General features: G+C 38.6%; 3 protein-coding genes across 3 annotated transcripts; 2 read left to right on the forward strand and 1 right to left on the reverse strand.

The window, feature by feature from the left end:
* Positions 1–279: 279 nt before the first annotated feature.
* On the reverse strand, positions 280–5,844 carry LOC139708323 (SOSS complex subunit C-like). Its single transcript, XM_071620290.1, has 5 exons — positions 5,706–5,844; positions 3,835–3,922; positions 2,715–2,751; positions 2,086–2,139; positions 280–381 (listed from the first exon to the last, which is right to left on the reverse strand). The coding sequence occupies exons 1-5, from the start codon at positions 5,734–5,736 to the stop codon at positions 280–282; spliced, it is 312 nt and encodes a 103-aa protein (XP_071476391.1). The 5' UTR covers positions 5,737–5,844.
* Positions 5,845–6,050: 206 nt separating this feature from the next.
* Positions 6,051–43,193, forward strand: LOC139745382 (sorting nexin-7-like). The gene is made up of 11 exons (XM_071655779.1): positions 6,051–6,178; positions 24,997–25,167; positions 26,211–26,321; positions 28,141–28,299; positions 29,876–30,071; positions 31,753–31,883; positions 32,429–32,497; positions 32,987–33,073; positions 37,410–37,514; positions 41,367–41,519; positions 41,993–43,193. Exons 1-11 carry the CDS (start codon positions 6,059–6,061, stop codon positions 42,284–42,286), a joined length of 1,596 nt encoding a protein of 531 aa, XP_071511880.1. The 5' UTR covers positions 6,051–6,058; the 3' UTR covers positions 42,287–43,193.
* Positions 43,194–54,144: 10,951 nt separating this feature from the next.
* LOC139745402 (sulfotransferase 1B1-like) lies at positions 54,145–57,951 on the forward strand. The gene is made up of 6 exons (XM_071655797.1): positions 54,145–54,325; positions 54,759–55,003; positions 56,084–56,204; positions 56,632–56,729; positions 56,836–57,025; positions 57,842–57,951. The coding sequence occupies exons 1-6, from the start codon at positions 54,145–54,147 to the stop codon at positions 57,949–57,951; spliced, it is 945 nt and encodes a 314-aa protein (XP_071511898.1).
* Positions 57,952–68,763: the final 10,812 nt, after the last annotated feature.

The following is a 68,763-nucleotide window of genomic DNA, read 5'->3' on the forward strand; positions in this document are numbered from 1 at the left end:
TTTACAAATAGATATGAAATGAGGAAGGCAACATAGAGGGGGCCATCACTTCACCCATGCCCTGATCTTCTGTAGAGGGGGCTATCACTTCACTGATCTTGTGTAGAGGATGCTGCGATGGAGATGATTGGGATTTCCCTCAGCCTCCTGAGCACTATAGTTACTTTTCAACTCTTTTCCTCTCTCGGCCAGTTGCCACAGAAAGTTTGATAAGTGGACAAAGATGAAAGATGGCAGTCTTCAACGCATCAGTTGACATTGCGATGCTCCGTGATGGCGCTATTCTGGAGGGGCCGGCAGTCGGGGGATCACGGGGAGAATCAGGTTGCCAAACGAAGAGTCTTGGGTGATGAAGTATGCAGAGGAGTTTTCGTGTGCATGCTGTAGGAGAAGAGAAAGAGAAAAAACCAAGAAATATCACGAACTTTCTTCTTAACAAGGACATCACATTTATGTAAGCCTGATAGTGTTCTTTATGTGATCAGCACTGATTAATCTGGCTTACAGCATCACCATTATTACAAATTCATCACACAGTCCATTAACAGACACTGATGCTTAGCACAAATCTATTGATCCTTTGGATAAATAGCTGAGAGTTATGAATAATTAATGTTTGTTTGAAGCTGAAGATGCATTATATACAAAATTCTCACCCTCTCTCTACAAAAAGACAAAATATGAATACTTACAATTTACTTTCTTGTACTTTTTAAAGTACAGTTGAACCTCTCTTATCCGGCCTCCCTTTATCCGGATCTCTCTATTATACGGACGCAATCTCGCCATGATTTTTTTTTTAATAATTACCTGAGGAAAGGGGGATTCCCAACTCCTTGAGAACTCCTACACAAACACACATGAATTCCATATTACTTCCAACATGATTAACATACATTACATCAAATTTCCTTCCAAATTGCTTACCTTCAGACATTTTAACATCCCCAAACATCCCTAAATGTAACAATGAAAAGGTTGCAGTATACACATTACTACATGTGGTACTACAATGGGCTACATCAGTACATGTGTATGTGTATGTACATGTATAAAGCATTGAGTCTCCCGTATCCGGCCAAATCCCTTATCCGGATGAGCCGCGGTCCCGACTTGTCTGGATACGAGAGGTTCAACTGTATGTGCTGCCTTGAAACATATAAGGCCATTAATGACTGTATGGATTTCTGTCACACCCTTTCATGATATGAAAAGCTTCCAAGCATGGTTTGATATTCAAACATGACACTTTAAAGTATCTTGCAGATTTGCATTTTTGAATTGCGAGGTGTCTCTTCAAAATTTTCCAGCTCAAAAGAGGAATAAAAAAGAACGAATAGACATTTCGTTTCACACTTGATGTTAGATTTTGCATATCCCCCATGTATGATTAGACACATGTAATATTAAGACAATGGCAATTGGGTGATGTTGTCAGAATATAATTCACACCTATCCGCCAGTTCACAGTTGCAACCTGAGCATGTGCAGATACAGGTCATTGCAGACCTTCTCTCGGAATCGACACGTAACTGAGGTATTTGAAAAAACTGGATAAGTCCTGAAATGGCTGAGATATTCAAAGCCAAAGAGGTCCTAATAAAAGGAGGGACCTGCCTACCCTTTATCAGTACCACTTTGTTCTCCTTTGTTTTTGGATATCTCAGCCATTTCAAAACCAAATTTCACCAAATAAACTTTGAATTCCCTTTTAGAATTTTGTGTGCTCTTTAATATTTCATGAGTGGTTTCTAAGTATCTTGCAAAAAGTTAATATCTGAATCCCTAAACTCAACCAAAACTATACCATCCCCATTAACTTTTTATTACGATTCTATATGTCATTGCTCATTTCATGTCGTAGGTTTAGATATCTCTTTTATTTTGGTCCTATTTTGTTCATTTGCATTGATAGGAGATTTTTTGTTTGCTGAGTCATATTATGCACAATATATGAGGGACATCTCCATAACAAGCATAAACTTAAACCCATGACAGACTGACAAAATGCAAGACATCCCAAATGTGCCAGTACTATCAGAATGGTCTAGAAAGTCATTATACTACCCATATTTTGGTTTTTACCTGCAGAGCCTGTTGTTGCTTCAACGCAGAAGAGTGGGCCTCCTCTCTAGTCATCTATGCGTATGAGAAATGGGGTGTATAAAGTAGAAAAGGATTGACACAATATGAAATTTAAAGATGAATGACAAATGAAGAGTTCTTACTTTGAGTAGAAGCTGGATACAAATATTTCAGATCAAACATACATGTACACCTGTCAATGATTGATGAGAGAGGGAAGACGTAAAGTCAAGATAGACAAATTTTATATACAAAGTATATAGGGCTCGACATTAGTGGTGGCCCGGTTGCCCGGGCCCACTAAAGATTTGCATTGGGCCATCAAATTTATCTTTTGATGGCCCGATTGGGCAACCAAGGTTGAAAGTAGGTTGTTACTTTTGCTTTTATTTCTGGCCACTACATATCTTTTTCAGACCATCAAAATTTCAGATTGAAAGCTTTTAGTGGCTCAAACGGGCCACATGACAAAAAAGTTAGCGTCAAGTCCTGATGTGTATATAAATACATAAACAAATAAATATATAAATATATGAATATATAAATATACAATTTTGTATGTAAGTAAACAGTGCATATTAAACCTCTCTTTTACATGCAGTTGTCTTGAATACAAGATTAATACTCACCCTCATGGTGCTATCCTTCATAGGAAGAGATGATGAGCTATTCAGAAAGGTAAAAGAAAAAAAAGGCTTTGAGTGAAAGTGAGTTGATAATCAGTCATGTGCAGCAAAAATTAAATCTCAAGTACAAACAATGAGACAAACCACAAAATCAATTTCAGAAATCTGCAATGTAAGAATGAATACATCACTGCATTTCTAATGGCTGATGCTTTTTTTTAAATACATGGAGAGACAAGATAATACAGTACACATTTACTTGGGAGGACATATCAGATGTTGGCAATGAAAGCTGTACAAGTACAACACTTAAATGTAATAAAGACCTACATTACTAATATTTGATTATAACAGCCAATTCAAACAGATTTAAATCTAAATGATACCATAGGATTTGCCAAAGCATTTGCAATACATATTCATGCTGACTGGATAAAAACACCTCTGGATTCTTTTATTCATTTATTCATTTATTCATTCAGGCTGTGTATCTGTGGATGAATAGTAAATTTGGTATCAATAATATGTCCTCATGAGAGTAATATACAGATCATATTTATCTTAAACTATCTGAAAGGCATGACTAGTTTTTGCATAATTTCTCATCATTTAGCATTCATCCATTTCTGTCCAAAACTAACAGGGTGGCTGGATTTACATCTCTACTCTAACGGTACCAGCTCTCATACCTCCTTGCCATCTCACCAGCTTTAGGGCCTCATCCTTCCTCAAGCCAACTTTTCCAAGCTCCTCCTCCACCTTGTCTCTCCCACATTTTCTTTGATCATCCTCGCTTTTGCAGCTCATTCACTTTAAAATTAAATTCACTTTAACCCGTTCCATACTGAATTCTGAAATCTCCATAGACTTAATACACAAGCCACCAGGTTTTTTTAAAATCCTAACATTGTTGCATAACTTTTAAGAGTTATAAGAATAATAAAACCAGGCATTGTTTGGCACCAAAACATTTACATGAAATTTGAGTACAAATTGAAAGACAACACATAATAGAATATGAAATTAGGCCCCACCCCCACCCCCCACCCCCTCATAAAAAAAAATGCCAACTAGATAGATTTGCAACAACTACTTCACTCGCTGTCATTATTGTACTGCCCACCTTCCTGGTCCAGTCGACTGCATTCTCATTCTCTTTTTCTTCTCCTGCAGGTCTTCTAAAATGGCCATCCTGTTGTGGTTCTGCTGCACTGTATATTAGAGACAAACAAACAAACAAATGCTATTAAGTTACAACAAACTTTTTTTTTTCTACAGTGGTCATTGTTCCTTGTTTATATCACTACTTTGGCTTCACCTTAAAAGCTTTAAGTAGAAGATAACCAACAAATGAATCTTACATACATTAAAAATGAATCTATAGTACATCAAACGCACACTGAATTTGCTTTTCTTTTTTACCACTGAGAAAAACTGCAGCATCTTGTGGAGGAACCGTCATGAAGATGCGCAATATCATGCTACTCCAATAAATGTGGCAAGTTCCTAAAAGGATGAGGCTCTAGAAGTTTTCCAACTGATACAAACATGGATTCAACAACTTCAGCAAGAAAACTACACTTAAATTTAGATTTAAGTCTTTAGAACTGCCCAAATTTTTGCCAATCCCTGTCATGTTCCCTGTTCATTTCAGTTTGCATCAATTTGAAGCATGATTACTATCCCATCATATTGACCACATGTAGAACATCTAGCATGATTTGTGTTTTCAAGTTTTCTGATACTACCCGTACTTGCCTGAGGCTGCAGGTACAGGTCATAACTAGTTAATGACCTCCAAAACAGAACAAAACCATAGCACAGATTACATTTTTAGCATGATGAAGCAACAATCATTGCACAAGAAATCTAATGTCATTTGAGTCTAGACAGTCTAAAGACACTCCAGGAACCCTCCCGCCGAAAGCCAATTTTCGCAAATTCTCCCATTCTCCCGCTTGAAACTATCTTTCTCCCATCCAAACACCTTTCAAAACATGGAATTAGATTTTCATATCCCTATATCCAAGGGGATCCCAATTAGGTCGAGCAAAATAAGAACCTCTTTTTTGGACGAGCGTCAACGCTGCGATTGAAGAGCAAGCTAGGTGCTCTACCTACTGCCCCCCCCCCCACCTACGTACACATACATAGATCATAAAACGCATGCACAGAGTGTACACACGGGATCGATATGGTGCTTCCGTGCACTTTTATAATCTTTGGTGCGTACGTGGCATGTAGTGTGCGCATCGCGCACATCAAGTTGGAGTCTCCCGTTTGCTAGGTGTTTCAGACGGGAGAATCTCCTGATTTGAAGGTGCTTGGGGTCGGAGTCTCTGAGTCTACAACTTCAGGTAAAGTGAATGCATTGACAAAGCTTGCACATGTCATTGAGGCCAGCATGCATGAGGCTGGCCTTCTTTGTAAATAAAATGCAAGGTTATAAAACAAAGAAACAATACCAAAACAAGGAACATTATTTTATGTTAGATTATACATGTATCTCAAATAACTTCCAATTAAGAAAATGAAGAGCAAGTCAAAATTTCATTGTCTTACATAATCTGAGATTCTCATAAAGAATATATCAATCCTAATGAAATTCTTCATTAGCATGATCAGCTTATTAGAGCGTATGAACATAGTCATTTGCTAATAATGTAAATTTAGATGATAAATAATAGATCTAAACTACTAGAGGTCTAGTTGGTAGACTAGTTAGTGTCTGTATATTGTATATTACAATGCTTTATGTTAACTCTGATGTATGCTTGACTTTTGGATCTAAATAAATTGAACTGAATTGAAATAAGAATTGCACCAAACTTAAAATTACTATGATCATGTATCATTCTCTGAAAGGATCACTCTCTCAATTGTCTATTGACATACACACTAACACAAAACTGAGCATATGGGACTGCCCATCTACGTCATATAATGTGGAACAACTAAATACCGGTAAATTACACGCAACAAAGGAAATTCTACCTTGCGTAGAGCTTGAACCTGGAGCAGACATGATTATGTTATGAATTTGTACGGAAAATTATTAATGCAAGCTCCTTTTCAGAACGAAAAAACATAGCACAAGGTCAAAATGGAGTTCCAGTAGGTGTGAACAAAGCAGACGACAACGTTATTATTTATCTGTTATGAATTTAGAGATATAACTCATCAACGATGAAATAAAAAACATAAAATATCCTAAATTTAATTTTTGATGTCAATAAAATATTATTATCTTCCTTAAACATGTTCATGAAGGATAAGATTTAATATTTGTTTCTAAGATCTGCAATTTATGGAGTTTCATCTATGATTGGTCACGTCAACTTTCCAACATGGCAGAAAATTCAGAAACACCCACCATCAACAATGTCGACCAGAATAGCGACAAACCAGAGGATGATGTCCATCCTTTAGCGGCTGCGATGGATGACGAAGAAGAAGAAATCATATCGGTAAGATAGGTGTTAAAATACTGCATATTCCAAGAGATATGTCATGTACGCGTCACATTTTCCATGTCAAGTTTTATTATGTTTTGATCGATCTGTCGATTGTGGCAGTAACGTTACTGTATTCTGTAAAATTTACTGTTTCGTTCGTTCGCGTTCGTGAGCTGATCAGTGCAGTGACAGTGCAGTGCCAGTGGGCATCATGAAGATCAGTGTAACGTTTATAGGCCTAATTTACTATATAAATCATGACAATAAAAGAAATTACATTAATTTAGATTATGGTGTAACACTAGCCGTAGGCTGTAGTTTTAGAAGATTACAAAATAGGAGTTAATGTTACACAGTAGGATGCAATGTGATGGACATTTAATACAGACACAGTTTTGCCATAAATTATTTGTTGACACCGATGCATCAATGTAGGATGGGGGGTTGGGTGTCCGGATACTTAGACTCTCGCGTACTGACTTACTTATTTTACTTTGAATACGCATTCACGCACAGCTCCTCACTTACAAACAACTGTTTATGTAGGCGCGTCATTGTCAAACCAGACGCACTTTACATTACGCGTCTCAATGACTGGGACTCATCGGGTATCCGTATAATAGTTTACCCTTGCCTTGTCTGCTTGTTGGCTACTTACTTGTCCATCTAACTTGTTTATAATGTTACATATTGTTAGGCCTACCACTGCACTGCCGGCTACCGTACCAGTAGATGTGCAGTCCTTGAGAAATAAATTTTATTTGTGTGTGCTTGTGTCTGCCTCTTTATGTCTTTCGTGTGTGCTGTGTGTGTGTCTAACGTCATTCAATTTGCCATACATAATAATTTGTACATTAGTTTTTTACAATAGCTCCAAGTTCCTGTTAGAATAAGCCATTCAAAATCCAGTTACCTGCCAGAATCTGACTCTTTGTCTCTGTTGGCGTTGTCACAACACACACAATTAACAAATCAAATTACTTCACACACTGAACTAGCAATAGTAGTGTAGCGGTTTCCAATATTTCTGTATCTTTACTGTCTGGCTGCCGTCAATTATGCTGTCTGACAACTCATCATTCTGGCAACAGCCACGCGAACTTTCTTTGTGCGCCGGCACGAGACAGGTGCGCACTACATTCTCCGCCTTTGTCATCGTGCCGAGGTACGCGTATTTCACATTCCAACAGTAGTCGGATTTTCATTCACCTCTACTGGTGCCCTGGTGCTTTCTACAGCCCATACACTACTGTCATACGGTCGGCTACCATTCCTGCTGGTGGTACCTTACTTCAGCCCTGTCGTCCTGTTTGCCATTCGGTGAGTTGTTAGGTATTACATTATAGGCCCGTACCGGTAATACCTACATTGGTGACCCCGACGTGATCGTATAGGGCCAACTTCACGTCTCATTCTACATTCTCACCCTTCACTTCGACGAATACAATGGCTACCACCAGCCCCCCGGCGGACGTCATAGCGAACCTCACGGCGCAGGTCCTGCTGCTAACAGAGCAGCTGTTCATACTGGTAGCACGCATGGACGAACGACGGTCTCAGCGAACGTCACGCCGTTCGCAACGGAAATACCGTCCTCGTCCTCGTCAGCGGTCCAGAGGCGGCAACCGCGGCCATGGAGGTGGGCCGCGCAGCGCGCCGCGGAAGCGAACCCCTTCCCAAATCCGACACGCTGGCAGTGAGTGCTACTTCCATTGGAAGTTTGGCGACGCCGCCCGGCAGTGCTGCTCACCCTGCTCGCGGCGAAAAAGTCCAATCACTTCCAACACGCCAGGGAAACAGCCCAGCCCCAGTCAGAGATTAGCGGCGACGAGCCCCTCTGGCAGCGACACAACTGGTCGCCGATCTCCCACTTCGGATCGACATCACCGGGCTGTCGAACACGATACACACCCCTCGACCGTCACCGCAGCCGAAGTCAGCGCCCGCCCTCCTTCACCCCCCAACAAGACGAAGCCCCCGCCTACACTTCATTTACAGGCGGAGATGAAGCCCCCCGTCACCATTCTCGGAGAGCGCTCGTTCACACCCGACTTTGGCCCGCGTCGCAATCTTCGACGCAAACGCAAACGGAACACCACATCCCACGCTCCCGCTCGTCCACACAACTCCACGCGTGATCCCAAGCATCCCACTCTGGAGGTCAACGCCAGGAGGGAGACAGCCACGAGCGCTCCGCCCACCACACCGCGGCAGCAGCCTACGCCTGTCCCTGCCAGGAGCCCGGCGAGCACACCGAGCGTCCAGCTCACCACACCGCGGCAGCAGCCTATGCTTGCCCCTGCCAGGACTCCGGCGGATACACTGAGCGTCCCGCTCACCACACCACCGCAGCAGACGACACTGCGGCAGCCTACACCACTGCAGCAGCCAACATGTGCACAACCGCAGCACGAGCTGCCAACACGAACGGCACGCACTGGCGGTAAGCACGTACACTGGCCAGCCCATTACGTTCAATACAGATACTTCAACACGTGAAATTTTCAACCCCTACTTCCTTCACATTTCTTACAATCGATCGCTCATTTCTAGTCTTCGTCTTCAATGACTCCTCCACTAGCGATCTGGAAGGGGGCTAAATGTAGCGGTTTCCAATATTTCTGTATCTTTACTGTCTGGCTGCCGTCAATTATGCTGTCTGACAACTCATCATTCTGGCAACAGCCACGCGAACTTTCTTTGTGCGCCGGCACGAGACAGGTGCGCACTACATTCTCCGCCTTTGTCATCGTGCCGAGGTACGCGTATTTCACATTCCAACAGTAGTCGGATTTTCATTCACCTCTACTGGTGCCCTGGTGCTTTCTACAGCCCATACACTACTGTCATACGGTCGGCTACCATTCCTGCTGGTGGTACCTTACTTCAGCCCTGTCGTCCTGTTTGCCATTCGGTGAGTTGTTAGGTATTACATTATAGGCCCGTACCGGTAATACCTACATTGGTGACCCCGACGTGATCGTATAGGGCCAACTTCACGTCTCATTCTACATTCTCACCCTTCACTTCGACGAATACAATGGCTACCACCAGCCCCCCGGCGGACGTCATAGCGAACCTCACGGCGCAGGTCCTGCTGCTAACAGAGCAGCTGTTCATACTGGTAGCACGCATGGACGAACGACGGTCTCAGCGAACGTCACGCCGTTCGCAACGGAAATACCGTCCTCGTCCTCGTCAGCGGTCCAGAGGCGGCAACCGCGGCCATGGAGGTGGGCCGCGCAGCGCGCCGCGGAAGCGAACCCCTTCCCAAATCCGACACGCTGGCAGTGAGTGCTACTTCCATTGGAAGTTTGGCGACGTGCTGCTCACCCTGCTCGCGGCGAAAAAGTCCAATCACTTCCAACACGCCAGGGAAACAGCCCAGCCCCAGTCAGAGATTAGCGGCGACGAGCCCCTCTGGCAGCGACACAACTGGTCGCCGATCTCCCACTTCGGATCGACATCACCGGGCTGTCGAACACGATACACACCCCTCGACCGTCACCGCAGCCGAAGTCAGCGCCCGCCCTCCTTCACCCCCCAACAAGACGAAGCCCCCGCCTACACTTCATTTACAGGCGGAGATGAAGCCCCCCGTCACCATTCTCGGAGAGCGCTCGTTCACACCCGACTTTGGCCCGCGTCGCAATCTTCGACGCAAACGCAAACGGAACACCACATCCCACGCTCCCGCTCGTCCACACAACTCCACGCGTGATCCCAAGCATCCCACTCTGGAGGTCAACGCCAGGAGGGAGACAGCCACGAGCGCTCCGCCCACCACACCGCGGCAGCAGCCTACGCCTGTCCCTGCCAGGAGCCCGGCGAGCACACCGAGCGTCCAGCTCACCACACCGCGGCAGCAGCCTATGCTTGCCCCTGCCAGGACTCCGGCGGATACACTGAGCGTCCCGCTCACCACACCACCGCAGCAGACGACACTGCGGCAGCCTACACCACTGCAGCAGCCAACACGTGCACAACCGCAGCACGAGCTGCCAACACGAACGGCACGCACTGGCGGTAAGCACGTACACTGGCCAGCCCATTACGTTCAATACAGATACTTCAACACGTGAAATTTTCAACCCCTACTTCCTTCACATTTCTTACAATCGATCGCTCATTTCTAGTCTTCGTCTTCAATGACTCCTCCACTAGCGATCTGGAAGGGGGCTAAATGTAGCGGTTTCCAATATTTCTGTATCTTTACTGTCTGGCTGCCGTCAATTATGCTGTCTGACAACTCAGCATTCTGGCAACAGCCACGCGAACTTTCTTTGTGCGCCGGCACGAGACAGGTGCGCACTACATTCTCCGCCTTTGTCATCGTGCCGAGGTACGCGTATTTCACATTCCAACAGTAGTCGGATTTTCATTCACCTCTACTGGTGCCCTGGTGCTTTCTACAGCCCATACACTACTGTCATACGGTCGGCTACCATTCCTGCTGGTGGTACCTTACTTCAGCCCTGTCGTCCTGTTTGCCATTCGGTGAGTTGTTAGGTATTACATTATAGGCTCGTACCGGTAATACCTACAGTAGCATCGTCATTCGCAACAGGAAAATCCCTTAGTCACCGCCAAAAATCCATCAAAGATCCCAAATTTCACCATCAAATTTGCAAAATCAGCGCCTTGTTATCAAAACGAAGGGGGGGGGGGGGCTAGGGGGCTTTTAAATCTAATGTTAAGATTATAAGAATCAGGGTCGCCGTAAAAACACTAAAAATTATTTTTGAATATATGGTGTTTGGTTTTTTTTTGGCAAGTTTTTCGCTTTAACCCGTTTAGGACAGTTTGATTTTGCTACAACACGCATTTCCCATAGACACCTGCCTGAGTATACTCGGGACTCATCCTCAACGGGTTAATATCGCAAGCAAAAATGCAATTTAAGAAAAACAAAACCTCCATACTTGCTGATGCAATGACTAACTACAGGGGTTGTATGCAGACTTGTTGTGCCAACTTGATGTAATTTGACCACCAACTGATAGGGTGCCACAACGTCTCTAGTGAACAACCTTGCGCCAACAAGATATGATGAGGCACAACTTCAGCAGCCCTTGTATGCGTTTTCCAAACATTGAACGTGCATAGCGCCTGCTTGCGTTCAGTCTGTGGGCGGTCTCATTCTGGTCCAGTATCTTAGTGATATATTTTTGGATTTTCTGAAATTCTTTGATGTATAATAACAAAGTCAGCATTGCGGTAAAAGTTAAGTAGTGTAATATGCTTAACATGCATTGTAGAATAATCAGCCCTGTTTGTGACGGGGTGCCTATTTGTGGCAAGGGCAGTTTCATTCATCAATAGAACAGCTACTAAATGAACATCATGGTATGTGCTAGTCCCACTTTAGAATACAAGCAGGAGTTACTCGCAAGTGTTATGGGAAGTGACACCTGATTGGACCTTTTCATCAATTAATGAAACAGTCCCTGCTGCAAATAGGCACCCTGTTGCAAACAGGGTTAATTACTCTATAGATAGTATTAATTCATAGATTAAAAAAAAATTTTTTTTAATGAGTTATTTTAGTAGAATAGATATTGCAGAAAAGCGTAAGTGGTCAGATTCTGGACAGCTTACTTTACATAAAGATACATATCACAATAGTAGATTGCTAGCAAATAGACTAGTTCTAGGGGTCTAGTAGTAGTAACATCCGTTTCAGATTGTTGCAATTGTGAATTACAGTTTATAGATGATCTCAAAGAGCAAGTTGTTTTGAACAATGAAATGATAGTTGATGTTAATATCAGAACTTCTGGATTTGATATCCGATTTGGTTCAAATTTTTGTGAGTCATTGGAATGAGCCATTAAGTGTTACATGTGTTTTTGGTGGAATTTGGGTTTGCAGAATTTAAGATAATGACATGGATACAAAGTACATTAGCCCCAAAGGTAGCGTTGACCGTGGGGTGATACATTCCTCTTGTTATTTGTGGGTTTGTGCTGAGTTAGTGCTATGGACTCATGGTCATCCAACATATGGGATAAGGTCAATGATCAATGATGCCATGTTTCAGCATTGTGGAATGTTGGTAATCTGATGAGTTTGCATCATGCAGGATATGGATGGGGTTTGAGATCCTTTATCATTCTGCAAGTTGAGGACTGCCATTCATTTGTAGTGACACTAATTATGTAGTGTATTATTGCAGATAAATGTGGCTGCCCTACTTTGTGCGGCTGGGATCTTGTTGGTATTTCATTGCATGAAGGGTTCCCATTCAGAGTACAGTACCAGAGACTCCAACTCTCCCGTTTTCGACGGGAGATCTCCCGCCGAAAGCCCATATTTGCACAATCTCCCGTTCTCCCGTTTGAGATTTGATTTCTCCCGCCCTGGCTCTGTGTCTCCCGGTGGAAAGGATTTCTTACTTATTTCTATCGTATGTTGAAAAAATAAGCCTTAGATAGCACCAGAGAACATGTAGAATCCTAGGAACTTCGCGCTTCGCACACATCAACTTGGAGTCTCCCGTTTGCTAGGGGTTTCGGGCGGGAGAATCTCCAGATCAGAAGGTGCTTGGGGTTGGAGTCTCTGCAGTACTTTGGTACTCTAAAGTGAGAGCATACATGGCTCTTGTGTGCTTGGAGTTTAGGTTTCTTAGTGTGTTGCACAGCTTTTATGTTGGAAGTACAATATAGGAAACTGATTATGCTACTTACCGGTACTTTGGATGTAGATATAGCTATGTGTCTATTCCATTATACCATTTCAGGTTATCTGATAAAGTAACTCTAAAGTATTCATGATTGGATACTGACTCAAGTTGATGGCCAGGGAGAGGTTACAGGTGTGATGGATTAGGCGAGACTACCTTGTGAACCACATGAGATTACATTAATCGGGCATTCATTTCATTTGCCATTTCTCCTACCACTTGTCAAGGATGCACAGATCTTTTTAAAGTGCTGCTCAGTCCTCATAGGTCTTGATGAGACAATCGAGAGCAAAAGTGGTAGACCTTGTTGTATCAGGGAGGTTTTTAATGTTAGAAATAGCAATGGGCCAAAGACCATGCCTTGGGGCTGTCCTGATGAAACCCGAACAGGTTTAGAAAATGACCATTAAAAAAAAAGAGTGAAATTGAAAATAAGCTTAATGATACTTCCAAATATGAGTTACACATATGTCATGTACTGTAGCTGTAGACATGCAGACCAGTGATTTCCTTCAGGTTTAGCAGTATCCAGTAGTTCTTCAAAGTCTATGCGGCCATCATGAATACTGAGATTAAGCATTTCATGAAATTGGAATATCCAGATTGGAAAGGAAAAGGATGATTCCTGCAATAAAAGTGTATTGTTTGTTAGGTCATTGTATGCCCTTGATTAGTATTCAGAATTCATTTTTGTGATCATATCAATAAGCAGGTGACTATTTAGCAGCTACTTATTGAAATTATATTACTGCTCGAGATCTGTTTAGGAGGATCAACATTTTTGTGGTTACCTGATAGCATTTGTTCATTTTTATTTTATTTTATTTTTTATTTTATTTTATTTTATTATTATTATTATTTTTTTTTTTTTTGGGGGGGGGGGAGGGTTGCAGTACAATACAAGGTTACTGGTGATATTAGTATTCTTGTGGCTATCTGTAGCTTTCAAGCTAGAGAAAGATAAGGGGGAAAGAAGCAGAATTACAGCTGATGTGAAATGGTTATACATTGGTTCTAGGAAAATAAATTACAGGATATCAAATATTTGATACACTACAAATTGTATGTCATCAGGGCACAAAGGGTCAACAAATCATGGGGAGGCTAGTGCCATTACAAATGAATTTACTGTGGAGACTAAATGTGATCATAATGTGTCAGGCCCTGGTACAATCAATTCTAACTGATTAGAATTGGTTGTACAAAAGTTGTAATTATGAGCACTGTCCATAGAATGATAAATTGAATGATCAATAGAATGTCAACATTTCAGATGAACCACTAATTTCAGGGGCTGATTAGAAAATGCTTTCATCTTCCATTTTTGACTGTCATAGTCCACTGAACACTCATTACAGCTCTAAATAATCTTTTTATTTCTTATACATGAATTCTTATACAACGTGTTCCTACAATTGTACATGATTTTCATCATTTGTACAATAGAGCACAAACAACATGATATTATGAATGTGACAATGCGACACTCTGTAGTTAGAAGGGTGCTACATAATTTTTTTTTTTCCAAAGTGAAACCACTTGCCTGTTTGGGCAAGCAGATTTTAAAATTGCTGCAGAACACCTGCCCAGACATAAATTTTACTTGCCCATAAAGGAAGTCCTAAGATGAAAAAAGGATATAGAAAATCACTTGTAATTCAAGGGCTTGGTAAAACACAATAATTTGAATAAACAGGACATGTTGGTTCGCATGCTTGAATACACTGGAGGAGCAAACTTGTTTCGATCGAGTGCTGGTGCATTGCATTGGGACTTCTTCTCATACTGCCGGTGTTGAAAAGTTGCTGAAATGAAATTAAAGTTCATTTATTGCATTAACAGTGATTATCTTTGCATTTCTGTATGGTTGACTTCATGGGTTTGAAGGGGGGAAAAGTGAAAAAATAAAGATGGCATTAGAACTTTTTGTTTGCCAAATTTGGGCAAGTTTTTTTTTTTCTTATATCTACCAACTTACAAAATAAAATACTTAATAAAGTATGCATCAAATCATACTATTTCATAGTAAAAACACACATACACACACAAAGAAAATTGCTTTTAGTTTCAACATGGCAGGCTGGACATCCCCCCCCCCCCCATTTTCAAATTGGCTATGTTAAAAAATGGATAGAGTACCTTGGTAGTCTGAACTTTGTAACAGTGATTAGATAGGTACGTTGTAAATGCTTCACCAGAGTGTCTCTCTGACCATAAAAATTTAGATATTTGATGACACTGCTCTCTAGGAAGTTTAGTGTAGCTGGACTTTAAGAGTTTTGTAAGATTTATAGTCTCTGAGTGAAATTCATACATCTGTTGCGATAACTGCATAATTCAGAATACTCTTTTTTGGCTTTCTTGAGATTGCAACCATGTGGTAAATATGGAGTAAAGCTTATCACTGTTGATTTCACTTTTTTATATATTTTACAATGAAGAATGTGATCAAAATATGGCTTGATTGCGTGTAGATTGAAAGGACCTCTTATCAACAGGAAATGTATATTGTGTCCTTCAGAATATTTTTTTGTTCTTTCTTAAAACCTCCAGCACTGGCTTGTTTTCGTGTTTGCATGTCAGTTTCTCATAGACGAGGTTATTAACAATGATATTACCTTGATTGGTTTTAGGGCCATCTAATGACATGATCAAAGGTTTATTACAGTAGATTGATTTATTTTCAGATCTGGCAGACAATAAATGCGAACATAAAAGACCAGAAAAGAATAAATCTCCATTAAGACCCCTGTATTTGAAGATGGATGTATAGTAGGCCAGCCAAGACGATTTTTTTTACTTTGGACGGCAAAATTTGTTAATGCTAAGTTTTCCAGCTGAAAGTCTTGCAAAAATACTCAAGTTTAGCGTACGGCCGGATGTCAAGCGTGTTTTTGCAGAAAAATGCCTTTTTTAGCACAAAATTTGAAAGAATGTAAAAAATCACGATTTTTATTTTTTTACCGAAATAAGTAATGGTTGATAAGTACCTTTCAAACTAGAAATGTGTTATCTTCCATTTCAAGTTTAGAACCTGACTAATATGCATTTGAATGTCGAATTTTTACACGCACATATATGGCGCAATGAAACATAAAAACTTGATTTACTCAAAATTGTACTTTGTAAAATCTACCAATATTTCAAAGTTTTTTTAAACTACCTAAATCAATCTATTCAAAAGTTTTTATTTTTCCGAAATATAACATATATTCTGATATCTTATGCAGCAAAGAAATTACAAGATAAGGCGAAAGATAACTCGTTTTATGTTATCCTAAATGGGACGATGTATTTTTACCGGACGCGCATTTTGAACGAAAAATCGAATGTATAGCGTAAGCCCATTGTACATGGTATAGTGCGTGTAGGTATTTATCATACATAATTGGCGAAGTCAATGGACAGGTTGGATAGCTGACTGCAAAACCCTTTGTGGCACCCTGATATGACTGAAATGTGTTTCTTCCCCCCCCCCCCCAAAAAAAAAAAGAAAAAAAAAATCAGTAGTGTTGTTACCATGGCAACTGATCATCATTACGTCACTCCCTGAAAATTTCAAATATTCATAATTGTAAAACGTACGAAAGTGTCGAAACATTTTGTGTGTGTGTGTAAAATGTATCAATCTAACTAATCTATGTTTAACAATGAAACCTAAGAGTTATATATAAATTGTTTACTATGTTCGGAAATGGTTGTCATGGAAACCGTGATAACAAATCACGTGTTACTGGGAAAAATTACGATACCAAATCTCCCATCCTGCATACTCACCCCTTCCCCCGAGAATGCTTTGGAATTCATAATGCTATATAGTTTGCATTCTCAGGCCCTGAAACGGAGCCCTGCAAGGGAAAGGCACGAAATCACTTTTACTTTTGTAATGTTCTAAGGCGAGGTGTTTGCATTTTATTTTGATTTATTCTCCTGCAGAAGACTTATACTAAATGTTTCTTTTGTGATGGCTGATTGTTTACATGAACGTTGTTTGGAACGCACACTTAGTCGGCGACATAAAAATTTTATTATGTATCCCGGATTTGTGTGAAAAAGTAAGGCAAATATCACCCTCAAAAGAGAAAACAAGAAGCGAAAAGGAAGTAGAAGTGAAATGCGTACAATGCAATAACAGCCTCATTTTCCCTTCCCATCATTAAGTCGGTTATATCATCGAGTCTATATTGCAGATTATATTGATCCTTGGCCAAGTTCTATGTCCTTGGAGCAGACATGTAACAACTTGTTTGTTTGCAATTCGATTTTTTTTCGATATTATCACAAATTTGTGAAAAAAAAAATAATTTCAGTTATCACCAACACTCTAAATTCCCAGTCAACCAACAAAACGTACTACACAATGTGCACACGCCCGCAACCACCGTCTCAAACAGCGTTCACGAATGAAATACAGTAAACAGTAAACGAGGCAATGTCTCTTTTTTAAAGCAATGATTTGCCATTATCGTACATTTACTAGAATAGCAGCACTTGACATCTATGTTGCTGGTTACCAAAATGCTGATTAGAATACCATACACAGTAAGAACATGCTTGAATCCTGCAAAATATATATAATTATTTCTCTTCCACAGTATTTCGTTTTTTCGTTTTGAAAGGTAAAGAACCTCAGTCTCCATTTGCGGACATCTAAAAACAAACAAAAAAATCCATCTGAAAGCAATCTTCTTAAATGATTAAAAGCATTAGAAAAGAATGAGTCCTCAATGAAAATGTCTTTCATGAACAAATCTCTGTGACATACATCCAAAGAGTTTGAAAAACAATACAAATTGCGCTGACTACATTAACTGCATTGATAGCCTCAATTTTTTTTTAAAATGTGACTTATACTATAATGTGTCCAGCATCACAAACGTTACACCAGTTAGAAAAACAGAATGTTCTCTTTAAGCAATATGTCAATATCTCTATCTTTTCAACAATTTGTGGTTACATATCCTAGCTAATTATGACTGTATGCTGTTGCATTGAACTTTCGTCAATGTACAACTAAATTAGAATGGTGACTGCCAAATTTTTAAAAATCTACTTTTAGTCTGATATTATTTTTGTGTTCTGCAGACCAGTGTGATAAGATATCTGCACTGAATACTCGTCTCTCAATGAAGGGAAAAAAAAAATCACCTCTCCAAAATGCATGGGTACCGGTATTTCTCTCTAATACTTTCCCTTATTCCAAGTACCAGAATACATTGCTGGGGCCCTGAATAGCTAACATATATTACAGTATTACCAACATCATGACAATTATGGCACATGTGAAAGAAACCTGGCAAAACATACATCTTGACCAGTACATTTTCTTTTCACTACTTCTTGTACTTGGCGTTTGGATTGAAACATTTTACTTATGTTCGTTCCTTTAAGCTACATACTATTTTTTTATATCTTAAACTAGAAAAGAAAAAACATGCTCTATGCTATTTCCCTTCAGATTCACCAACTGTTACTTTGTGAAATTTTCTCTTTGTAAGCACTTCAACGTGCAGTTTTCTTTTTTTTTTCTGACTAACATGTCACATATTTTCCTCCATCTGATGAAGAAAGGCAAAGTTCACTTCCCTTTTGTTGCCCCCCCATAAAAACAAAAACAAAAGACATTCCAATCTGACAGGATCAAAATGTTGGCGTTTGGGCTTCAAAGGAAATAACAGGATCAATTTCCATGAACTACTAGTATGCGGCTTGTAACTGTGAGTCTCAAAGGCATGGTACAGTATAGTTTTGGTTGAGATGGAGATTCAGACTTTAACTTTTTGCAAGCAAATAAAAACTTATGAAATATGAAAGAGCATCAAATTCTTAGAGTAATTTGAAGTTTGTTTGATTAAAGTTCTTGGTTTTGAAACGGCCGAGAAATTTTTTTAAAAAGTGACACAGAATGATAATACATTGTAATTAGAAGTGGGTGCCACCTTTGTTAGGACCTCTTTGTTCTTGTACATCTCAGCCTTTTCATAACCAATTTTTAACAAATAAATTTGGAATTCCTCTTGGTATTGTTTACTCTTTAATATTTCATAACAGGGTTCTCATTATTTTACAAAATCTCCATCTCAGCCCCCATCTCAACCAAAAGTAGACCATCCCTCATCCCTTTAATGCTGCCATCAAAATTGGAAGTAGATCTACATCAAATCATATTGTAAATGCTCTTTGCCAAGTAGTGTTGTGCACATTTTGATATCAGGCCTTGTTTTATTTCATCACTAAGGAAAAAAAGAAAGAAAAAAAAAGATTAGAAAAGAAGCATTTAATCTGGATTAGTAGAAATTTCTAATATATACACATGTCTTTTATATATTCAACTTCTATAATAGTCCTGAAAGCACATTGTGATTATATTTGAGAAGTTTAGATGAATGCATTCCACATGTAAGTTCAGGTTCTGATGACATCCTTCATACGGAATCTGGATGCGGACCGGATAGCCTGGCAGGGTTGTTTCTGGAGAGAGACAGAGAGAGAGAGAGAGAGAGAGAAAGAATGGTGTATCTGTCTTTACTTGATGAGGAAAGTGACATGGGCATTTTAATCTTTGGTGAAGACACAGTGACATATACGCTAATAAAGACATACGGTTACTTGATTTCTTCTATATGTAGTGTTTCCTTGAAACTGTAAAGTATGTTATTTCATACAGTAGATCCTAATTGTAGCAATTTAACCGTGAGTACACGATGAAATATAAAATGTAGGAAACTTTCATGATCCAAATATCCAATTCTTTCCATTAAGCTTTTTATTCCATTCAGAAGAATTTCAAGGTAGTGCCTGCCTGATACTGCAACTGGATACATTCAACACTTTCGTGCATATAATGTCCCCGTGACCTTTCACATCAATACTCTCATAACTAATCAAAGTCACATTGCTTAGAGGTTATGGTAACTTTGCCATCCGAAGGTAAATATAATGTCATGGTAGCAATGCTCTACAGTCAACAAAAATCAGGGTTTCCCTGTAATTTACAATCAGCTGCAAAATCACAACAATAACTAAAATGCTACTTGTACAAGGCTCAGCAGGTAATCATCTCTTCTGTATAAAACCAAAGTTGAAGATGATCTGCTGAGTAAATGTTAAGTTATTGCAAGATGAGAATAGGACAGACGTGCGTGTGAATGGATGACTGCAACAACATAAAAACTCCTGCAACCATCTTTGACAGAGGCTAAAAAAAAATAATCAGTGTTAATTAATGTAAATCTTCGTTGTTGGCGTGATTGACTACATGCATATGCAGTACTGCATTCATTTAGCAAAACATGCGTTAATTTTCTGCCCAATGAACGATCGACAGTCAAAAATTTGGTCAAGATGTCAAAGGCTTGACAAAATATTCCAACATATTTGGGGTTTACATTTTACATGTATTATTGCTTACCTCCCATATTTCCTTTCGAAATAGAGTACAGGATGCACAGATTAGAAGTTGGTAGTCAGGACATCTGTCTCTTTCTTTTTTCTCTATCTCTCTTGTCCGTAGTTGGCTGTGGTTTGCAAGGTCCATTTTGTCCACTTTGTGCTAATTCTGGTCGAAAATACAATTAACAAAAACTTAAATAAGTTATCATTTTTATGAGTCAAACAGGATAATTATACTGCAACATAAACAAACACATTCATCATGAATTAGAATTAATCATCACGATCTCATGAATCCCTTAGTATGAGATTTTGGATCTTCAGGTCACTGTCAACATTAGTTTGTCTTACATGTAAAACATTAATCATGTCATTGTTATTATCATCTTTGATGCTCTAAAGCCATATCTTATTGAAAATGAATTATGTAGGATGGAAGTCATCTTGACACCTGTAATTCCTGTACACAAATATTTGATTGTATCATGCTCTCATTTGTATGTGGATTAGGATATAATTTCCTTGCATAAATCGGTTTGTATTCATGAGATGATATTCCTAATTTCAAATCGCTGACACTTACTTCTGAGCTGGAAAGGGCATTCACATCGCAGTCAAGACATCTTTCTATCTCCCCCTCACTCTAGTGGATGTGATCTCAAACTCAGCCATGTCCATTTGTTGCTGACACCTTGATAAAAATAAAGAACAATACATCACAGCATATCACCCTTACGTCATACTTAACGCAACATAATAACAATGGAAAGTTAATTGATCTGTGACTACAGACGTATTTTCATCTGTGCACACATTAAACACTTGTGCCAATTGACATGGTTGAGAAATATTTCATTACATATATCTTACTTGATTACACTTATGTTTGATTTTTATATGATCTCATCTTCAGTAGATAGAATACCATTCTTTCAAATGATCCTCTACAATAGAACATGCAATGAATTTACAAGAAAACAAGAATACACATTTGATCATAGATTTGCTCCCCTTCTTATATAAATGGAGATACACGTGTATAAGATTATTCTCCTCTCTTTGTTTGCAAAGTACTTGTACACTGCATTGTAATGCAACTGTCAAAGTGAAAACATGCTTGTTACAATTAATTCAAATGGAATAGGAATATTTGATACTCAATGTATTTAGATTTGGCATTATTTTCAACTGGGCACTGAAGTGATACATTTGATAATCAAACACTTAGTAAGTTAGTATTTAAAAGATATTTCCAATTAGACCGCTATTTAAGACATTTACCGTTTCTTACCTTCTGGTTGTTCTGCACTTTGTTGCAGGTAGAAAGAGCTCAGTCTTTACAATTAGATTTTGGCAAGTCAGGATAGGCCTATGTCTCTCTCTTTGGTGAAGTTTGAAGACAAGACTCAGTCTGTCCACTTGTTGGTACATCTAGCTGAAAACAGAAATCAACATGACTCAAATAATTTTTTTTCATCTTTCAAGCAGAGCATTATAAGCTAATAGTGAACAAAAAAATAAAATCAATTTGAAATTTGATTGTTTTGAAAAGGCATCTTGACATTGACATAATTTTCTTTGTTCCCCATGCAAATCAATTATAACTAAAAATACCTCTCTTTTATTAAGATGATTTTTTTTTTAGCTTTTTAAAAAGTTAAAAAAGAAGAAGATATTTAGGTTTCAGTGAGTCGGTATAAATGATCCATTAAAAATGTAATATTTACTTTTTTTTTCAAATGAACCTTTATTCTTTGAGACATTAACATAAGAACTTGGTACTTATGAGTAAAGACATTTTTAAATAGTTCCTCTTTGACTAGATTTATTTGTAAACTAGAAGAGTACATGTAAATGATTCACAGATTAGGAGAGGTTGGCAGTAAGGACTGAACACTTTCTCTCTCTCTCTCTCTTTCGGGCATATTCGAATGGCAAGATCACTTGGTTGTAGACTCGCTTTTATATAAAACACCTAGGCCTAAATCCTAGACTCTTTTTCTGAACCCACAGGTCTACAAATACCAGAAAGAGTGGAATCAACCTTAGACCTCTGCTCTAGAGACTAATATTAGTCTAGCTAATTCACGTTAGAGCTAATGTTAGGATCTTCTAATGTTAGATCTAACATATACTTTTTGATCAAAGTTAGCCTACATTTATAGTATAATTATTATGCATAGATTTTAGAACCTCTAGATGCCTAAACTTAGGTCTAGCTAGGCCTAGTAAGCTGGGTCTTTACAACAAAACTGCCTAGATATGAGTAGTAGGTCACTAGAAACATCTAACGTTAGGTAGAATCAGTGGCCCAGATCTTGACTAAGGTTAGACCTAGATCCTAATTCCAGACGCCAGCTATTTATGCTTCAGACCCCGACCCTAGATTTTATATTGTAGGTCTAGTATATATAGACTCTAACCGTTGGTAGATCTACATCTACATCTTCTGTATACTAGTAGTCTACATCCCCTTGCCCTGGACCTGGCTCTAGCCCTACAAATACATCTAACCAGCGCAGTAACGTTAGTAGTAGTGGGCCTGTACTGTCCAAGTTATACAGCTGCTAATGTGCTAACGTTAGGTGTTAAGTTCATTGTGATTATACTATCATAGGGCCTAGCCCGATTGAATTGTTTTGGCATAATAACAGGCGTAGCGGTACATTCTAGCACTATTCCACACTAACGTTCGTCGTTAGAGTAATACACGTACTACCCCTAGCGTTACTAGCTAGAATGTCTAACACTAACGTTAGTATTAACAGTTAGAGAGAGTGTAACCGTTAGATAGATTAGACCTAACAGTAGACGAGGATTCAGTCCAACTGCATGTGATGAGGCCATAGATTACAAACCTAGATCGAACTAACAAGACACCTAAATCTAGACGTAGACCTAATGTTTGCTAGGCCTCTTTTCGCACCGTGTCAAGACGTGCTTTACGGAATAATCGGTGTTCCACTAACAAGCACCGCCGGTACGGTCGGGTGGCGGCCCGGGGTTGGTAGGCATGCCCGCGCCCACGGGATCGGTGCGAAATACAGTAAATTAAAGACATCGGCCTAACGTAGTACTAGCGCTTGAACCTTGATATTAACCAAGTCTCAGATCAAAGTTGTATATCTAACTGTTAGATCAAAACAGATTTTTAAGTTCCGTTATGCAGTGTAATAAAGAACTATGTATTTATTTACTAAGTTACTTACATTCGAAGGAAATAGTCCCTTTTCCAGTCACCACGTTTCCAACTCAACGACCGAAACATGCAGCTATCGCGCGATGAGGTTTTACCTGTATGTCACTAGCTCGTAGGGGTAGACGTACGCACACGTATTAAGTATTCGCGCGCACACAAGCTGCGCGGGGCTACTGGAAAATGCTCGAAAATGCATTTTCTGAGTTCCTGCAAGTTCAGAGTTTTGATTAAAAGTAAAGATTTCTTCAAGAAAACTAGAAATAATATTGACATATTCAATTAAAGAAGCACTTGTAGTTTTATAAAACATTAAATTAATTTTGGAAGATCATCTAATTAGCTTGGAAAAGCAAACTTTGCAGAACGTTAATTAATCTGTGAATATTATTTCGAGAAAACAACACCCAAACATTTGAGAGCCCCATATATGGCTGTACAAAATGACTTTTTAAATTGCTAAGGAAACACATTTAAATTGCAATTTCATTAAAAGGGACAATTGAAACTCATGATCTTTCAAATGTCAATTGAATGCAAGCAAAAAATTAAAATCGTGATTTTTGACATGCTTCTGAATTTTGTGCTAAAAATGACATTTTTCGGCAAAAACGCGCGTGACATCCGGCCGTACGCTATTCTTTAGTATTTTTGCAAGACTTTCAGTATGAGAACGGAGCATTAACAAAAAATGCCGTCGAATCCTTATCTAGAGCCTTTTTTGAGGTTTGGCTGGTCTACTAGTACGTACAGTACAGCATGGTTCCAGCTGTTTGTTAGCGTTCTGTGTGTTGACATATATTTTCCCCTGATCAAACTTGTTCGTGCAGTGAGCACACTGAGAATCCTTTCCTTGATCCAAAGTCTCTTAATGAAGAGAATCAATCATCCGTCATGTCAAAGGTTACTATTCCCAGAGGAGACAACAATGTTCCTTCGAAAGTATGGCACTTCAACCATGAGAAGCACTTGTGAGAAAACTCAATCGAGACCCACCTGTGTTTGTGTTTGCTGGGACGTGCCTTGACAGTGCACACTTGACGGATGAACAATCTTTTGATTGGGGCATATCTAATTCATAACAAAGAAAAATGGTTTTGCCTACATTGACAATATGCAGTCTTCAACATTGCCAATTGTCTTTGCTGACCATACTTCTCATTAAGTAGTTCTAAATGACAGTCCCCAGCTTACTTCAATAAAAATCAGTTTCACTTCCTTTATTTCCTGTTCAAAGATTATTACTGTTTGTGCATGTTGCATGCAGATGTGGTGATGTATGCAATTGTGTGGTAAATACTTTTATATCGCCATTTCGTTCCTGTTAGATTTTCTGTCACAAGCAATTATATGTGTCACGTTATTTGCAATTATATGCAGAAATCATATCAATTTGAATCAAATTGCAGAAAATTACATCAGTGATGGCATAGTGCCTAGTATGTCACATGGAACCACTTTCGAACATATTTTGCTTTATGAGTGACCTTGACCTCGGATGATTTAAAAAAAAAATGAAACCCCCATGATGATACAAAATCATTTTGATTTGGTTTACAGACAGTCCTTGCCTCCCCTGGTGGGAACACCATCACCAAGATGAGAGCCCTGATTGGTGCGTTCAAATTCGAAGATGACCAGGACACCAAGGATCTTTTCATCAAGGTCGATGACCCCATGAAGCATGTTGGGAAAATCGAGTCGTTTGTCAGCTACCGTGTGACAACCAAGGTATGTTTAATAGACAAGTTTAAGACTAGTCCCAAATATACTTGGGCAGGCATCTATGGGAAATGCGTGTTCCAGCCATATCAGTGCATCGGTTGATCCTCAATGAGTTAAGAGGCTCTATTCGTAACAATGCTTTCAGTTTGAAAAAAAAAAAAACTAACCCAAAAACAAAATCAGCTGTATTCAGGTAGAGTCTCTGATAATTAGTAAAATGAAGCTATGAAAAAATGCATAAGGAATTTAAAGATGTGAAAAATCTGTAAGTGGCTCGATTATACAAATTGTACCAGGCTCATTATTTCCTGTGGGCAGTGGTATGAGAATGAACCATTCAGTAAATGGTAAATTTGGATAGTAATATTTCGTCATAGATCTCTTGAAAGTGAGAGAATAATTCTTAGAGCTTATTTATGTTGGAGTGTCTTTCTCATTCATTTAAATGTCACCATGCAGCTCAGTTTGCATTATCAGCACTTCCTACAATTTACCCAAGATGATGTTAAACAGTGTCCTTATATAAGAATACAAGCATTGGGGAAACAGCATATGATTTTGTTTAATAGATCATTTTCTGTACGTTGAATGTATTTCTACATTACACGAAAGCTCATTTACCTGCTTAAAAGCAGCTTCATCACTTATACAGTGCACTCCCATTATAACGAACATGGTTATGACCAAATTCATATTATGACTAATCAAAATTCAGGTACAAAAATTATCATCTATTTGTTTTTATACACTATACTGTTAGGTTATAACAAAATTTCGTTACACTTTAAAATGAAAGAAAACTGCAGGTCCCAACGACTTTGTTAAAACAGGAGTACCCTGTAGTAAAATTATTATCACACTTTAGAAAAATGAGGAAAATATGGATCAGTAAACATGCCACATTTACCAAAAGGAAGTAGTTTTGACCGTTTGATCCTTTTCAACTCTGCTATTGTATGTTGTAGTATTTCTGATTTGCTTTGGTATGTTCAGCATGGGGATGATATGTTGGTCACTGTGAAGCATATTTTGTTTTTTTATTTCTGTAGACCACAAGGAGTTCATTTGATAATCCAGAGTATGCAGTCAGAAGAAGGTACCAGGATTTTCTATGGCTACGACAGAAGCTTGCTGAGATGCATCCAACTCATCTAGTACCGGTGAGATGAAATCAAATATTGAGGAAACCCGATCCCTCTCCCAAAACAAACAAACAAACAAACAAACAAACAAACAAACAAACAAACAAACAAACAAACAAACCAACTAGCAAACAGACAATCACCCAAGAGCAAGAAACCAAACACAAACCCCAAAATAAAGCTTATCAAATACAGCCAATTAACAAATGTTTGGGGGGTTTTATGTTGCATGACCAGTCACGTGGTCTGCAATGATAGTTCCCACTGGCGATCTGATCTACTTGATCAAGCCCGACCAAATTATTTTGGCCTGGTCGAGGTTGATTAGGGTCAGTCTACCATGATCGGCATAGGTCTGGCTTCTTACATGATATTTTTTGACCGTCAAAAACCGTTGTGTAGGAAGGCAGACCAATGCCGATTAAGGTACATGTAGATCGACCCCAATCGACCCCAATCGCCCTAGCCGAGCGAGCGTGACCAGGCCATAATAATTTGGTCAGGCTTGATCGAGTAGATCTGATCGGCAGTGGGAACCCACCATTGGGCAGGCCTAGAATATTGTCAAAGCCATAATGCTGATGTTAAAAATGAATGTGCTGCATGGCCCTTATGATATTGTTTATTTAAAAAGGAATAACTCAGGTAATATGTACTGTAACTCCTTACTGTACAATATTTGAATGCTGGCTGTTTAAGACAATACAAAAAAACCTCCAACATGATTCTTTGTGCTTTTAAAACTACCAGCAACAATGCTGTCAAATTTAACAACTTTTTAATGGTAGTCGTGCCAGGAGGCAAATGCATTAGGTTAGATGCATTTTACAACATTACAAGGATGATTTAGTGAAGTACAAGTTTGAGTGCAAAGAGAGCTCTAGTAGTCAAACTATCTTCTAGGTACTATCCACCAGGCCTAGGACAGAACCAAACAGATATATCTAGCAAGCAAACCACTACAGGCGCTCTATGACTGATATCCTCTAGGCTTGCAAATACTCTACATACAGAAAAATACTTCTGTAGTGAAGTGTATACAATGTCGTTATGCCATGGCAGAATTTATTTGTTCTGTATATGAATGTGACCTTCGTATTTATTGGGACGGCCGCGACATTCAAAAAAATATGGTAGTACAGTCAACCTCACCTAGGTCAAATGCAGAGGCACAAGAGAATATCCTTCGGCTTCACATGAATTTTGACATACACAGTAGAATTGACGCATGTTTATATCCATCTGGACAGAATTTTCCTGTGACTGGAAGCCAATTCTTTGACCTATGAGATGTCAACTTTAGGCGAGGCGGAGATTATAAACTAAATGTATTTTCATGATCAAGTGAATGCATTTTGGTAGCACACAATAACAGCATTTTCATTTCCTGGTACTGTGAGAGTTTTTGTGATCAAACCTGACCTTTTTCAAGCATCTTTGGATGATATTTTGTCCTCATCTGTTGCTTCTAGATTGATATAATAGCATTTACTTTGTGAGTGTTACTTGATGGTGCTCTGCGAAGACATTATTTTGAACAAACCAACAATAAGAATGAGTGCACTAAAGTCAATGCACTCCATGGATAAGCCATTTGAATGTGTTTTTATATGTAAAGTAGTTTGACCATACCTTTCCTGCAGCCACATATTTTCTGAGCGTCGATTTCAAAGAGGTGCAAAGGTTTTATACTAGTCTTGGATAATGAAAGTAATGAATAAAAATAAGAAAAAAAAAAACCTTTCAGTTGGAGGATGCATCCTAGGTATTCAAATATTTTTGTGTACCAGAAAGTATGTTCACCCTATTTTCTCCTTTGACCCCCAACGAACTGCAGCCCCTACCAGAGAAGCACAGCATGCGGTTGGATCGCTCCAGCAACGAATTCCTGGCCACCCGGCAGAGGGCGCTCAACAAGTTCCTGGAACGCATCTCCGAGCATCCCGTGCTCTCGTTCAACGAGATTCTCAAAGTTTTTCTTACAGCCAAGGCATGGGTAATCTCTTATGTGTTTCAATGACGTAGAGAAAAGAAAGAAAAATTTGTAAAAAGCGCTGCAAGGAAAACAGTCTTTACAGGAAGCCGGCTGTCTGTCTGCTTGCTAAATTATTTTACCGCTGCCAACACAAACTGCTGTGATGTGGTTCCCACTTCCTTTGTATGTGCTGCTTCAAAGCTGGTGATGTATTTTGGTTTTTATTTTCAGCACTACTATGCGATTCTGGAGCTTTTTTTTTATGTGGTAGCATTTTGTCCAATATATCTCTTCTGTTATATTATTTGCATAATGAATATATTTGTGTTTATGTGAACAGACTTCCTATAAAAGCACACATTTAAAGAGGATGGGAAGACTTATATTCATTTTGATGTCTTCATGTATCCAATCTGGTTTTGCATTATGATTTTTTGGTCTTCTCAGTTTTACCATTAATATATAATAATGTGATGTCATGCTGGTGCTTTCCATTTTCATGTTTGCTTTTGTGTCAAATTTTGTTGAAACACGTTTGTAACAAAGAATTGATGGAGCTGTGATTCTGGAAAACGGACATCACTATACCGCATAATTATCTCATTGACATCGTAAACTGGATTATCAAAAAGCAGTACGTATGTTCGTAACATGCATTGAGATGAAATTTATCTGCTCCTTTGAAATAAACTGGGAAAAAGGGGAGAAATAACAAACACTGTGATTTATTTCAGAAAATCTGGAATGTTGGGCTAATAACAATCTTAGCAATATGAACTATATATGACTTTCCTACTGGATGTGCGGGATTGCTCACAAATATGAAAACAAGACATATCTTGAATAATGCTCTTATGTAACAGCTACTAAAATGCAGTTAATGAAGAAAGACCCTTGTCTAAAACAAACTACAAGTATGTTTAATGGAGACTAGAGTACTTTTGAAGGAAACTACAGTAGGTTCCATGCACTCCAGGTGAACATTCCCAGTGTAGTTACTTAACCCTTATTTGGCTTTGTTCCCCCAATAGAGTGCTTGCTTCACTCATTGGCACTGATGTCTGAAAACTAATTGTCAATTATTCAAACAGAGATTACCTAAAATCCCATTTATCCCTATTGTGTCACCATGCCCCCCCCCCCCCCCCTTGTTGGACTGAGGCAAATACATCTGGGTGGGGCTTGCTTATCAATCTGTAGATGACTAATGTCAAGTTTGGATTGATTACTGAATGCTGGAGAAAAACTGTTGACAAGTTAAGCTATTCTGCCTGGGCACATGAAGGGTTAATGTAAATGTTTAAAAAAAGGCAAAGGATTCAATTGCAAATGCAATTCACATACCTGATGGAGCATTCAGACGTAAAGAAGAACACAGGCCACACATAATCACTACCTGTAGTCTGAGAAGCCAAAAATTGCCTGGCATAATGTTAATATGATCAATTTGTTATCAGGGAGGTATGCTACTTAGAATGCAGGATAGCCTTCTGCACTTGCATCACAGTAAATTTCTGTAAATGACACTATGACATTCTATATTAAAACATCCACTCATTCCTATCAACCCATCCACTTATTCTCTGTCACATGACAGGAATTGACGGCCCACCGTCGGCAGTCTTCCTCCCTGGTGAGCCGGATGGGGTCGTCGCTGCGGACGTCGACGACGGCGGCCCTGCTGAGGAACCGCAGCCCCGAGTACACCGTCATGGGGGAGTACGTCCTGATGCTTGGTGAGAAGCTGGGCTCCATCGACAGGATATCGCAGAGGATACTCAACGAGTCCAAAGGTGGGTGGACATCCAGATGTAACTATCCAATCACCATACTTTCATCCACATCCCTCCTTCTTATAACAAGATACCACATTCCCACTGAGCATTCATTCTATTGTTAAACTAGTTTCCAGATTTTTGTCCCCATCTGACTTTCAAACCCAAACATCTAACCAAAACATCAATTAGTCACTGACTGAAACTGTGTATACCGATGAGGATTCAATAATAGGGAGCTTTAGATTTGTGACGCAGACATTAAGGGGGGGGGGGGGGGGAAACTGTTCTGTGCATGCTCAAGACAACTTGTCAAAATCAATCTCGCTTTGTATGAGTTTTCACAACGGTTCTGGGCCATTTTAGCATCCGCTCAAATTTGCGAAGCAGAGAGCTACTTGAGGTCATTATGACGAACGACATATGGGGGCGCTATTTAACTTTGTATAGGCTGCATCTTTGTGAAATCTAAAGCTACTTTGCAACAAGATGTAGGGAGAGAGGAGAACAGTCAACACAACTGCCATCTTCACATCCGCATCGCAAATCTGAAGCTCCCCATTAAAAGAAACTCTTATCCTCCCAACCACCACCGAGTGCAGTTCGTGTCTCTTGTGTGCAAGTAAGCTACTTTAATACTCCCCACACAGGTAGCACACATAGCTACACAACAGTGTATGAAAATATTACACTGTACATCACCAGATGTGCTCAAGACTCATTTGAAGACATTTTGTCACTTCAGATATCACTATAGTAAAGTGGATAAGGTGCTGGATTTAGAAACAGAAGGCCAGAGGTTCAAATCCTGCCTAGTGTCTTCATCATCATAAGAGAAGATGATTTGCTCACTATGTTCCTCATGACCTGTAGGTTTATGAAAGTGTACCTGGCAGTGCTGAGGTTGAAGATAATTGCCGCCTGGTTTAACACAAAAAAGGAAAATACATGCAATATACACATATCTCTTTTCTCTTCCTCTGTGTGTCAATGTAATAGTGATATTTATATTATATTGGATGGCTATGAATGAGATACCAGGGGATATTGCACGAGTTAGGGCCGATATTGCACGAATTGAAGATGAGTGCAATATTGGCCCTAACGAGTGCAATATTCCCTGGTATTCCATGAATTAATGCCATCCAATATAATTATTATCATCTACAATCAAGTAGAGTAAGCATAAACTGCACAAAGTTACCGGGCTTCTACTCGTCTTGGAAGTTATCGGCACTCACATCCCAGCGCTGAAAAGGGGAAGCCCCTGAAACTGCGTGGTGCAAGATGTTTGCGCGCGTTTTAATTGTAACGAAATGATGTGCACTAGTAGCAAGCGTTTGCGCACTCAGCAAGCGCTCGAGCAACAGACGAGAACATGGTGTGATCTTGAACGGCCAGTAACAACAATAGCCTATGGGGAATTAATATGTTGGCCTATGCGTTTCGTTCAATATGCTCTGATATTGAACGGTAAAAATTGCGCATACAACAATACGCGTTTTTAATGCGCGGCTAAAACGTTCTATAAAGATGATAATGATGATTATTGTGATAATTATTATAAATCGATTCATAAAAAGGATTGTGCATAGATTGTCTCATATTGCACTCTTTGATTCTTTGGTAATGGCATAGAGTATGTGAATGTTGAAAGTGTATGAACTCCAAACTTCGCTGTGCTTCTCTCTTCACACAGAGTACGTTGGAGAGCTGAAGACGTACAGTCCCGCCTTCAGACTCTGGGGGAACTCGGAGAGCACCCTCAGCGGACCTCTGGGGAACATCGCAGACGCGGTGGAGTCATGCAGCAAGTCAGTCGAAGAAATGGTAAAGACTGAGATCCACTGCATGTCATGACTGAAAGGCACAAAATGCACGAAGGAGTACAGGGACTCTCCACTTTGCACACGTTCTGCTGAGTCTTATTTACAAGTCCGCTTTCTATCATTCATAGTGGTATTTCTTGTTCAGAGCTGAGAAAATTGTATAAATCAGCGTCTTGTATTGTGTATGCTTACCATAGTGCATGCAGGGCTGGACATTAACTTTTTTTCCTGGTGGTCTGTTTGGGTCACTAAAATTTTCTAAATCTGAAATTTTGGTTACCCAAAAAGATGTGGTGGCCGGAAGGAAAAACATTTGCAACGATCCATTTTGAATCCTAGCTGCCTGATCAGGCCACCAAAACATACCCTTTTTAAAGATTTGGTGGCTCAACATCTATTTTTAGCAGCTCCGGGCTACCAGGAATGTTGAGTCCTGGTGTGTGCTATGTCAGTGCATTTGGCAGGCAGTCTGAAGGACATATCAAATTTTGTTTGTTTTTTTGTTTATTTTTAACTCTCTCCTCTCTGTTTTCCACTTATCAACAGAACACATTTCAAGAAACAGAGTTCACACCACTAGTGAAGGAATACATCCTCTATGCAGAATCAATAAAGGTAAGTCTATAGGTAATGCTATATGTTCTTGAAAATGGCCCAAGGTCAGTCCATGGTAAATACAAACTACCTAGTCAGAGAAGCCAGTATGTATCAAATTCAAATTCAAGTTAATTTTATTTCCAATATCATTTTTTTTTTGTAGATACAACAATGACATCAAATCAATGTAAAACAGAATTTATAAGCATACAGATATATAGAAATAAATTTATTGTCTTTCAAGTGGATAGGGATAGATGCAACTTGCAAGCCATTGTTCAACATTATACTACACAGTATTACTGTATTTTCTATGCTATATGATGGTACACAACACTCTATTGTAAGATATAAGTGTTGTAATATTGTTTTGATGCTTGACATGATACAAGAGACTTAAATACATGTACTTAATGCGAGACATGACTAGCTGTATAATCTTCAGTTTGGCTTGGACAAAGCATAAAAAACACTTAACAAGAGATCTTTCTTATTTTTTTTTTTCAGAGTGTTCTAAAAAAGAGAGACCAATTCCAGATGGAGCATGAACTAGCCATGGAAGAACTGAACAAGAAAAAGAATGAACGAGAGCAGGTATGATGAACAAGTTGGAATTCAAATTGGAAGCTTTTTTTTTGCGAGAAATCTTCAGTAAATTATGATTTCAATATGAAGCCCTAATTCCCTTCTAATGCAAAATATGAATGTAATGTTACTTCGGTGTTGCAAAGTGTCAAAACTGCAATTCATAATGCAGCAAAACTCACTTGAAGCATCACATTTAAGCCAAATGTATTCACGTTCCTGTGCATGGTAGGCTGTTTTAATATCCTCAAGTGTACGCAGCTTAGAATTAGAAGCCATTTTGAAAAAAAAAAGAGGAAGAACATTTGTAATTATTTGTTTATGTGTAGTGACGCCTTATTTCATGCATTCAAGCTGTATTCATGTTGGAATTTGAGAAAGTTTTGAAGGGCCAGTGGAAAAAAAAAAGATGAAAAAATGGTATTAAAATGCATGGAAAGTTTGTAAAAGATATCATTGATACTGAAGTCTCTTTTTGAAAAAAATAATGACAGATGTTATATCATTCTTGTCCTTTTCCTCCCACCGGCGCATGCCTTGAGTTATCTAAGCATCATTATCAGACATTTTGAAAGCATGCATTTCTCAGTGATATCCTGCTGTATGATTCAACCATGCAAGCCGTTACTGTAATAGCTATGGTCATTCCTATCAAAACAGCATGATGTACAAACAACACTTTCATGAGGACAGAAGCAAAGGCGTCCCTCCACATTTCTCCATGATCATCTTTTCTCTCGTCATGATGAATTATATAACTCATTTGACTTTTGATAGTCACAGACTCTTTGGCTTTGGTTGCTCTCCTTTCGATTATCACTCGACATCCTGATTTTATGGTGATTTCTATGTATCTCCACCAAATTGTATGAATGAAACTGATCATAAACACAAAGTCTATTCCTCAGATGTATGACATTATTTTCTCTTCTTTGAAAATGATCGCTATTTACTATTTGAGAAACATTACTGTAACTTTGACTCCATCCTATTTGAAAGAAAAGTCAAAAAGGACATTGGAGAGGATGTAGTTCAGTACTTTAGGACCAATGAACAGTGAGTGTTAGTACTTGAGCAATGTTTGCTGTGATTTTATTTTCCTTTAATATGAATGCTAATGAGCATTCGTCAGTCTTTTCTAGAGTTCTGCAATTGATGCAATATGCAGCCAATATGGTTTATTATGTTGATTTAGTATTTATTGGGTACTATCTAGAATGAAGGATAATGGTATTTTCAGTGATATGATGAGAGCATTAAAAAATATTTCATTTGTCAACAAGATTCATTTTTATCTCATCTGAAAAAAAACCCAAGTTTTCAAACACTGTATTGAAGACTGAATATGCTGATTATCAGATAATTTGTTGTAGTTTTCTAGTTCCTCTCTGAAATTTGATTATTTACACATCAACATATCCAGCAAACATGCTGTTCATACACACATCCTTTGTCGAAACGAGTTCACATCTGAGTACTTTGTCGCTGTTCATATATCAGCTTTCCTCTCATACAGACTATGAAAGTAGTTTCTCCTTCCCTTATGATGCTTTCTTTCTAAACTTTTGAGATTGCCATATTTGAAGTCCTGGCCAATGAAATTGAATACCAGTCCATGTCTGCATTTTGCAAGTCAAAGCCCACCTGTAGACTCCCTTTGTTAAGGTAACCCATTACATCCTGTCAACATTTGTAGTATTTAAACTCCACTTACGTAGCATTTGAAATGTGATTGGTGCATTGGACCGTGGCTTTGATGGTATAGAGGACAGAGTTGAAGAAAGTTTCTTAAGGAGCACTGTTATGAGTGTCACCATGTTCCGTTTGATAGTCATGAGAAGTGGATGCACCCAAGGGTACTCCAGTTTTGGTCCCCTCAAACTTTGCATCATCTTGATTTGCTGGATGAGGACACAACCTTAAACCACTGCCCCCTACCACTCCTCTCTCTCTCATCAACTACTAACACTCCAATCTCTGTTATGTAATGACAGATTCATTCCAAACGCAGACAACTCATACCCAAGGTAACACTCCTCTCCTCTCTTCATCGATGTGCCATCTTTCTTTCCTTATCTCTCTTTATCCATCTCTTCTGTTCTCTGCTTCACTCCCCTCTTCCGGCTCTTCAACGCACCCTTCTTCCGGTCCTCCGCACACCCACCCTTGTCTATGTTGGTATCTGTGCAGGCACAAGATGGACTTTGTCAGTGTTGTAGACAATTATGTGTACTTCCTTGTGCAGGCAGACTTGGTGACTTGATTAAGGATGTGGCTATCAAGCCTATGGGTGGTACAATTCAAGCGATTCACCTGTTCTGTAGAATTGCTAACAAAAATGTGATTTGCTGTTGGAAAAAAAAACAATTAAAGCTGTATAATTTGCACCTGCTGTAGTGGTTTGTGTCAAGTGCGTACAGTGTTCAATGTCTATTGAGCAAATCACTGCATGCCCTATCTTGCTAGAGCAATGGATGTAGGATGTTTTTATTTTCGCACATGTCTGTACAGTTGTTTAGTAATTAATTATTCTTGTAGTGTTTGTGCTGGCTGACCGTTAGCCTCTCAGAACACTATGCTGTGTAATGATTTCTGGCCAAGGTCTTTATATCACTTCTCTTGGGACCCACACACCTCCAGTGTGTAGCCATGTTGCATACAGGACTGTCCTGGACATGCTTCTTATTCATGTGCTTTGCTTCTAGGTGCTGTCTTTCAGAATGATTTATATTTCTCCTTTTCTTTTCTTCCCTTTTTTTTTTGGGGGGGGGGGGAGGAGGTGGGGAGGGCTCATGCTTTATGACACAACTAGTCTTAAGATTTAGTAATATTTCTTCCTCAATGTGTATTATGTCCATCATCTGTAATCCTGCTTCTTGCTTTCATGGCTGTAGTTCTGATTCACACATGTGATTTACCACTCAAGATTTAGTGATATGGAGGGGGGGGGGATCATGTTTTATGGCATATGTAATAATAAATGTTTGACATTTAGTAATTCAACCTCTAGATTTCCATTTTGATCTGATGCTTGCTGCATGACTCTTGTTCTAAGACAGACATATGACATGAAAAAGGTTCCAGATTTTATAGAGATAAAGAAGAAGAAGAAGAGCATCATTTGTTGTATACTTTGTAATCAAGAGTGACTGTAGTATCAGTGAGTTTATTATGTAAGATATTGTGTGATAATAATGAAAAACAAATGTTGCTGGTGTACTCAGTCGTAAAGGGCACTCTTCATCTAGCATTTTTGGGGTGATTGTTCAGTGGTGTAAAACTCTTAGTACTACTATGCATATAGGTGATAAATAGCTATATCCTCTCCTTTTTTATTCTTCTTTCAACAATAGTATTAAAGGGATGGTACAGTATTGGTGGAGATGAAAATTGGGCTTGAACTTTTTTACAAGATACCAAGAAAACACTTATGAAATAGTACAGAGCATACCATTTTAAGAGGAATTCAAAGTTTATTTGATGAAAATTGGGTTTGGAATAGCTGAAACATCCAAAAACAAAGTAAAACAAAACAATTGTGATAAAATGTGGGTCCCACACTTAATTAAGATTGCTCTGTTTTGGATATATCAGTCATTTCAAAATCAGTTTTCATCAAATAAATGTTGATATCCTCATGGAATTACATGCTCTTTCATATTTCATAAGAGGTTTCTCACTGTATCTCAATGAAAAATGATAAAAAAACCTGAAGTTAAGTCTCAACCAAAACTATACGATCCCTTTAAGTATCTCATCTCTTTGGCTTTATTATCTTTTTTTTTTTTGTGGAAAATGATTTTTCCTTTAATTTTGTTCCTTTTCTTTATCTTATTTGTTGTTTTGTCTGTCTGCTCCTGTCTTGTCATACATCTGTGTTTTCCTTTGTTTGTATCTTTTTCCATGATCAAAACAAATATATACAAAAATTTTTAAATCTTCAAATTGAATGGGGACATATATCTGCATGTGATGCCACTCTTTGGTATTGATTTACAATAAACATTACTGTCCTGACGAGTCATCAATATTCCTTCTACAATTCCTTCACATGTACTTGGGTCTTACCCTGATCTCTTCGCCTTTTCTGTTCGTCTAAACGTAACTCCATGTGTGTGTCATAATGGTTGCATTCACATCGGTTCAAAATCTCCTTCAACTTGAACATGGTGGCACAATGATATTATATTGCATGAAATCCTGCATACCTGTGAACAATTTGCATGCCCAACCTAACCTCCCTCCACCCATATTTGTACATCTTCCCTCCATTTTTGTCCGTGTGTGTGTGTGTGTCATACCCTTGTCCATGCCTCCGTCTGCATGTTGCTCGTACCTGGTGCAGGTGAAAATTTCGGACCAGAACTACTCGTTTGGGGCCATAATGGGCAGAGACCCCTCTGACGTCAAAGAGGCCAAGAGTGGGCGGATAGAATCTCGAATAGAACAGGTAGATATTCATACCCACCTTCAGCAAACAAACATCTGCATTCATCTCTCAAATCTATCTTTCCCAAGAAAGCATTTCGTTCACATTTCATGGCAATACAGCATAGTTGTAAAACGGGAAGGCTTATACCACAGTTCCATCATTCCCTCCTCCAAAGGTCATGAACACTTTCTGATATCCATTCAGCAATATCATTTACACCAGATGAATCCAGAAGCATCTGTGTGAAAACAAAAAGTGAAAACAGGAACAATCAGGCCATTTCCAGAAACTATGCTGTATTTCTCATCATACAGGGTTCTATATATTGGCCATTGGTTACAGCTTATACAGAAGGTTCATATACACCTCATATAGCATATTAACATCAAACTGGCCTTTGAATAAAAAAAAAAGAAAAAAAAAGCCTTACGATCACCCTTTAAACAACATATATGTTGTCATCTCATGATATCACTGCTGTGACAGCCACAAGTAGAGACTCTAGCATATTTCAAACCAATTTCACATCGTTTGCTGTGTGTTTGGCTTTCAAAGTTCAGTTTTATATGTACTGCTCCTCTTCTCTTGTGTTGTATCAATCTTACGAGGCACTAAAGACAGCTACGAATTGGCTGGTCAGTTTAGGTGTGTGGATACCTAATATTTCACTGAATACGCTGTATATTTTGCAAGTGTTATATTTTGTGCATTGAAACTGCAATTATCAGGCAATTATGTGTGTGATTGAATTTGTGATTGAGAACCACACATTGGCATGATGAGAAAGAAAAATATCACTTTACCATATTTGTAAATCGTGAAGAGAGTCTTGCTTAAGCCAAATTGTTTTTTCCTACAGACTGCACAAAGTTTTGAAAGAAAAATTGTGTCATCTTTTGTAATGCATCACATTTTTCCATGACACACAAGCAAAAATCTCAGTCTATTTAATGTACAGGGTGGTGAGACAATCCGAAGGAACTGATAAAACAAGGGGTTATTCGTTGTATCAAATTTCTAAGAAGTGTTTGAAATTGTAGACATTGTGCAGTGTTTTTGTTGTGGTATTTCTATTCCACTTGGTCTCTGTATTTTTTTCCTTGTAGTATCATATGCTTGTGTGTTAATAGCTTAGATGTTTTTGCTCTGCACAACTTTAAATGGAGGGTACAGTATTGGCTGAGGTGGGAATTCAGCTTTTGAATTTTTGCAAGATATTTAGAAATGACTTTGATGTTTAGAAGCCTGCAATTCTGAGAGGAATTCAAATTTTGTTTAATGAAAATCATTTTTGAAATGGCTGAGATATCCAAAAACAAAGTGAAACAAAACGATCCCAAGAAAAGGTGGGTCCCACCTTTTATTGGGATAGCTTTGTAGTGGGTATTTCAACCATTTTAAAACCAATTTTCTTCAAATAAACTTTGAATTCCTCTGAGAATTATATGCTCTTTCATATTTTATATTCAAAGTGGTTTCTCATATTCTCAAAAAATCACCATCAAAAAATGTTGGAAACCTCAAACCCCATCTCAACTGAAACTGTGCCATCCCTTTAAGCAATTGCTTTACTTATGGCACTTTCTCAACCTGTCAAATTATTATGTATGTTTATGTATTTTGTGCCAAGAAGTGCCAAGTGCCAAGAAAACAAGTGAAACTTTTCATTTTTATCTTGATTAACATGTGTCAGATCTTGTTAAAGCTGTAATTATTTATTTACTCTTTTTTTTCCAATTTTTATTGAGTTCATTGAAAATGTCTTGAAAAGGGTTTGGCTTTGCACTTTGTTATTGAGTAAGCTTTTCATTGTGGCATTTGTTTGTTTTCTTTGTGTGTTATCACTTTGCAAAATTGTGAGAATTTCTGTGATTTCTGAGTTTTTCTGTCTTTCATTTTGTAGCTTCTGTGATGTGTTGATGTTCAGTGTTGATCCATATGGTTTTCCCTAGAAAACTCTGAATTGCAAATCATAGAAAAACCACTCCACTGCAAAGTATCTATATATGCATGTTTTGGTAGCAGTGGGTTTCTCCAAAAAATCTTTGAATTGTAAAATTGCAACAGCCTGTCTAGTGTGTGGTATATATGTGCATGTCCTTTGTGGAACCTATGGTACAAACATATAATAATTGTGAATTCTGTGTGTTGTATTGTTGCCAATACAGTGCACTCCCATTATAACAAAAACAGCTATAATGAAATTCTCGTTAAAATGAAATAAAATGTCCTAAAATTATCATCTATGTATTTTTGTATACTTTACTGTTTGGCTATAATGAAATTTCGATATAACAAATGAAAACTGCTGGTCCTGAGGACTTCGTTATAATGGGAGTCGCCCGTAATACATGACATTGCAGTGGTGTGGATTGAGAATGGCATTCTCTAAAAACTTCCCCCTTTTGGGTGAATTCCCACTTGAAATGTGAGCTTTTCTTGTTTACAGTTGCTGTTTAAATGTCTGCTGTGCTGTTGTGAATTCTCAGAGGTTGGGGTCGTGCACTTCATTTTCGCTGTCGTCTGTCCTGCTGTGCCTTTGTTGTGTTGCCTCGTACAATATTACAGAGTATAGATATGAAAGAAAAACTGAAGATTTTTTTTTTAAAACTGTAATTTGCATATTGATAAATGGACAAGCTAGAGCCATAATCCTACAATTTATTGAAAGTTTTATGCAGGAGAGATATAAGTTCTTACTATTTAATGGACTGCAACTGTGATGGTGCTTTGCTCTTCTCTTCTTTCTTTTTTAAAAGAAAATGTAATAACAAAAAGTGTTTATTGTATCACCCAGTTTGACATGGTGTTTGTGATGTTGTGGCTGTGTAATTACAGTTTTTGCCAGGTATGTTATCAGACTGAATATTTCTGTCATTCTGATGTCCCTTTCAGTATGGACATTGTTCATTGTCAGTTTAGGACAGGAAAGGTAATAAATCCTTTCAGAATTTGTGGGGTCATTACTGTTACTAGTTATTTTTTCTTTACACTTATAGTACATTGAATCAGATAGAATTCATGTTGAATAGTTAAAACTAACAAGAGCTGAGGTGTATACTTTTATTCTGCTAGGTGGTTTGCTGGCATATTTCTGACTTGGGAGAGCCTACAATATATACATTTTTAATGAAGGATATAATAAGGTTTTCTTGACTGTGCTGATTTTTACCAGAACCAAAACGGTTTGGTGTCAAGCACCTGGTGTGAATGCAGGTGGTCTTCACACATTACACCACATTATTTCAAAAATTCATCAAGATCTCTATATTTTTCCAATCTTGGCTTGAGCCAAAATTTTCAGACTGAATTAGAACAGGCAAAGAGTTATTTTCCTCCATCTGCTGGTGAGATGGGATTGTGAGCAAGGGTGCTACTAACATGCTTGATCTTATGGTGTCCTTGCATGGGCATGCCAATATCCATTCAAATCCTGCTACGCCTCTTCAGTTCTATAACAAAGACTAACTTCCTGAAACTAATACCGTGGTTATGTAAATACTTGCTCAATTGATTGCAATTGCTTGTTTCTCCTCCTTTTTTTGGGTCATTGCTCTTATATAAGTGTTACTACTATCATTTTCATGATTTTTAATTGTTATTATTATCCCTGTTGTTGTTGTTATGATTATTATTAACATCATTGTTGATGTTATTATTATTATCATGATTATCAATATCACAATGAAATTTCTCTGAGGAAGTGCTGTCTTTAACTGTAATGCCAGGTCCAGTCCATGGACTTAGGGCGTACCTGAGGTAATGTTAAGCAAAAATCTAATGAATGAGGCAAATGCATTTGATAATCATTATCATTATCGTCATATTTTAAATAATTTCTTCTTTCCTTTTTTGCTGCTCACTGTGCAGCTGCAGAGAGAGGTAGAGGTGCTGTCTGACAGGACGGAGTGCGCCAATGCAGACTTGAAGGCAGACATGGAACGTTGGCACCACAATCGCCAGAAGGACCTAAAAGAGGCCTTGCGGGGGATGGCCCACACTCAGATCATGTGTCACACCGGAGTGAGTACTGATTAAACTGTAGTCTCTGTAATAGTGACATATTTTCATTTCCTGGTAGAAACATCTTCCTTTATGTCTTTCTTACACAATTTTTCTATGGTGTGGTGGCAGTCAATAAGTGTGTGTGTCCAGTTGGAGAAAGTCGTGTATCTGGGCCTGTGTTAATAAAAAGGACTAGATGATTTAGGCTGCCAATGTGGGATATTCTATTTCATTCGCATAGAGATGCAACTTCATTTTTTTCCCCCGCCGAGTTCTTTGGTGCCGTTCCAAGAGGTTAGAATATACTTCATGCTATGTTTGCACCTTGTTACTGATATTCTGTCGCTAATGTGATATTTCACAAGAAATCATCTATTTTGAAATGGTTATTGAAGTTAAACTTCATAAAGTAAATGTAGATCTCGCTAAGTTTGTGCACATTTGTTTCATCCATTTGTTCCATGTTAATCCATGCTCTCCTCTTCCTGCAGATTCTTCAAGCCTGGGAAGAGGTCATCAACAATCTGCGCGATGAAGCCGGGTTCCTCCGCGGCGAGGACCCCTCCCCCATGCACCCCGCCTCGCCCTCCGACGCCACCTCTGCCCCCACCCTCACCACCCCGACGGACCCCGCCCCGGGGGAGAGCAGAGTCGCAGGAGGTGGTATCAGTGGCTCAGCGCGGGGGAAGCCTCTGGAGTTTCCGGACATCACCAACGGACTGGCGGACGATGACAAGGGGGAAGAAGAAGAGGAAGACGACGAGGAGGAGATCAATGCATCGTAATTAATTTCCAGAAACGACACGTTGGGCCTTTTCGACGTTCCACGTGGATCTCAAAATTTGTCGATCAGGACATCAAAAAAGATGAAATATACATACCAGACGTGAACAGGGGGAATGTACAGACCCTCATGAATCTTGCTGGCATCGGTTTCTTGGTTGGCGTATGGATGAAGAAGTATGTCTAGGACTTTTAGTGGTTGATGGGGGAGCTCTAGGATGTTTCATCATCTTGTGTATGCCACTTGATACAGACTGTCTTCTACTGAGCTAGAAAGTGTGTGGAACGTCAAGCAGCTAGTAAGATACGCTCCATGCTGGTATGATTGTGATGTAAGATGTGTTGTACCCCGGCATTTTCAGGGTATCATTGTCAAGAGCTGTATTGTTCGTCACTGCAAAAAAGTCTGGTTGCCTTGAGCCGAGAATGTTCTTGTCAGAAAGGATGCAAAAATGAGATAGCAAGGCACTTGCTCGGTGAGTTTGTAAGAGGGAAAGCACGGAGTGGGTGATGTTTGCATTTTTCGTAACATGAGCAAAGTCAGCAGCACTGCACAAAGGTTATATGTCAGGCATAAGTGGTGGTGTGGACGCGTAACATTTTGTATTCTTGTGTGCTTTAAGCATGTGTACTGGACAAACACCCGCTCTGCATGAGTGCAAGGTTATGCCAGAGGTCAGGGAATGGATTATTGGTGAATGCACGTTTAATATTGAAGGCAGGCAAATGATTGGTTTATTTCTAGGCATAGATGGACATCTCCATGTATTTGACTCCCAGTCACCAGTGTCATTGACAGAGTGCAGGTGATTATTGATATCGATTTTAGCAGGCATTGGTTTGGGTTGTTTAGAGTGCGATCATCGTTTTGACTATTTGACAATGAAGAGACAGACAGACAGACAGACAGAAAGAGCGCATGGCACACATGGTGTGCATGTGTGTGTGTTGGGGGGGGGGGGGGGGAGTGTTGGTAGAAAGTTGTCTGAAAATGTCAGAATCGTGAAAGGTTTATCACAGTGGTCCCACCCCTTAAGATGGCAGTTACCCTGGATAAAATGTGGAGTTTACATCTACCAGCAATAATGATGTAAGAATGCATTGCCCTCAATCTTTCCTTCCCTCTTATCTTCTTTGACACTAATGACTTATTTTTAGGGGGAATCCTAGCAGAGTTTGATACGAGGTTGGTATTTGCCTTCTTTTATCAGAGAACTTTACCCCCTGGCTTGTCAATTTATCTAGTTAATCTAAATCTGTCGGGTCAACACAAATTTTGTGGGGGTCAGACTTGAATTAAGGTGGTATTGAAGACATAGAGTAAGTGCTCTATAAAGGCATCCTGGACTGTTGCACAGGCTCACTCAAGAATGATAAAACCTATTCTGCAAAGAATTACCGAGAAATTCGATTCTAAAATTTGAGATGTTGGACGATCTGCACTTTTCATTTTGAAGAGCAGATAATTTTGATTTCATGTGGACATGAATGTGTTGATAGAATGATACATATATGCATGCCAAGATATGTCATGAATTGTGGAGCAGCATATGAGGTCCAGCTATGGAGAGGGGAAGTCAACATTCCAAAGTGGTTTTTTTTTTTTTTTTTAGTCTGTGACTCATTGAAGCTGCAAACTTGATGACCCACTTTTTGTACATTTTTTAAGGACTCAATTTAGTGATTATCTTAAGATTTGTGCATACAAAATTGTACATCACAATGTTTAGTATTACATGTACAATGATAATAATGGTTGGTGTTTCAATACTTGTATTACCTCAGGTAACTTCAATACTTTTCTTTTCAGGTGTGAAAATACAGCTTTGTACACTTGTATTTTGCACAAGGCGACAACCAGTAATGGACAAGAATTTTAAAAAAAAGTATGGGTGTGCGATCATGAAAAATATAACCTGCCGTCTTACTGCGTGTCATGGATTCCATGTTATCTGTTATAATAAAGTAGGTAGAATAGGATAGTTGTTAAGGGAATCTATGCTCAGACTGATGCAGGGATACAGTTTGTCAATATGTATTTGAGAATACAGTTGTTCCCCAGGTTGCCAACCTTGTAATCTTAATGCATGCACATTAGTGTAGCAGTATAGTTTGAGATGGCTGGCATGCGCTTCGTGACAAATGGCCTGATGCTAATCTTTTTGCACTGACATCTCACTTTAGCATGAGGGCGCTCTTCAGACGCTACAGGGGTATTACAAAAGCTACTGGTATTCCTTGTTTATTCCCAAATATGCACATGTGGCAAGGTCTGCGTACTTTTGAGTGTTTAAAGGGATGGTACAGTATTGGTGGAGATGAGAATTGGGCTTTTAACTTTTTGCGAGATACCAAGAAAACGCTTATGATATAGTACAGAGCCTAAGTAACCATTTTAAGAGAAATTCAAACTTTATTTGATGAAAATCGGGTTTTGAATGACTGCAACATCCGAAAACAAAGTAAAACAAAGCGATAGTAATAAAGTATGGGTCCCACACTTTATTAGAATCGCTCTTTTTTGGATATCTCAGCCATTTCAAAACCAATTTTCATCAAATAAACATTGAATTCCTCATAGAATTACATGCTCTTTCATATTTCATAAAAGGTTTCTCATTATCTCACCAAAAAATGTTAGAAACCTGAAAGTAGGTCTCAACCAAAACTATACGATCCCTTTAAAGGTTCACTTATCTTTACTTGCCTAACATTTAGTTTAATTTTCCCCAAACAAGCGGAGGAGAGAGGGTTTTTTTTTTCTTCTTCTTTTTGCACCCTGAACTGTTTAGCAGGTAGACGGCCTCCTTAAATCATGTGAAGAATCAATTTAAGGATGCACTGTTTTGACTAGTTTTCTTGCTGCAGTGTCTTTTCAATGATAGATAATTGGTCAAAGGGAAGATTGTTACAGTTAGGGTATAATCTTATTTCAGATTCAATTAAAACAGTATGCACTTCTGTTTGGTCACTAGGAATGCAATTATCTGAAGCAGAGAACAGTGCCATCTCCACTGACTGTGTAATGTAAGTTGCATGTTGTCCATGGCCGGTCAGAATAAGTCAATCCAAGGCCTAGATGAGTGTAGGTTTATGGTAATTGATTGCGCACTTCAGAAGAGAAAATCTGCGAGATAGCTCACAAAAACATGCATTTCACTTGTGTTCAGTGGTGCGCAACACTTTGCAGAATTCATGAGACATGACAAGCCACTTTGTTGTGGTCATTGTTAGCTTCTCCAGGACGTGTATAATAAGGAGCTTTAGATTTTAGACACGCGGGCGTTCAAAGGAAAAAAAACATGGTCTGAGCGTGCCCAGTAGCGCGCGTAAAGTCAATCTATTTTTAGCTTGCATCGCCTGAGTTTTTCACTACGCGTACTGGGCTATTTTTACGTCCGCACAGTTTGCAACGTAGAGAGCTTCTTCATGCACTGATCATATGGGGGCGCGATTTTATTTTTTATACGTTGCGTCCCATCGTCATCTAAAGCTACTTTTCCACGCGACACAGGGAGAGGAGAACATCCAGCCGCAAGCGTAGGCTCAAACGTCCGCGCGTCAAAATCTAAAGCTCCCTATTTTAATCCTTTCTGTGCTGGGAACTTTTTGCAGTGTGTACAAGACTATGAGATTTTCTCTGCCAATTGGCTCTTAAAGCACACAAAGGGTTACTGTATACGCCGAATGTTTCGCGAGGTTTTTATTTTCGCGAATTTCGCGAGTCAGCTGCTATTTGCAAAATTAAAGACACGCGAATATATTGACTCTGATCCCCGATGTGAATGTGACGCACGCGTGCACTCTTCTCCGTTCAGTAGAGGACTCCACGATCGCGAGTTTAACCACTCGCGAAATCGTCAGGAATTCCCGATTCGCGAAAATTTAGACTCGCGAAATATATGGCGCATACAGTAAGTTAAGACTCACTATGCAACTTATGTGGCACCATTAATGACTTTGTTTTTGTTATTTTTTGCAGAGGTTACATGCCTGCCTTCATATGATGCAGTTTTTTCTCGTAGAATCTCATTTTTCTTTGATCTGTTAGAGCTTGATTGTGGCATCATCAAGCTGCTATGCTTCTTCTTGTGCCAGAATTACAGGTTTGAATATATTGCTGCATTCTGTAGCTCAGCAGAGAAGTACTCATTCATATACATATACAATGTACTGGAAAAAAAAATGCACGCAATTATTGACCTTCTGTTGGATGAAGAATATGACATTTGTAATAATACATGCATTATTTAGTTTGGCACATGCTTGCTGTCTACCACACAAAATTGTGGAATGATTGTATGGACATTTCCCTGCCTAAGTCTGTGGAAGTCTGTATGCAAAGTTATGAGAAGTACAAGTAGGGATTTGCTGCTTTATTATTTGTCTTTTTTCTCCATTTTGAAGCAAGAGTGCAACACATTGCTTTGTGTCTGCCTAACACAATACATGTATGTCAATTTAACACACATCTGCCTGGTTGCAATTTTTATATGTACTTGTATATACATATAAGTTCGTTTATATGTATAGATACCAGCTGAGAGATGACACGAGTCATGTAGCCGTTTGTTAACACCTGGTGTTAATGCTGGACTGAAGGTGGTGTAGACAGTACTACAGTGTATGTGGTGCTCACGTTTAGTGTGTGGTTGTGTTAAGATGAGAACTATTAGGATATTACCAGTCATCCAGAGTACTGAGAGATAGATAATCTATTTTTACAAAAGTTAACAAGTCGTGGAAAGTGTCTCTGTGTCAGCCTGGTGTAATTTCTGTGTTGAATTAGATTGTAGTCACTTTGACTTAACACCAACACCTCTTTCATCTACTGTTAAGAGGCTGGAGTGTTGTGTAACAAATGTTTAGCAAACTGTAAATGTCAATATTTTCACACAATTATTTTTTTTTTTGCGCTGAGCGGCTCCAAAACCTATTTGCGGGTTCGTGAATTCACAATACGCAATTCCGCACCCATTCAAAATGTGCAGAGAAAATTATGAAGATACTTTCGTGGTCTTTAGAATTCGCGCTAGCCGAAAGTAGCGCGAAATACACGAAAATTACTGTATGGTAAAAATATCTGCATTTACAGTAGTTGGGTGTCAAATGCCACCACATTACTCAGTTTGAAATACGTGTACACTCTCTTCCGTACGATGCCATTACTGTAACCAATAAGGACATCAGATTGTAACCAGTTATGTCTATTGAGAATACCTTGGTACTAAATATTTGAGCTATTGCAGCTTTTCAGTTAACACACAGGTGGACAGTTGAATTTAGATTCTCTCTCTCTGTACATACTGAGAGAAGGTATGGTGAATTCACCTGTAGACAATAGATGACTATTTTAGAGTGGTGGCACCCGCCATATGAAGAAAGGAGAAAGGTGTTGCCATGGAAACTGGAGACCGAAGCTCTCTCAAAAGACCTTGAGTATGTGAATGAAAGTGCCGGTATATTTTGTAGACACATCATCAAATGGAATGAAATATACCACTAGTAGCCACACCTTGTCCTTTATTTGTATCAAAGCGGTTCGTTTGATAACCATTTGTAAGTATGTATGTGTGTGTGTGCGCGTATGTGCTTGGGATGGAAATGGATTTATAATGAGTTATTCAAGATGTTCTTTGAGAGGTCGTTGTTAATGTTGAGACAGATGGAGATATGCCGCATTAAATATCTTTCGACAAGAAAAGTGTATTTGCTATTTTTGTGAGGACACAAATGTGGGGGACCGTTCATCTAGTGTAGTACTTGTGTGAAGTTTTCGTTCACTTTGCACACCGCATTGTAAAACCAACCTCTGATTTCGAAGGCGGTGAATTACGGTTAGTCAGCCCACTGCATAAATGAGTGGAGCCAGGGTTATCTGGCTTTGCAGAAGTTAGGGATCAGTAGAAGTTTAGGGATCTTCTTGAATTGCTCATCCAGATATGCTATTCTAATGCCCCGTACCGATCTAATCTCTGCAGAGCTGTGCATTCATATTGGTGCGATCTGCCTATCGCGTGTCTTGTGTGGGGATTCTCATTTGAACATCTTTGCCAAAGACTTCATTGCTATGGAAATCCTAGCCTCTGCCTTCTGAATGCAAATGCTGTTTTGAAATGCAAGGTGGACATTGATTTTCACAGCATCAGTGTATAAGACTGGTGAGCTTGTTTTTTTTTTTTTCTTCTTCTTCTCGTCTTGTAGACTGCTTGTATATAATAATGTTTATGTGTACTGTGCTCTTTATCACCTACATCCTGCATTGCTCAGTACTTGAGTTAGTTGAAAGTTCATGCTCTTGATATGCTCTTTGTCACAAACACACTCATTTAGTTTCAGGTGATTCTATGTGTTGCATTCTTGGGCCAGTTCTGCTATGTGTGTCTATTTAAAATAAAGTTATATAGAAAGAAAAAAAATAAGACAAGTAAAGTAGTGTCTCATCTAATGTCTAGCTGTCATTTCTGTTTTTTGTTCAATATTTGTAAGCAATTTCTCCTTCTTTACAATTTGATTGGATTGTAGTCATATGTGTTATCCAAAGCCTTCATTGATGATACAGATTATATGTCATGATATACATAATTGATTCAATTTTTTATGCTGTCACCAACACAGTGTATGTAAGCCATTTGTCAGCCACTAATCAAAGCAGGTCTGTGTGTGGGTTGACTGTCTACAGAATAGTCATAATACGTAGGTGAAAAAAAAGAACTTGTATGAATATATATTTCAGTTCTTTTCAATGAAACTTTTTGAAATAGCAGCCATACTTGGTGTATCATTTGCCAGGAATAACCTCAATACAATCATGAATCATTGGCTGTCACTTGAGAAGTAGAGGGACTTATGTCATAAGCCAAGAATTCAACGAAGGTATTTGATATTTTTGATTGTGCACAATATATGTGACGCTTTTGTGTATGCAAACATGCGAATATGTGGCATTGTAATAATTGCACACCGTGAGAAAGTATGATGAGTGGTTCTTATGAAGAGTGATCAAATTGGTGATCCACTTTGCTATCATGGTGAAGAAGACAGTCATAATTAATGGCAACCTTCAATGTTTGATTGGTAAACAAGACTGATTGTGTGCTTTTTAATTTTGCAAATTTCATGAGAGCCAAGATTCATGAAATTAAAATGCACACGTAAGTTCTTGTCTACACTATTTAAGTGCATGGAATGCCAGTGGCAATTTGCAAAAATTTCATACCGCGAAAAAGGCCGTCAGCTCCAATTCGTAGGAAATTTCATGGCACAAACATTTCTTGCTTTACAGTAGTCTGAGCATGAATAACCAAAAAGGGCAACCAAACACATGGATATGTGGTGACCGGGGGAAAATATATATATATATATATATGAAGAGTTTGTTTGCAAAAACTGATAAGTCCATTTTTGAAGATTTTGTACTGTCTCTATCATAAAGTACAAAATACAGTAATACCTTTTAAATGATATATTGATCACTACATATAAAGGTACATTTTTGAAGTTATGGTCAAAAGAAGCAAAAATGTTCATATTATTCTCTTTATTTTTATTGACCTTTAATCGCAAATATCTCCATTTGGCAAATATGGACTTATCGGTTTTTGTGAACAAACTCTTCATATATATCCCCAAGAGAAACAGGAGAGGTATAATGCACAGATGAACTGTTGAAACAGTAAGCCATGTTGATGTAGGAACCAATGTGTATGGTCTCACCAATTTTCATTTCAAAATCTTTTCTTGTTGTGTTCAAAACCTGTTTCCCTTCTCGATTCCAAACTCATATCTATTGTGTATTGATGTTTGCGTCTCCTTATTTAACAGTCATCATTTCATTTGTTGTGTATTTGATATGAAACAGGTTCACTTTGTATGTCAATAATACAGGAGACTCCCATTATAGAGAAGTCCTCGGGACCAACAGTTTTCTTTCGTTATATTGAAATTTTGTTGTAAACGAAGGGAATTTTGCACCGTAGATGTCACTGATGATAATTTTGGGACCTCAATTTTCACTTTGCTGGAACAAAATTTTGTCTAACTATGTTTGTTGTATCGGGAGCGCTCTGTAGTCTTTAATTCTTTCTGTGGTCACTGTAGCTGATATGATACTTGTATTCCTTGTATTTTACCGGAATAGGAGAGAGTGTGCTCCTACACTTCATAACTTCACCTGTGACTTATTGGAGAGATGTGAGTGAACAAAGCAATGAGTATGATGGCTGCTTGGGCTGATGGGGCAGCCGCAGTGAAGGTGTGTGCACAAATCTTCCACTAGGGGGAAAAACTTTTTCTTAGAACATTCATAAATGGAGGTATAATGTGAGATAGTGCAGTATTCTTCTCTTCTTTGAGTCACATAGACAAACACATTTTCCTTCTCTCTCTCTCTTTTTTTTTTGTTTCAAAATCACAAGTATTAAAGATATGGTATTAAACATTTAGGATATGCTTATGGTGATGGTTTTGTTTCATTTTAATTGTATAATTTGTATTGTTTTAGTTAGTTGTAAGATATAGATGTACATCTCTTATTTTTAGAGTGTGAAGGTGAATACATATTATGTGACAGTGTAGGGTAGTTTCTTTTTTTTTTTGAGAATGAGATATTATTTTTGATTTGTAAATCAAGGTATGTGCAATGATATGTAAATCTGGTTAAATAAATATATACAAACAGGATTGTACATGAATGTGTGTTCTGTCTCCCACTTTGCTGCCTCATCTTGTAGTGAAAAAAAAGTATATATATATATATATATATATATATATATATATATATATATGATATTTGATATCACATTTCTAAGTGCTGTGAAAGTGAAAACAAAGAGAAAGAACAAGAGAAGTAAAAAACAAAATGAACAAGTATTCTGCACATAACTACATTAGACAGCCATTATGACAAAACTTACAAGTAATAAGATCTAGGCTTAAAATCCGCAAGCATATGAATGTTTAGCTTGGAATACTCTGGAAAGAGCAATATAAAGCTTGATATCAGAGGAAAAGAAATGATATGCCTCAGCAGAAATAAAACGATGTTGACAACAATCAAATAGTTTTTATAGAGATTTGAAGATACATTGTATCCCCACTTTGAATTATTTGGTTGACATGTCAGACAATTTCTCGATCGACCAACTGAAAAAGGAATAGCGAAGGCGAACTCGAGCAGTGTTCAAACTTTGGCAGCACAAGTTAAGATGCATTACTTTCTCCAAATTATAATGTAAATACTTTGTGGACTTATCAAGAAGGCGCTTTAAAAAGAAATTAAGTAGGCCTTTACCTACGTGTATTTTTATGTAGAAAATTAGAAACTCTGAGAAATTTAACTCTTCTCCGCGTCGTACGTCTAAAATGAGCAGCACAAATGCGTTTTTAGTCCAAATAAATCTATTGACTTTTAGGATATCGAACATTCTGCATGATTAATTCCATTTGTCAAGATCCTTATTTTCCCAGAAACGTTTCAAGGCACTCGCTATTTTAGGCCCCTCTATGAAACTTTATGGAAATTATTATTATTATTTTTTTTTGCAGAGCACTTATATTGGGTACATTCAATCTGTACATTATTGTGTTCAATGTTATGAAATAGGCCTATATCTTGTCCTGACATAATATAGCCTGTATTTCGTCTTCTTTTTCATCTTCATCCCGTTTGGTTGGGAACAAAAGCTGCACCTTATTCCTAATCCTACCACTATACACGAGACACTGAGCTGGACCAGCAAATCTACTTTACAAATACATGTAGGACAATGCGCGCCTAACTCGTGCGGATCTGTCAATAGCCGTGAATCGTGAAACACTGAAGCAGAGGGTGCAACGTTATACGTTTAAGAATTAGTAACTGGCAGACTGAGGCAGAGTCAACTGTAAGTATAGCCCCCTTACTTATATATTATGTTAAGTTAAACCTAATTAAGTAGTCGGAGTAGAAAGTGTGTGGTGAATAATGATGTCATTCAGCAGGTACTGTGGGTTTGGGTCCTATCGTATATACCCCCTCCTGTTCAATGTTTTCACGGTTAATACTGGAAAGGTGTTCTCATAGCTGCCTACTTACCAGGTCCCTAGTACCTACACTCCGTCTTAAACACATAAGCAGAAAAGGACATGTCCAATCAATGGGTTTCTTCGATATATAGAGGTCACCGTTTATAAGCGCCTGGACGGAGGTATCGTATTGATCTCCATATATACTTATTGTGACGAGGGATTTAGGACAGGTCAGGTTTGTGCGTTCTCCTTTCAACAATTAGGCCTATCAGCCTAGTCGCGATTTCTTATAACACGTTTCAAAAGAGCTGCTATAGTACTCTAACATTTCCTTTCGGAGATATGGGCATCATGTACACAGTGATATCGAGTATCAAAATATATATAGCATGGGTATACTGTCTGCTAAGCAGGAAATGAGCTCACACTAAGCAGATGGGTGTGTGCGCACACTCTACAAGAGCCCGAGGGAGGGAAATGGACTCTCGACCCGACCCCCCCCCCCCCCCCCCCGCCCCCCCCCCCCCACACACATCTTGTTTCGTATTGGTGATGACTTTCGATTTTGTTTATATTGTTTCTTTTTTTTTCTGAATTTTGGTTCTGATCTTAGAAGCATGCAGGAGTCGCTGAACTTCTTAGGAGGGAGGTGGGGGATCGAAATAAACCATAAAAAAAGGAAGTTCCATCTAGAGATTCTTCCCGTCGAAAACTTAAAACTTAAAACTTGAAATACTTAAACTAAAACCAAACTAAAACATAAAACAACTTTCTCTTGAGGCCCCTCAAGAAGTGTAGACGGTCACATGAAATTGCCTATTTAAGTCGTACATTATTGTTGGCATTAATACCTCTTTCAATAATTGTTACAATGTCATTGATGTGTTTTCAACGATAATCATAGAAATAATACAGTATACATGAACAAGGTATTGAAGAGAATGAAGAAAAAAGTAAAAGAAAAAATCTTATAAATGTTTGTAATTTGTAAAGCAGTGTGAAATTTCTGAGCCTGTTTGCACTTTCGGATGACAAAAATGGACACATTTTAAGGTATGTAAGTATTGATTTTCACTATAGGCCCTACAATAAATCAAACCATCCCAAAAGTACATCATGATTTATCATTTACCATTACATCAATCCACAAAATAAAGTAAGCGCCAATTTTCATCTGCACGCAAATTAGGCCAACAAATGGCAAGAATTGCGGTGAAGCGCGTGAAACATTGGCTGTATAATTTCACACCGGTGTACACCATGGCAAGTAGGCAGGTTTCGCTGTCGAACTATTTAGAGTGAATACATTATAGGACCCAGTAACAAGTTATTCTATTCTCTTGAACACACTATGTGCAATAAACAATTCTAAATCCGAGTAATTATTTGTTCGAATTGATGGTTGCTATGTCGGGTGAGGCTCTAGTCGGGGTCAATCCTGTAATGATATGCATAAATTCGAATTATGTCTACTCTACAAAGGGACTGCAATCACATCCTATCTGGATATCATACTTAGAACTAACCAGTTACAAGCAGTCGAATGTCAGACACTTTAGATAAAGAACATATTTTGGACCCTTTACTTCTTTTTGTGATAATTCGTCCGACACAAGTAACAGCTAACAACGTTTGACGATATCTTGATACGTATAGTGCCTTGTTTTCAAAGAATTAACTCTAAGATTATCTTGTTTACGGTGTAGTTTTTGTATGAGATTGGATACTTTAGATAATAAAATGTCTGCGAAATTAGCCATTACAACCGGTATTTACATCCTCTTTCCTATAGAAGCACGACAAATTATTCTGATTTCCACTACGAACGCCGTAGGCCTACCGCCCTTGATCGATGAGCATGGACGTCGCCTCCGTATTCAGCGATGATGACTGGGTGGAACATGCGGTGCACGGCAGCGTCTACCACGACGGAGTGAAGTACAGTGGTTTGGTCATGCCGTCGAGCATCGAACGCCTAAAGACGTTCGAGGTTCGGGATGACGACATCTGGATCAACACGTACTCCAAGTCTGGTTGGTATCTGCCTCACCTCCTAGGGTTCATTATCACTATAAGAATGTAATTTTCTTAAAGAAAAAGGGTGTTTCTATCTATCCTTGGGCAGGTCCTACAGACTGCTATTGTGAATTTGAATTTTAAGTGGTTTTTCCAGCTTATCAATAGGCAACCTGACAGACCGAAACGTTCCACTATTCTTATATTGTACTGATTTTTTTTCTCTCTGTTTTTTCTGCAAGAGACTTTTTTTTCTCGTATTCTCTGATGCAAGAAAACGCTCTTATCATGTACTGCGAATCAACATCTCCCCCAATGTAGGCCTACTATTTTCACAGTCCCGAGTCCGAAGTCAGACGGGAGGTTTGGTTATTTTCTGACCTAAACATCATTCACGAAATAATACACCGCTGCATATAATTCTCAAACGCCCTCATGGTGTAATCTTAGGTACGCATTGGGCGTCCGAGATCGTGCACCTCATCTTGAACGATGGCAACCCCGAGACCATCGACCGCACGACGACACAGGGCAACATCGAGATGATCTACTTTCAGAAGGACTCCTACGACGAGTCTAAAAAGCGCCACCTACCGTTCTACAAGATTGTAGAGAAGGCGTCCTCACCGCGGATCATCCAGACTCACCTTCCGGTCCGATATCTTCCGCCACAACTAGCCAGTTCCAAAGCAAAGGTCTGGTGAAATTCGAATACCAAATCTGTCATCATGATGGCGCGGTCGTTGCTGTCTATCTCTTGACACGATTGTTTACCCAAGAAGTTTTGCGTTTAGCTACAATGAAATATCCGTGAAAAGATTCTACTCTCCGTTAGCGTCAAATTGTACAGAGTTTTGATTTTATTTTCCTTTTCAAATTAGAGATTATGCACAAGACGTGTGTATAAGTAAAAAGCCACGTCGAGCAATTATTATAGTCCCACTTCTAACAAGCCGGCGACCCCAAATAATGCTTTTGTGAACAACCTATACTAGTATTATTTTACAAGACAAAAATCTAATGAAAGAGGAAATCATCAGTAATGGAACAGATGTTCTATTTCTTTATTCTTCTTTTCATGAATGTGACATTTTGTGCTGGAAGATCTTGTTTTATCTAATAATATGCGTTTCTTCACTTCAGCCTTTACAGTAATTTAAAGGAAATATTTTTATCTATGATACAATTTCAATTTGCAGTGCGCGTTCTTAGCAGTTACAGCTCGTTGTTCTGAAGATCCGTCATTGCGAAGGCTCGTTATTCAGAATATGAATTAAAGTTCGTCATTCCGAAGATCCGATTGTCCAAAATGAAATAAGTTTTGTCATTCCAAAGGTTCGTTAATCGGGAATCGAAATAAGGTTAGTAATTCCGAACGTTAGTACGCATCTTCTTTTCATTTTCGAATGAACCAACCTTTAGAATGCGGAACCTTTTTTCATTTTCTGATTAACGAACCTTTGTAATATCAAACGAACCTTATTACATTTTCAGATTAATGAACCTTCGGAATAACAAACTCTTTCATTTTCGGATTAATGAACGTCAAGGTACAGAGAATATGTGTGTGAATCGGAAAACAAGCCCTTCATTGGATCAACGAACTTTTGGAATAACGAACATCTCGCCGCTCTTCTCTTTCCCTCGTGGCAGTTTACCTAGTCTTGCGTTGGAAATGTTATTACGTACGGTAGTCATTTACAAAATGAATGAAACAGGTGAATTTTTATGCTTTTCATTGTTGTACTCTCCATCGCCTTCTACCAATGTATTAGGTGATCTACGTAGCCAGGAACCCAAAAGACGTGATAACATCTCTCGACCGATTCGTAGGCGAGAACGAGATGGGAGACTTTATTCGATGGAAGGCCGCCCTCAAGGAATTCATGGATGGAAGTGAGTTATTGTCATCATCGGTGATTGCACGAATGGCATTAAAACTCTTGAACGGAGATTCATGCTTGAATTTGATTAAAAATAATATGGCTGAATGCTGAAAAGATGAATGTTTTGTGTATTGATCATTCGTTCATAACCTGTGACAGTTAGTTATGACTTAACTATGTTGGAAATGAGCATTTCGTTTCTTTTTTCGTGCATGTATTACGCTATGAAAATATGGGTAGCCAATAAGTACACTGGTTTGCTTGACAATAAAACTTGATTTTTTTTTTATAAATTGGATGCGATATTGGGTTATTTGTTTGTAGGCTAGTGATGTTTGAAGCTAAAAGTTCCATAAAATGAGATGATAGCGAAGTGTGAATGCGTCCATTATGATCATCTATTATGTTTTTTTTTTCTGCTATTACTTCCTTCACAGCGCGTAATTACGGGTCATGGTTTGATCACGTGAAAACATCATGGAACCTGAGAAAGGAAGAAAATCGACTCTTCATCAAATATGAAGATATGAAGAAGGTATGTTATACATTTTCACCATGCTTTTCTCGATGCTTATACATGATTTTATTCCATGGCAGTCTATTTCAACATCTCAATAATTTGCCTATATCATCGTCACTAGGATTTGCGCGCATCTACAACCAAGATTGCGGAATTTTTGGGACGCCCCCTGTCGACTGCAGTTCTCGATCGTATCGCGGAGCACAGCTCGTTTGGTGGAATGAAGAAATCTTATGACAAGGTGGCAGAGACTGTACAGAACGGAGACCTTCTGGTGAAAGCACTTGGGAAACACGCGTATATGAGTAAAGGTGAGATCAAGTGGACCACCTGTTGTGGAAAAGGTGTCAGGTTCGAGAAATTTATCGTCTGGAACTCTACGTTCAATGATAGTACAGTGCACTCCCGTTATGACGAACACGGTTATAACGAAATTCCAATCACAACGAAGTAAAAATTCAGGCCGCAAAATTATCCGCTCTCTGTTCTTTATTTTTATTCGGTTATAACGAAATTTTTATATAACGAAAGATAACTGCCGGTCCCGAGGACTTCGTTATAACGGGTGTCCACTGTACGCGTTTCATTAAAGATTATTACTTTTTTATAATATTCTAGGATCACAATTATCCTTCACGACCCAGATACTAAGAATTAATAGTCGGGAAATATTCTTCAATTTTGCTAAGACTACCATACACCCTATTTCACTAGATTACAATACACCGGGTGCAATGAGATATTATGTAAGGTCGACAAACGTAAGATTTATTTCAATGATTAAACTCTTACACTATCGAGCTTGATTGAATGAACACAATTACTTATTGACAAAATTTCCACAAAGTTCCGTGGAGAGGAATCACCTTCACACAATTTTGAAATACATTTTGTAATTCCAGATTGCAGTTTGTATTGAACTGACTTCAATATATCAGATTGAACCGAGTTCAATATATCAGATTGAGAGTCATCGTGACTTTTGATTTCAACAAACTCTAAAAGACCATTCCAACCAACATGACCGTCGCATATTCCATTCGAGAAGAAGTTTACAGGTAAAATTTGTAATTAAATTTTGCTCTATGAATGTTCCTAAAGTTGTTGTTAAATTTCCTTCCGTATAGGCGTAATCGGCAGTTGGAAAGACCGATTCACGGTCCGTGACAACGAAGAGTTCGATCGTGTGTACTCGGAACAGATGGCTGACACTGACTTGACCTTCGACTTCGAGTGAGATCATTCCCGTACTCGTCGTTGGGATCAACCATGACGTTCAAAACAACCTTAGAGGAGGCTGTCCCCAGAATATGTATGCAATGGACATGCGTTTACAGGTTATGCTATCACCAAGTGGTTCGTCAGAGCGAGCATGTACACACGGTACGGCACGGGATCTGAGTGTTCCGTGTTGTCAGACCGCCCAAAGTATAGCCTTTTGTCAAGGCCCTCTCGCTGTAATGGGCGAGCGAAGCGAGCCCAGCCGAGCGCGCCAGCGCGAGGGCCTTTTGAGATCTGCTTCACACATTATTATTCATGACACGTGAACCCTTCTGAATACTCATCTTATCGGGTTCCGGTCAACCAATGGAATGGCGCGCTCCCCGAATCCTCAGTCTTGGACGTGTTGTCATGCCTGTTCGCATGCATCACTGACCACCTGCAGAGGTCTGCCACAGAACTCTACACACTCTGTGTGTGCAAAGTTCTGTGTGGTCTGCGGCGTGCATTCACTCCATTCAAATCGGGTTCGAGCAGACAGACACGCTGATTGGTCCGACTTTTGCTCCCGAAATCGGGGAGCAAAAGTCGGTAATTCAATGGGCTAACAAAAGGATGCGAAGCAGATCTCAAAAGGCCCTCGCGCAACCCCACTCAGCTGGGCTCTCTTCACCATACAGCGAGAGGGCCTTGACAAAAGGCTACCCAAAGTAAGAAACTTGCCCGGGCACCACAGCGAACCGTTAATACGCATGCGTGGTATCTGTGACGCAATGAGTGACGCATGTGGTTTCAATGTGCATAGCACGAATACTTACTTGGAGTCAACGGAGCGTGTTAATTGCCCAAGGTAGATCTATTTTGTAGAAACAATTAAAAAGCTCAGCCTCTAGTGGTGATGATATTGTATAAAATGTTTGTTAGATCCTTGATATTTCAATGTATGGAACAAAATCCAAGACATTAAAAAGATCTATACACGCTTTTCTTGCCATAATCGCTGATAATTGAAAGAGCTCAAATGATTGCGTGTCGTTATCTTTTAATCATAAAGGGAACCTCCAGGCAATGAAAGACCTTGTTGATATGTTTTTGCTTTAAAGACGTACATCAATGAAGTATCTTTGTGTTGTTGTAGCGTGACTATTTTCTATTTCTTAAAAAAAAAAAAGAGAGAGAAAAATGGTGGCGCTTACGGAATTTATCGAGTATATAAATTCATGCGCATTTTTAGATTTTCACCCAACTTCACTGAAGTGTTCTACTTTTTCTACATTCTCTGAATACACAGAATATTACACTTGAAGTAAACTCCCTTTGGATAACAAGCTTATACACATAGGCATAAACACACACACACTTACACACACACACACACACAAACAAACACACACACACATTGATAGACCTACGTACATGGATATACAATACATTATACAGATATTGCCTGTTTAGAGGTGTAATATAACACTTGACATCCCTGCGGGAATTATATCATTGAATGCTTTCTCGACGGTGATCTTCGATTCTCTCTGCAAGACACAACCTTGCATTATGACAATCACCGAACAGTCCAAGCGCTCATTTTCTAAATGCAATGTTTTAGTTGACTTGAATGGTCAGAAATAAACCTTTCATCCTTTCATTCTTGACTGGTGAACGTTTAGAAAAAAAAAATGTTTCTTGAAATGAGCCTTTTCTGCTTCTATTAAGATCTTTTTGCGCAGTGAAGTTGTCCCTGAAGCACGTTTACATTGATACAGTCATGATTGCACAACAATAAATGACATTACGTCCGTATTCAGCTGCGCACGAGCGCAAGTATTTTTCAATACAGTGTACAATAGAGTACTGGAATGATTCTGTAGGATGTGTGACTTGTAGCATACTAACTTGTAATTTGTTCTCCACTGGCACTGTTATTGATTTACATCATCAGGCCTCATGAATGATTCAGTAAGTCGTGTGATTCATATCTGAGTTGAACTTATACAGTGAAGCAGGTTACTTCTAATTTGAATCGCAAGAAATTGCAACGTTTTCCATTTCGGGTTCAACTTTTATTTTCTCTATTAATCAGTTTCCTATTTTCAGTCAAAGACACATAATCACTATTATTTTGTCAAGCAACTGACATTCGGATGGTCGTTACTATCTATCAGGAAATTAAGCTGTTGTCTTGGTAAAATGTTACATCATACTTTTTATACTGTGAAATCTTTTGAACAGTGTGTGTTTGCAATCAATTAAAAAAATAATGAACACCGAAATATTTCAATCTCTTGTCAAACATGACCTTTTCTCGCAGAGACATATATACATACATATATATATATATATATACACATGTATGTATATATATATATATATATATATATGTGTGTGTGTGTGTGTGTATATATGTATACATGTATATTCATACATGTGTGTGTGTCTTTTCTTCTTGTTGGCAATGAAATAATAGAAAAAATTGTTAAATCCATTATTTCAAACTGTATTAAAGTGTGTGTATGACAAGATGTCTTCTGAGTGATATACATGTACATGACATTAAATAAGCTTTCGACTTTACATAATTATCATTATCATTATTATGATCTTCGGCTGTACAAACCGTTATGAAAGAAAATATCGCCTCATTTCATGTGCATACGTCCGATCCTCGTGAAACTGTTGGCAAAGTTTTTCTATATTCGATAAAATCTGATTGTATTGGGTGTGAGCGGAACGGAAGGGAGCCTTTATAAAGTATACGGATCAAGGGTTTTGGTCCTAGGCTATTGTAAAATGGACCTTTACAATTTGCTGATTCAGCTCTGAAAAGCGGAAATATGTCACGTTTTTATATGCGTATGGAGCGGTTTAGGGGAAGCGTGATGAAATAGTTTGCTTTTCACTCAAACATTGCGATGGTTATAGGTCGCCCCACGGATACTTCAAAACAGGGCTGCCTGGTTATTCGACTATGCCACTAGTCTTAGTCCATGATAGCGTCGTCTTAGTCGAAATAGCGCGGCGATCACTTCATGCGTCAAGCAGTGTGATTGCAACGATCCCGAGATCCATTCTGTTATTTGAGTATGTCTCTTACACTGATTCTTCGAGATCTCACCTTTATACAACTCGACCCACGTCGTGCTGTAAAAAACAAAACAAAAGGAAAACAAACAAACAAACAAACAATGCAGAAAGTAGATTACCCACAACGTAAAAAGCCAAAGTGTAAGACGCAGCAGTTGTTCATGGTTCCTTAAGCCCATAATATTTCTTAGTTTCCAAGTCTTCCACAACGAAATATAATCACACAATTAAACAAAATATTATCATGATATTGGTCACAACGTATGATACTCCAGCCGCGTCGTTTACACTTCTCTTGTGATAACGGTAACACTGCAGCGTAATCAGTCATCTCTAAAGCTGTAGACTGACCGTTTCGTCTCAGCATGCAAACTTAATGAAAAGTACAGCAGAAACAAAATAGACAAACACACTGCTAAGGGATGCTCAATTACCTGTCAGTGCGACTTACGTCTCTTGATGGCAGCTGAGGTCACTTTATCGAGCGTTACCTTACGCTGATGAAAAAAGTTAAAGCCGTTTGGTTGTTGGCATTGTTATTATTGGTTGTTCCTTCCATCATAGTAAATACCAGCGGTACACATCCAGCATGATGATGGAACGCCGCGAATGACTGGTTGAACCTCCTGGCAGCGTGGACGTGGTATCGCTCATTTCGATTCGAGCATCATCCAGAGAACGTCGTCTGTCACGGCTGCGCGCGCTTTAAGCGCGGGAGAAAGCAAGGGTGTGTCGCAGTTACCATATTATTATCAACTCGGGAGACATTAAGAAGCGATTTGGAGCGCATCGATTCCAGCCATGTAGACGTGCATGTAGCCAGCATGACGCAAACAGGCGCGAGTGGGAACCACTTGCGAACATTCGTGGTGCTGCTTAGTATCGCTGGACTTCAGGCTTCGGCCGAAACTGGTGAGTACATTGCCGATAGTGTAGGCTACTCCGTTCCTCCGATTTAACAATTGCATTAAAAAGACATATTGTGAGCATTCTGTCTGCTATCACGTAGATTAATTGTCTGTGGCTACAGAAATGAATGAGTGAATAAATGTATGTAATATTGATAGATAGATATTTACTTATTTTTGCAATTTCATGACAAACATGATATGCAAACACATTATTTCTTTTGTACAAATCAAGATTTTTAAAGAAGAATTAATAAGCTTGATGAATACAAAATATCGACAGTTATTGAATACAAATTATTTGGTATATTGATGATAAAGAATAATAAGTTAAAGGTACAATCTAAGGGGAGCAATTGCAGAAAAAGGCTGTATCCTATAAGCTTACGCTTGAGAGCGGAAACGGCCCAGTTGACTATTATGTGATGTTTATCCAGGGTGAGTGTTGGGGATGAACGGAGCATGGGGATGGGTTGCAAGATGGATTGCATGTTCTGGGTGCATGGTGAGTGCATGAAAATGGTGAGGACTTCAGCGCATATGTTTTGGAGATTTAAAAGTGATTTAATGATTATACGACGAAATTAGGTGATTCTTAAGCTTTTTCTTGAAGGGGAAATCAAGTCCAAAAAAAGTTAGTCTGATTTAAAAAAAAACAGTTCTTGTACAGTGGATATGAATATGCAAATGAGTGAACTAACCATGTCATAACTTCACAATTTTCCATTGATCATGTACAAAAAACATGACGGAAATTCAATGTTTCTGTCATTGAAGTCTGAAATATGATATAATTCCAGGTTGAACAACTTCAGAATAGTGATCAGATACATATGCGAGGGTTTAAGCCTCAGGCATAATTGCGTTTGAATGAAAAACTGGAAATGTCAAAATTTTATGTACAAACTATGTGCAAGCTGTGGGGGGATAACATGCTCACTTTGCCTTTTTGCATATTCATATTGCTCAAGAACTGTCCCCCCCCCCAAAAAAAAGTGAAATTTCCAAGTGTCATAACGTTCTGTATTTCAATCTGATTTCGATCAAAATTATACCATTGAACTGGTAATATTTTACTTTTTAAGAGAATTAATAATTTGTAAGAGAATTGAAATATGTAATGAATAGATCTGCATCCAGTTTAGCTGCAGAACGAGTATCACGAGCTAACTGTAGAATGGGTATATAATCCTTATATTTCTATGCATATTTGTAAAGGCATACATTTCCCCTTCTATAGTCTGTCAGCATGGCATTGTGTTAAATATTTTTAGACGTGTTTAAGAACAAAGGGGACCTCAATCTATTTCAACGCGATACTAAAGTCACATGTTCAATGAAATCACTTCATGGCAACACACTGCATTAATAGTCGTCAAAACCGCACCGTGGCCACCGTTGTGAGCGACTAGCCTGTATTTCATCCCCTAGTTGGTATTTACACTCGGCAAAAAGAAAAAAAAAAGAGTAAGCACTTTTTCATTACATATTTTTCATGGACGATTTGGATAAAAATCTTTGTGTCATATACCATGTTAAAATTTATTTTATTGGCTGTTAACCCAGTAGGTTAGGACAAAGGAAAATTTTATGCATGAGTGAACGCATTCGTATTTGTCTTACAAGCTGACTGTAGCAAAAGTAAAAATCGCAGAAATTGGCATTTTGTTATCATTTGTGAATGCCCTTCACAACAGCACTGATAACAAAGGATCAGTTTGACACAATAAGAGACGTGAATGAATAGCAAAAAAAGTTTTTTTTCCCTTGAATATCTTTATATCGTCAAAAAACAAAACAAAGTGGAAAACTAACGGGGAATATAAGTATTTTTTTGTCAAATCAAATTCAACTGACATAGAGAGTGAGCCTATACTGTGATAACAATGAGATGGAAATAATTTCTGTATTTTATTCTGTTAAGTTAGGACTTTAAGAATTCATGAGACAAATTCAAGAACTGAATATCATTTTCAATTCTGTTAATTTGAAATAACATTTCAAATTTCTACCTTTTTTGTTAATATTGCCTTTTCTTAAATGTCATTTAAATTTTGATTTGACAGAAGATTCTTCATTTTCTCCATCATCTTTTGACTTTCTTTATCTTTAGGGCTACAAAGACATTATAGAGGTCGGAGGGTAGTTTTTGCAAATTAATTTTTGTTTCTTATTGTGTCATATATGTCTTTCGTTCTCATTGTTATAAGAGCATATACGAATGAATGAGAAGCCTCGGAAGAAAAAAAAAACCGCCTGAGTTCACTCATGCATGAAGTTTCCCTTTTACAAAACCTACCAGGTTGATAGACAATTGAATTACCTTTAACATGGTATATAATAGAAGATCAATATTTATATTCTATGTGAAATATTGAAAACGTATTAACTTTCTTCTCTATTTTCAGTGTAGATTTAATCTATAATAATAATAGTTATGTTGAAAAAGAAAAAAAAAAAAGAATCTGCTGTGTCCGCGCATGATTTGCGTCTCATCTATGATAGGGAAATATAAACATACGAACTACAGTAGCAACTATCTATTATGTCCGAGTGTTCAGGGCTATGATATGAACTTTATGAGCCTAACTCTGCGATAATTCACCGAGAAACCTTCAAAAATAGTTATAGTACAGACACAATGGGAACACACTCATACACAAATTACGAATCTCTAAAATATCCTAGTGTCCAAAGTCTCAACATTTGTACGCACCCTTTTGAGCTTTGCAAATGAGAAATAGAGATAGAGATAGAGATAGAGATAGAGATAGAGAAAGAGAAATAGAAATAGAAATAGAAATAGAAATAGAAATAGAAATAGAAATAGAAATAGAAATAGAAATAGAAATACAAAAATATTCAGCATTGTGTTTATATGGGTAAATAAGTATCACAATGAAAAGCGATTTTAATATTGACTTATTTGTTTGTAGCGGCGATTGATACGACTGCCTCTTTAGAGAACAGGATTGTTATGATTAATTAGGAGTGGATCATCGTATTTTCTTTGGTAGCTCCTTTTCATTGTGATGTCATTTGCATGGTTGATAGTATTAATGACGATTGAGACCAGTGAATGGATGAATGAATTAGCGTCGATTGCATTATTACGTACTTCTTCAATAATTAGGTTAATTCCAAAAAATAATAGAGAGACTCGCGCATTACAAGATCTGTTTTTCAGTGCATCCCTCATCCCCCCCCCCCCCGCTGAAGATGTCTCCGACTTACCGATCATTGTTATGACAATCCCATCTTTTATTCATTTTTTTTTTCGAAAGAATAACAATTACGAGATGATTATTTCATTTTCATTATTTCGTAATCCCGTTCGCATTCCTTATCGGTGATTTGTGCTTCTGTTGCTAGGCAGACAAGGAAAAAAAGGGGAAAAGGCTGGTAAAGCCGAAACAGTGAATTGTACGCTTGAAGACAGAATGACATGCAAATAAGCAGATGAATCATGTGTACTTACGATCAGTCACACGACGTCTATCGCTGTCTTGTGCATCTTAAGGCGGACGTCCACTTGGGCGCGGACAAGCCCCGGAAGGGTTGCGGAAGCAAAATCTGTTATTTCGGCATCCTGTCCGCGACAAACGCGGAATAACTTTGTGAATCGACTTGTCCTGGGACATTCCTAGGACTGTCCGCGGACTGTCCGCGGACTGTCCGCGGACTGACTGCGGACATTCCTAGGAATCACTCCGGAAGAGCGCGAAATACCTCGGAATATGCTAATCGTAGCCGGGCAGCGCGGAAACATCTAGGATTACACCAGGAATGAACGCGGACAATCAGGATGCCTTCCGGACAACAAAAGTTAGGCATGCGGACAAACTGCGGACAATACCAGGAAAATGGAAAGGTATAAATTTGGCGCTGACTTTAACTTTTCCTCATTTGACTGCTAGCCGTCATTGATGCTCCTTGTTTTGCTTCCGCAGTAGCGGCTGATATTATGTTAATATGATTGGTTAATATCATTTCATAAATGTGACCACCAAAAGTCGAAGAATAGGATTGTCTGCATGTCGGCTGACGACTCATTTTTTTTAATTTCTGATTTGTCTCATCTGGGAGAACAATTTTTCTCTGCCTACAGTCACATGGATGATATTCGCAAACTTTTTGAACCATATATATATATATCTATATCTATATATCTACATATATATATATATATATATATGCATAAAAATGTAAATGTATATACATATATATATATGTATATATAATCATGTTGATAAGGTAGTCCACGTGTGGGCAAGATAAAAAGATAAGTAACAAAACTGCAACAAAGTTCATGCTGTATTCACCAACGATTTATTTCTTCACAAGAAATAAACCGTTGGTGAATACGGCATGAACTTTGTTGCAGTTTTGTTACTTATATTACTAACTGTTACTTATGTTACTATATATATATATATATATATATATATATATATATATATATATATTCTTTATTCCCTTTTTTTTAGACATGTGCTTTATCCATCGTGAAGTATATACATGTTTTGTCTGATACTTCTGTAGAGCATGCCAAAATGATCCTAATCATTAAATTTGTTTTTCTTTCTCTGATTTTTACCCTTGTGCATCTCTAACCCTCTCTTATTTTGATCACTTTTGAACATTTTCAAGTCCGAGAATTTTTTTTTTCATGCTTAGAGCTTACTAGCCTATTGCTAATGAAGTGTAAAAATGGGGAAATATTTGTAACCTACTTTATTTTACTTTTTTTTTGGGGGGGGGGGGGTTCAGCTGGGCTGTCAAATTGGACCATCGAGTTTGTTTGCAACTAAAACAAAAAGAAGAAAAAGTATTAGGTAATAACAACTACGAAAATCATTTAGTTAAAGAATATTTCTGAAATGATTTGTGATGCTTAATGTGTACTTGAATATACAGTCACTCAGCAAAAAACAAAGCAAAAGAAAGACAAAAATTTAACACTTTTTCGAGTTCATGATTTATTGCTTTTTCTCTCATTTCACTTGAGTTTTGAAGTGACAGAAAATTCTTCATTTTCCTCCATCATCTTTACCTTTCATTATTTTGGGCTTCAAAGATATTACATTGTATTGAGACCACAGGTATATCTTTGCAATTGAATTCATGCTTTGTAGTGTGATGAATTTGTCTTTTGTTCTAATATGTTGTATCAGTAGAAAGCATTTACATATAACAACTTGTTCATGTTTATATAATACATTAACATTTAGCCAAAAATTCTATGCTTTTTTTCTGAGTGTACTTCCACCTACTTTTGTGATTTTTCAGCTGGGCTGTCACATGGGACAACCTAGTTTGTTTGCAAATAAAATACGAAAACAACATAAAGGAAAATGTACTATAGTAAGTAATAGGAACCAGGAAAGTCACTCAGATGAAAAACAATTTCTGAAAAGATCAAATCAAAACAAACTTACTAGGAAGTTAGGGGACTGATTTCACTTCTTTCTGGTTGCTTTTGGCACAGTCTCTACTACAACTGTACCTTCTTCTTTGCCTTCTGGGACCGGAAATTCCTTATATTTACCTGTTCTTCATCACTAGACGAAAGGTGTGCCTGTGATGGGGATATTTGCATGGGGGCCTCGCCTCCCTTCTTGCTCATTTTGCGTTTCATTGGCATGAAGTGTCGACATTTTCGTGTCTGGATCACAAAATTTCCGCATCGGTTCCGGACACTGGCATATATAGATCCGCATCGGCTCCGCGCTGTCCTAAAACATTCCTGGTGTCTTCCGCTTTCATTCGGGAAGCTTCCCCACACCGTGGGATTCTTTCCGGAGCGTGTGCGGAAGGAGCGGAAGGGTTCCGGACAAGCGGGACATCCTCAGGACAACGTCAGGACAAGTCGCCGAAGGTGTCAGGAAGTTCATTTCCGCGTCCAAATTTTGGTCTCGATCAAAATTTGGACGCGGAAATTTTTCTCTCTCCCGAAGGTGCGGAAACGCCCGGACATGTTTAGGACAGTGAGCGGACACGTTCAGGAACGTGCGGACAGGTTCCCGAAGGAGTGCGGAATACCAAATTTGCATTCCGGGGCTTGTCCGCGTCTTGTCCGCGCCCTAGTGGACGCCTGGTCTTATGAGCAGGTAGCTGCGAAGTAGACTGGAGCGTGGCTTCCACGGGCTGCTATTACGTCGAGCCCGGCACGGCAGATTGGGACAACGCGCAGGTACGGTGCTCCGCCAGAGGTGCATCGGTTGTCGAGGTCACGTCCCCGGAAGAAAATACTGAGCTCACCACCTTGCTAAATGGCGCCAGCGGATGGCTGAATTGTAACATCCGAAACATGGCAAATTGGGTCTGTGGCGCAGACTCCCACATCATGGCATATGACAGTAAGTCATTAATTTGTTAAAGGTGAATGATATCCAAATTGTTAATTGTAAATTGAATGAATGTAGCAGTATTAGATGAACACATCAGCGGAAGTTTTAGGAAAATTGGATGATCAGTTCAAAGGTTATGAATTTTTACATTTTTGGTGCCCCTGGATGAGAAGACTACAGTACTTAGTGACGTCATGTAAGGAAAACGGTTGAGTTTGAATTTAATCAATTTAACCACGGGTCACTCACCTAAGCCAATGGCTTTTCTTCTGTGAGTCCATGTATAGTTCAAAACCATACCGTTACAAAATACAACACTTGTTACACGTATATGTAGCGAAACTAACAAACTAACAAAAGCACCAACAGCAAGACATACAGAAACGTGTAGCAAAACAACAACAACAGCGAAATAATTATGAATTGAAGTTACTCAACATAACCAAAAGAAAATGGTTAACATACGATGTTACAGTTCAATGCAGAAGA

Source organism: Diadema antillarum, unplaced genomic scaffold (genome assembly GCF_040938485.1).
Source record: "Diadema antillarum isolate AM-2024a unplaced genomic scaffold, OU_Dant_1.0 scf00000036, whole genome shotgun sequence".
In the NCBI taxonomy this organism is placed as follows: Eukaryota; Metazoa; Echinodermata; class Echinoidea; order Diadematoida; family Diadematidae; genus Diadema; species Diadema antillarum.

What these genes read in the sequence shown, in the direction of transcription:
- LOC139708323 (XM_071620290.1), bottom strand. Translation starts at nt 5,736, where the DNA reads ATGTCTGCTCCAGGTTCAAGCTCTACGCAAG. An exon ending in AGGTTCAAGCTCTACGCAAG is followed by an intron (nt 3,923 to 5,705) that starts GTAGAATTTCCT and finishes TCTAATATACAG; the next exon opens with TGCAGCAGAACCACAACAGG. An exon ending in TGAAGGATAGCACCATGAGG is followed by an intron (nt 2,140 to 2,714) that starts GTGAGTATTAAT and finishes TCATACGCATAG; the next exon opens with ATGACTAGAGAGGAGGCCCA.
- LOC139745382 (XM_071655779.1), top strand. Translation starts at nt 6,059, where the DNA reads ATGGCAGAAAATTCAGAAACACCCACCATCAACAATGTCGACCAGAAT. An exon ending in GATACTCAACGAGTCCAAAG is followed by an intron (nt 30,072 to 31,752) that starts GTGGGTGGACAT and finishes CTCTTCACACAG; the next exon opens with AGTACGTTGGAGAGCTGAAG. An exon ending in AAAAGAATGAACGAGAGCAG is followed by an intron (nt 33,074 to 37,409) that starts GTATGATGAACA and finishes TACCTGGTGCAG; the next exon opens with GTGAAAATTTCGGACCAGAA.
- LOC139745402 (XM_071655797.1), top strand. Translation starts at nt 54,145, where the DNA reads ATGAGCATGGACGTCGCCTCCGTATTCAGCGATGATGACTGGGTGGAA. An exon ending in AATATGAAGATATGAAGAAG is followed by an intron (nt 56,730 to 56,835) that starts GTATGTTATACA and finishes CATCGTCACTAG; the next exon opens with GATTTGCGCGCATCTACAAC. An exon ending in ACACGCGTATATGAGTAAAG is followed by an intron (nt 57,026 to 57,841) that starts GTGAGATCAAGT and finishes CCTTCCGTATAG; the next exon opens with GCGTAATCGGCAGTTGGAAA.